This window comes from Salvia splendens, chromosome 19 (assembly GCF_004379255.2).
Source record: "Salvia splendens isolate huo1 chromosome 19, SspV2, whole genome shotgun sequence".
Classification (NCBI taxonomy): domain Eukaryota; kingdom Viridiplantae; phylum Streptophyta; class Magnoliopsida; order Lamiales; family Lamiaceae; genus Salvia; species Salvia splendens.
In genome coordinates this window covers 18,833,588-18,905,676 of record NC_056050.1, presented here as the reverse complement: position 1 = coordinate 18,905,676, position 72,089 = coordinate 18,833,588, and the positions used below count along the sequence as shown (strand labels likewise).

At 39.6% G+C, this 72,089-nt stretch overlaps 3 protein-coding genes, 1 long non-coding RNA gene and 1 pseudogene across 5 annotated transcripts; 3 read left to right on the top strand and 2 right to left on the bottom strand.

Annotated features, from left to right (window-relative positions):
- Positions 1 to 15,745: 15,745 nt before the first annotated feature.
- LOC121779385 (dirigent protein-like) lies at positions 15,746 to 16,410 on the bottom strand. The gene has a single exon (XM_042176725.1). The coding sequence runs from the start codon at positions 16,368 to 16,370 to the stop codon at positions 15,804 to 15,806; it is 567 nt and encodes a 188-aa protein (XP_042032659.1). The 5' UTR covers positions 16,371 to 16,410; the 3' UTR covers positions 15,746 to 15,803.
- Positions 16,411 to 23,585: 7,175 nt separating this feature from the next.
- On the top strand, positions 23,586 to 24,469 carry LOC121779124. Its single transcript, XM_042176461.1, has 2 exons — positions 23,586 to 24,303; positions 24,383 to 24,469. The coding sequence occupies exons 1-2, from the start codon at positions 23,941 to 23,943 to the stop codon at positions 24,467 to 24,469; spliced, it is 450 nt and encodes a 149-aa protein (XP_042032395.1). The 5' UTR covers positions 23,586 to 23,940.
- Positions 24,470 to 32,542: 8,073 nt separating this feature from the next.
- Positions 32,543 to 33,418, top strand: LOC121778846. 2 transcript variants are annotated; one of them, XR_006045737.1, is made up of 2 exons: positions 32,543 to 33,088; positions 33,277 to 33,418. It is a non-coding gene; the product is annotated as an uncharacterized LOC121778846 (long non-coding RNA). The 2 variants fall into 2 exon arrangements; XR_006045738.1 differs by having other exon boundaries at positions 33,267 to 33,418.
- Positions 33,419 to 35,859: 2,441 nt separating this feature from the next.
- On the top strand, positions 35,860 to 47,303 carry LOC121779122 (annotated as a pseudogene).
- Positions 47,304 to 50,785: 3,482 nt separating this feature from the next.
- Positions 50,786 to 54,986, bottom strand: LOC121778603 (cation/H(+) antiporter 18-like). Its single transcript, XM_042175977.1, has 3 exons — positions 54,878 to 54,986; positions 53,374 to 53,574; positions 50,786 to 53,148 (listed from the first exon to the last, which is right to left on the bottom strand). The coding sequence occupies exons 2-3, from the start codon at positions 53,563 to 53,565 to the stop codon at positions 50,929 to 50,931; spliced, it is 2,412 nt and encodes an 803-aa protein (XP_042031911.1). The 5' UTR covers positions 53,566 to 53,574; positions 54,878 to 54,986; the 3' UTR covers positions 50,786 to 50,928.
- Positions 54,987 to 72,089: the final 17,103 nt, after the last annotated feature.

Genomic DNA, 72,089 nt, shown 5'->3' with positions numbered 1-72,089 from the left:
TTTGCCGACGCCGGTGCGGCAGCATTTATGTACGACTTAATGCAGAAGTTCGGCGGTCCTGAAGAGGCGATGAAAGCTTTTGCCATGTTTACAGCAATGATGGGGCAAACCAAACCGTCCGCCGTAACAACCGCATCAACGATAGCACCACCACCACCACCCACTATTCCTGAAGGTTCGTCCACTCAGCACAACATTTTTGCAAACTACAACAGTACCGCCCGTCGGTGTGACCGAGAAGGATGTGGCAGACGGCGGCAAAACAAAGATAGAAGCGGATCTGGCGACAGGGTTTGAACAGTTGGCGGTTGACATTCAAAGGTTAGCGTCTGTATCTGAGGGGGAAACCCCTGTTGAAAAGGTTGAGGGGGAGGCCCCTGTTATTTCTGGTGATGTTTTAGAGGGGGAAACCCCTGTTTCTGTTGAAGGAATAGTTGAGGGGGAAACCCCAGGAAGGATCGAGGGCGGTGATGCCCTAATTTCTGATCAGAGAGATACCGAAGGGGAAACCCTTGTTGAAAATTTGGAGGGGGAAACCCCTGTTCTTGCTAGTAAAGCTAATGAGGGGGAAACCCCTGTGACGATTGTGGGCGGTGATGCCCGTGAGGAGAAACAGATGGTGGAGGGGGAAACCCCTATTTACATTGAGGGGGCAACCCCTAAATTGTTTGAGGAGGCGATAGGCCTCATTACTGAAGATATACTGGAACCCGTCGATGGGAATGAGCAATTAGTGGTCGATCTGACAGATGTTCCGGAAAGGACAGGTTCTCCGGTAGATAAACGGGAAGCTAGGCGACAGGCTAGACGGAACCTGTTGGATGAGATTGATGATACAATCCTACCTACAGATAAAGAGGTACTGGATCCAGCAGCTACGTGAACGGAGAAGGTAGATTATCCTGGACCTAGCGACGAGGAGGAGTGCCGCCAGGCGGCGGAGAGGAAAAGGAAGGGTAAACACACAACTATTTCCTTGGTCAAGAAGTCGAAGAAGGCCGCTGGGGGTAAGTCTGTTGAAGCCTCACTTCCTCCACCCGCGAAAGTACCGTACAAGAAGGAACCTGTTAACCCTGCCCAGTCTAGTGAACCTGAAGAGGTCGAGTTGGAAGAACCAGAGGAGGAATTAAATTTTGAGCTTGTAGAGGTCTGGATCACTAAAGGACTGCTAGACGCAATGAGGAGGTTTGAGGATCCCAAGCGGGCGGTGACTTACAAGGAACGGTGTAGCACGGGTAAGCTTGCAAAGTCTGGAAAACGTTATGATCCTGAGGAGTTGAAGGAGATAGCTTGTGATGAGGAGTTCCGGCAATATATCGAGGCCATCGGGTTCGACTGGATGTTAAGGCATAGCACTGCGGACGTACCAACGGCCCTGGCACGTGAGTTATTTTCTACCTTTCGACTAAAGCCCACCACAGATTTGGATGCAGATTCAATCACTTTCCGTCTGTTTACGGAAGAACATAAGATGAGTATCCGGGAATGGTCTCTCCGAATGGGATTGTTCACTCGTGCAGAGGATGACGAGGGGATCTGGAACGATCGTCTGGTAGGGGCGCCGAAATTCACTCCTGGTTTCAAGCCACAATCTGCGTGGGAGTTCATCACCCATCCGAAGGTGGGACAGTTCAAAACAAGCTACTCGAAGGGGTTTCACATTGGGAATCACGTACTTCGTTTTGCTCAGACCTTTATCAGCTACAACCTTATGGGTACTGCCAACTCTACCTTGACTACGACAGATCTTTACTTCACATGGTGCATGGCCAAGGGGGTCAAAGTGCACCTGGGTTACTGGTTAGCCCAGGCGTGTCATCAAATGGCCGCAAACCCTTCCAGACATATGTACACGTGTCACCTCTTAGGGGCTTACCTTCAACGCAATACGATAATGAAGATCGCTAAATCTGCCCCCGAGGTAGATATGTGTGAGCCCCCGGAGGTTTTCAACGTAGAATATTTCTTCAACAAAGGATTGTTATACATGTCTGGAAAGGATGTGTGCTTTTACGAAGTCGGCAGATTGGAGCCCCAGGTTAAGCAAGAACAGGACGTTGTTGGATCAAAAGCCAGTGTTGAGTACGAGGCGATGAAAGAGGAAGTGAGTGTTATGCGCAAGGAATTTGGTGAAGTCAGAAAGGAAATGGGTGTGATGCACAAGGAACTTGGTGCCATCAGAAAATAGATGACCGGGATACAGACAGAGCTCGGCAGAGTTAGGGATGAGATGCAGGCCCTCAAAGGCGCGTCACTGTCATGGTTGGGAATCCATCCACACAGACTGATCGGATGGCGGAGGTCGTCTCTTTAATGATGATGATGACAAAATGGTTGAAGGAGAACTTTGCTGTACAACAGACGATATTGCCTCCTGGACCCAGCCACATGCCAACCCAGCCAGGGCCAGGAAGTTCAACTGCCCAGCTTCCCCCACCAGCTTCAAAGCCCTTGACAGCCCCGTTTGCATCGAAACCCGTTTCAGTTAAGAAGCCTGTGTCAGTACCGAAGTCAGTAACTAGCCCGAGTGATAAGGAGATAGATAAGCCGGAGTCACTGACAAGGAAGAAAGCAAAAGTAACCCACCCCTACGTTCCACCGCAGGGAACCAAACCCCGAAATAAACACTCCTTGACCAAGTAACTCTACTCTCAGTTTTTTCTTTCCTTTCTTTCTTTCTTATGTGTGTTTATTTGTTGTTTTGTGTTGTGTATTTCTTTTCCCAGCATGCTCTGTATATAGTTGTCTGCGTTTATAACTACTTTCTCCCACTTAGCCCAATCTTTGGTCTAAGTGTGAGAAGTTTATGTTTCTTTTTGGCATGTGTTGGTTTTTGTTCTGCTGTACTTTCTCCCACTTAGCCCGTTGCTCGGTCTAAGTGTGAGAAGTTTGTTTCGTTTGTGCGTATTGATGTTATGTGTTTGTCTGTCTGTTTTGTGCTGTTCATACTTCCCTATTTCCCCCCTTCACTAGGATAGCTTGGGGACAAGCTTGAGTGAAATGGGAGGGGGAGGAAGTTAGTGCAGTATGTGTTTTGTGTTTAGGAGTCTCTAGGTCTAGTGTTTTTGTGTACCTCATGAGCAAGTGGATATAATAAGGCAAGATCCCTTTAGTAAGAGCAATTGAAGATAGGATGCATGTCAACTCTGATGCCTTTTTCCCTTAATAAGCTGAATACGGTCTGAATGAAGTAAGGACGATAGAAAATGCCTTAGATGACCTAGTTGTGAAGCCCCACTTTAAAGAGTGAGTTATAAGCCTATACATTGAGAGCTGACTTGTAAAAAAGGGGGGGGCTACCACTTGATACTTAGGGAGTTGAGTATGAAGGAGAAAAAGAAAAAAATGGGCTTCAGAGATATAAGCTAGACGAAGTCCAGGAATGGAGGTATAAGCTAGATGAAGTCCAGAGGAGGAATAATTAAAAAAAAATTAAAAAATATAATTCAGAGGTATAAGTTGGACGAAGTCCAGGGGAAAATATAAAAAGGGGGATAAAAGAGAAAATAATCCCTAAGGGCAGGAAGCAATAGTAACCTGACTCAGGAATTAAAAATATATATATAATAATGAGAAAAGGAGGAGATTGTAGAAATGAGAAACTCTCATAACCCGACGCATCAGTGGTATAACTTTGACTTAAGAGTGATTCGATCCTAACATCCTTGGTGAGGAATGAGTGATCGAATGAATCCAACAAGTGGGAAATCAAAAGGCTATCTTGACGAACTGACAAGACAGACCGACTAGGTAGAAGAAGGAAAATAGGAGGATTTGAAGACTGTAGACGAATCGGATTGACCTTATGCTTGTAGGGACGGCTGTCTAAAAGTTGAAGCTGGTTCATGCCTTTGTGTTTTTCTTCGTGTTTTTCTTTAAGTGTTTGTTTTTTTTGTGAGTCTGTTTTGTGTTTAGGTCTAGGAGTTTTTGTTTTGTTGTGTCTGTAGAGTCGGTCAAGGATAACCATGCATTGAAATTTGCCTTATTTCTATTTTTCTTGTCTTCATACTTGAGGACAAGTATGGTTTAAGTGTGAGCAGTTTGATAAGGTTAATTTCATGCATGGGTCAAAAGGTTAAATTCGTGCATTTGCAGGGTTTAACACATAGTTTAAGCCAGGTGTGTAGAAGGTTTTCGCCAGGTCCAGGAAAAGAAGAGGACAATTGCATGGTCCAAGGAAACTGGCTAATAAGTGAGCAATTTGAAGAAAAATTACAAGACGGAGGAAATCAAGGAGATGAAGGGTAGAATGGAGATTTCTACGAAGGCTTCTAGAAGATTCCGCACCTATATAAAGAAGAAAACATTCAATCAGAGGGGACCTTCTCGGTGGAGGCCTTATGACCAGATTGCAGCTCTAGCTCACTCACTTCTACATACTTTGGGTTTAATTGGGAAATTGTGAGATGTTCTCGGGTTTATTTTGCTAGTCAGTAGTGGGTAACACCGTCCTTACAGAGGGCGAAGAAACAATTTAATCGTTTTCATTTTACTTTACTGTCGTGAATTTAACCGAGCTTCGCTGTTCGAAGCTCGGCCCTGTTTGCTGTTGAATTTCCGTTGTTTATGAAATTTCTGTTTTCCATATTTGAGTTGTTTATCTTGAGCTAGTTGTGAATGTTGAATTGGATGTTTGATTTTCGTGATTGGTTGCTGAGTTTGAGGAGACTCGCTGGAATCTAGTGTTGATCGGAGCAGATCTGTTGAATCGAGAATCATGGAGTTGATTTTGGTTGTTGTTGGGACCGGATTGCTTGGATCCGGAGTGGATTAAGTATCCGGCGTTGAAGCTGAAACAGAGTGATCGTGATTTATGCCTAGTTTTCGTGTGTTCATTTCATTCCGTCTAGTATATGTTGATCTGTTTTATTTCTGGCTAGTCGCAAGTTTCCGACGTCCTAACTTCTATATTCTGTTCGAATCTGGGTATGTGCTCTGTTTTCTTCATATTCGTATTTGATTTAGCCGATGAGATGCATGTTGCTGTTAGATAAATCCTTAGTTAGTTAGTTGCAGCTTTTTCTTCCGTACTTGTTATTTCTGGAACATGGTCCCCACTGTTACTCGCTTTCTGTTTAGTTATATTAGGAAGTTGTTTGCTCGGTCTAGAAAGTTAGTCGGTTATTTTGATGTTCGTTGCCAGCATGATGTCTACAGTTCCTAGGTCTAGTGTTTGATTTTGTGCCTCGGTGTAATAGTAGTTAACCTCAACCCAAATTGCGTGGCAGCAGCCGTTTTCTAAACCAAAGTCTTTAGATGCTTTCTTACGTGTCCATCTTCGTGGGATCGACCCCTGCTTCTCTATACTAGTCTATAGTATAACGGGTTGAGGGATCTCTGAAACACGAGCTTTGTGTGTCCAACGACTGAGTCTTCTATATTCCCTCGAGTTCCTAGACCTAGTGATCTAGTGGATTCATTGGAGTTAGTAGCTCGACCTAGAACATTAGAATGAGCACACATCGTCTCACTCGAGCTTTTTCAGTCATTCAGGAGGCCGATTTAATCAGAGGAATAATAGGCAACAAAGTGAAGGCCCATGGGATATGATGATCCCGCATCAGCCCCATGATGCTGTGCGAGAAATACAAGAAGCCCAGAGGGAACAGAGAGCTGCATTAGAAATGCTTACGAAGCAGTTATCTCAGGTCGCTATGTTACTAGGCTAGCTGAGAGGTAATGAAGGAAAGATTCCAGCTACAGTGCAACCACCTGCGGGGCGAGAGAATGTCAACACAGTCTCTCTGAAATCAGAAGGAGTTTATCAAAGCTCAGCTGCAAGTTTTCCAGCACCCAGGACCAGTCATAATAAAAACTTTGAATCCAGCGCCCTTGATCAAGTTACAGCGAAAGAAGAGTCTAACATCCGTGAACAGGTTACTGAAAAGAGAATGAGGGTCGAAGCAGAAAAAGTGACCGGTATGATCCAACCTGGTGATCTTCCCCCCAAGAGAACTGACCCAGGGGTATTTACGCTCCCAATTTCCATCAAAGACGTCCAAATGAAGCAAGCAATGTGCGACTTACGGGCTTTCATCAATATTATGACGTATTCTATATACGAGAAACTGAAAGATGCTAAGCTTGTCAAAACCGATATGGAGATACAGCTAGCAGACGGGTCTTGCATCTACCCCGAAGGAGTCCTGGAAGTTGAACTTGTCAAGATAAACAAGTTCATGTACCCCACCGACTTCTTCGTCATAAAGACGACAGAGCCAGGAGCCGAAGAGTCTGTTGGCATCCTTTTGGGAAGGCCATTCTTATCCATAGTCAGCACAGTCATCGACGTCCGCCAAGGGACGATGAAGCTGAGTTTTAATGGAGACCAACTTACCTTTGAAATTGATAAAGCTGAGAGGAAGCCACAGGACAGCGAGACCATTCAAACAGTAGACGCTATCAGCCCTCGGAAACAAAAGTATCCGAAAAAGGAATACTTCGAAGAGCCACCCTCTGGTTCTGTTGAAGGTGAACAGCTCAAGAGAGAGGTGAACAGCTCAAGAGAGAAGCCACTGAAAAGGCAATTATGGAATTCTGCCAGCCATCACAACCAGCCAAGTCAAGAGAGATCACTCAACCGGATCGGAATGAAAAACCACCTGACCAAGCTGCCCTACTGAGAAGGGTGCGGGAAAAGAATCCCACGCCAACAAGGCAACTACCTGAATCGCCAAGTGCCATCAAGGACATGCCTGACCAGGCGTATCACAATCCAGTCGAACCAAGTCTGCATGGACAGAGGAGACAATCAGAAAAAAAAAACTGAGGCTGGGTGAAGAAGGCATCAAGTGGAAAACGACAAACTCGATGGAAATAAATCCAAATCTGTGCAGGCACCCAGCCACAAAAAAAAAAGAGTGACCAACTTCTCCTCGAGAAAGGAAGAACCCGTCGGTGAACAGAAAGAGCTACCATTCCAGAGTCAAATCAAACTGATATCCAGGGAGCAGGATTCTAAATGGGCAGACCCCCATATCACCACGGCGACACACACACTGGAGGCAAACATGCGCAAGGGAGACCCTTCCAATTCGTTCCCTTTTGTGATAAAAGGTAATAGGGTCAATCCTTATAGAGACAAGGCCGAAGCAGGTATAGTGGAAGAAATTCCACTGACCCTGCCCAATCTTATCCAGTAAACAGGTATAGGGAGCTACTCTGTATTCTTGGATAGTCTGCTTGATCAAGTAACATAAATCTAATCTTCGGTCTGATCAAGTGACATCCTAAGGACACCAGTCACTCCCTAGATAGCGTAGTGTAAATATTTTAGTTTTCTTTTTAGATAATTAAAAAGACGGAAGTGGAGGAAAGAAACTGATCAAGTGGAATTATGTGAGTTGTCATCGGGATTTAATGGTCCACGTGATTAGTACAATTTGAATTTAATTGGTGGTGCAGTGAGTGAGTTGATAAGAGCAGGTGATAATAAGACGTGCGCAGTAATTAGAGAGGGGTCAGGCGGCGTAGACTGATTGAAATGAAAGGACGTCCTGGAGAGAGGAAGGAAGCGTATCGGAGAAGCTTTGCCATCTGGCATTCTGAAAAGGCGTACCGGTACGCGAAAAGTCGCAGAGATCTCAACAGGCGAAAATCTAAATAGTCGGAGCTTGAGTATAAAAGGGGGTCTTCCGGATCTCGCTTTCCATCAACTACCTTTCGAACCTTTATGCTATCCTCATCTAAATTCAAATCACCAGCAAACATAATCAGAAAGAAATGCAGGGCAATCAACTCGAGACTTCCAATACTTCCTCGTTTTCTTCAGGAGCCGGCATCAACAGTGATAATCAGAGGTCCTTGTTATCACCCAGACCACCAACCACCAGAGCCCCATTATTGCCTCCTAGATTCATCGGCCCACTCCAATATATGGACTCGGCTGACATAAGGCGTGTGGACTCCTTACTTAGAAGTTTTCCCGCCAGCGCTGACCCCGTGGAGATTTACACCGTCCTAAAAGCTCGCCTAAGAATTTCTCGGTCTGAGGACCCTACTCCGCCACCACCAACAGAACTGCTGCCTCTTCCTAGAGATCTCTTTCTACGACGAAAGGAGGCAGAATTTAACCTTTCTTCGACTATAGTGGAAGACTCCATCCAGAGAAGGACGCGCCTCCAGATGATGAACCAGCTGCTTCTTGAAGCTGAGGGTTCAAGGCAGCAAGTGGATGAGAAGAGACAAGCGTACCAAGGGACCGGAGCAGTCATAGAAGCAAGCAAGACTGTGGAGGGCAACCAGGTGAGAGCAGAGGAAGGGAGCAAGAGAAAGGGGGAAGAAAGTATCCATCCTCCCCCTGATAATGGCCACTGTACCAATCCAAGTTATGGGGCTTACTAACGCTGCCAGCATGCTTCCCCGCGCGAAGGAGAAAAAGAATAAAAATACCAAGGAAGAGGAGCTCCGATAAACGCGAACGCCTTAGAGGCAATAAGGAAGGCCTGTGTAATGAAGACAATACGGAAGACGTGCAACATCCCCTGATTCAACCATCGAGAAGGCAGTAGTATTACCCTTAACTCTGTTTCTTTGTGTAAATTGTGTTTTTGACTCCGTTCCCACACTTAGTCCTGTGTATGGACTAAGTGTGAGAAGTTTATGGAAGTTGTTGTCTGTTTCGCCTATTTGTATGTTTTTTTATTTGTTAGCATGCGTTGATCGTTGGCACTGTCTCACACTTAGCCCAGTATCTGGTCTAAGTGTGGGAAGTTTCTCTTGTTGTTGTGCCGTCGCATGTGCCTAACCCTTTTTTCCACTGCATTCAGTCCCTCGAGGACGAGTTCATATGCAGTGGGGATGGGGGACGGGTTAGTTACAGTAGAATCATACATGCTAAAATTTTTCAATGCTAAAATTTTTCAAAATTCCAGTATGCATGAAATTGGATAAATGGAAGACTTGATTACCTTTTGGAAGAGTTAGAAAAATGATTCAGTATGCTCGCATGTAAAAACTTGATTGCAAAAACTTGATCAATTTGAACGACGCAAGTATGATGGAAATGCTCAATTTATAAACCAACTGTGAAGCCTCTCTATATGTGAGTTATAAGCCAAAAGTAGAACACTTTCTACTATTCTTACAAAAGATATTTTTGCCAGAGGCTGACTTTTAATATTGAGATGAAAATTGCACAAGTAGTAAGGACTAAAGGCATTAGGACTTAGCCTTTTGAGCCGTTTTCTTCCTTCGATTCCACAACCCCGCCTCATTAATCAAGGCACCCCTTAGTTAACCACTTTGAGCCCAAACACCCTTACTCATTCTTTGAAGCCTTTAGACCAAATACAAGTTTCATATCACATAAGAAAAGAAGGTCGAAGAGATGAAGTTTGTCAAGGGAAACAAAAGGGGATAACAATAGAATGATCGAAATAAAGGGTAACCGGGTTGATCAAGTTACACAATCAGGTTGATCATATAAAAAATGATTAAAAGGTTTGACAAAAAGAAAAGGCAGGAAATGGTTGTAACCTGACCCAGAAAATCAAAAGTAAACAAATAAGCCGAAAGTTATAAGGCTAAAAGTCGAAATTTGATCGAGAAGGAGCGTCAAGAAGAGGAAGAAATAAATATCCCAATTCTGACCCAACGAGTTTAGTCAAATCTTTGGCTTTTCGACTCATGTGGTTTCTCTTTTTAAATTTTATTTTTGAACTTAGAACCCCTGGGACCCTACTCTAATACGTTACTACCCTTGAGCCCCGTTACAACCCAAAACAAAGACCTTAAGGAACTATCTTGTGCAGTCCAATTCAGTTATTAAATTTATGGCAACACCGAGTGAACAGTCCTAACATCTCTGGTGAGAAATGAGTGACTGGGTGAATCCAACAGTAGTTTTTAAATTGAGCAACCTTGACAAGCTGACACCTTGATCAAGCAAAAGTGAAAGAGAAGGAACACAAGCTACTGACAAATATATTGACCTCGACCTCGGGTATGATTGTTGGAAAATTATCCGGTCTAATGCATGAATGCGAATACGTGTTTTTATCTTAAGGTCTTGTTTCTCTTTTCATTTTTTCTTTTAATTATGAAATAAGTAAACCATGCCTGAAATTTGCCTTATCTTTTTTCTTTTCTTTTTCTTTATACTTGAGGACAAGTATGTTTTATGTTTTAAGTGTGAGCAGTTTGATAAGGCTCATTTCATGCATCGGTTTTAAGGGTAAAATGTATGCTACTTGATCGGTTTATCGCGCAAAACAAGTGTTAAATGTGTAAAAATGCCACTTGACCAAGGCAGCAAGGCCGAACTGATCAAGCAAGTAAAAAAGGCGATAAAAGGCCAAGAATCGGGGGAGTTGATAAAGGGGGAGTGATCAAGCAGTTAGGCGGGGACCGCTGGCTTCTAGAAGAAGAACACGTGAGGAAATGAGCTGGATATGGCGCACCATTCTGTTATCAAGGACGACGTTCTAGAAGGGGACACGTGCTAGCTTATGAGACGCAAGGACGGAGCTGAGTCAGGAATCTGTTACTCAAAAGCGTCGTCATTCTAGAAGAAAAGGCACGTAGCAATCAATGAGTCGCTCATTCTCAGCATTAGCGAATATTCCCTGTCAAGATCGTTATCCAGCTTTAGGCCGAATCGAGCTTATAAATAGAGGGTGTGCCATCACAAAGAAAAGATCCGATACTTTACTTTCTGTCTAGTTTAGCTTAGCTTAGTTATCTAGCGTAGTTCAGCTCTCTAGCTTAGTTTAGTTCAGTTCTCTAGCTTAGCTTAGATAGCTTAGTCAAAAAGGCGACCGAAGGGAGCGCTGCAGAATACTCATTTCTGTTAGCGTTATCTTAAGTTTCCCGCTGAGATTCTTCTCAGTTTTTACCGCTTTCTTAGCTTCCGAAGTGTTAGCTTAGTTTAAATTTCACGCTGTACTCAGTTTTTAGTTTAATTAAAGTTATTTTCGTTTACATTCTCGCATTTACTTTTCTGCTGTTAACTGCAATTCACTTGACCCAATAGTTAAGGTTCCATTGATCAAGCTAGCTAGTTTAATTCTGCCTAGATTAAAAACAGTAGTTAAAAACTCCCAAGTTAAAGCGTGGCAGCAGCCAACCCCCCCTGTTCACTACTCACACACTCGACACACCAACTTCTCTATGGGATCGACCCCAAACTTGCCGCTTTACTGTTAAAGTTGTGCAAATTGGGAGTTATAAATATTTTCTTGCGTGAGTCGGTTTGAGGATTGATTTAATTAAGTGGCAACGACAATTTGCTAACTGATCCGACCGGTTCGGTTATCTTCCATATAAATTGATCCAATTCCAATCTGTCGATCTCGAGCTCACCACGAGCAGACAAAGTTGCTAACTGCCCAGACATAGATGAAATGAACCAGCCAGGGGAGATGAGGGCAGCGGCAAGCGCAATCCAGCAAATGGTGGCAATGATGACAAGGACCTTTATCCCGCAGAGGCAAAGCAGTAGAAGGCAACAAGGAAGAGATGAATCGGACCCCAAGACTACTGACTCCCAGAAGAGTCAGCCAAAGAAATGACCACCCCCTCCCGACCAAGTATTTTAGTTTTTGCTTTTAGTTTTCTGTATATATGTGACTGTTTTTTCTTGTTTATCTTCATCACACTTAGCCCGGTGCCCAGTCTAAGTGTGAGAAGTTTGTTCATTGTTTATATGTTATCTTTGGTTTGTGTTTATGTCTTCTCCCACTTAGCCCAATGTTCGATCTAAGTGTGAGAAGTTTTTATTTGTTAATACAGTTTTAAATGTTTTGAGTGTTTTTGAAGTTCAACACTTACTACTCTCTTCCACTTCTTCGTGTTAGCTTGAGGGCAAGCCGAGATGAAGTGAGGAGGGGGAGTAGTGTGGAGTACATGATAATAGGATAGTTTTCCTTTGTTATGCTTGCTAACTTGACTTAATTATCTGGTTAAAATTGAACGAAGCATGTCGAATCTTGAATGGGCTAGTTGGCAGGGTAGTAAACTCAGTCAATTGTGTCTGATAAGCATGCGTGTTTAGTTGTGTTTAGAAAAGACGTATGAACTGGCAGTAACGAAAAGCAGAAACCCCTTAGCAAGAGTGAATGAAGAAGAAGTTGCATGTTGATCTGTGAGCACCCTTTTTCTAGAAAAGTTGAAGTCAGTCTGAATGAAGTAAAGACGATGGAAGAGCCCAAACTTTTAGACCAACTGTGAAACACTCTAAATGTGAGTTAAAATCCATAGTAGAACACTTTCTTCTATACAGAGAAATAGAGTGGCTGCCACTTGATGGTTAGAGGGAAATGACATATGCTAGTGAGGACTAAAGGCAATAGGAATAATCAGTTGAGCCTAATTCTTTCGAACTATGGAACCTGCCTCATTGTAAGGGTATCCCTTAGTAAATAATAGGATCCTCGGAGATGTTAACGAAGTTCTTGGCTAGCCACAATGTCTTCTCCAGGCTGTACTTCTTCGGCCCGCTATCATCATCAGCTGTCGCGGCCTTGCCCTTCCCTGCACATTGGGTGACGGGCTCCACATCACTGATATCGTACTCTTCAGTGCTAACTGGCCACGGCAAGTCCATCGGAGCGGTGATGGACCCCACCCCTGGACTAGGAGCAACATTTTCATGGGGCGGTGCCGGTAGGTACCAATAGTTGGCCGCAACAAACTCATCCAACTGTTGTTTGTTGCTGTTAAACACATCCATCAGAACGAAAAATATAGACTTAAGTAGAGCGAATAGAGGTAGAAATTAGTTCGAACTTGGTGAGAAAATGGTTGATAGGGCTCGTTTCAAACATGGTTTAATGGTGGTTGTTACACTAATCGGGGCATTAATGTTGGAAAAAAGTGGAAAATTAAGTGTGCAGGAGGTGAAAAGCATTAGAGCGGCTAAGCATTTAGGCGACTTGATCAATTGGGAAGAGACGCGGAAAACACTGCCCAGAATTGAAGCAAACTGATCAGGCGAAGGCAGATAGAGTGACTGGACTTGGTAGCTGTACGAGTTGATCAAGAGAAGTGGAAATCAAGAAGCAGCGAAGGATGAGTCATAGGAGAGATAAAGAAGTATGTCTTCCTATGCAAGGGCATTAATGTCAAATCATGAGGAGCTTACCCTAGGGATTGATGCCCCAAGCCGCCCTATAAATAGTAGAAGAAATGTGGAAGAAATGAGTTGACAAATATCACCAATTCACCCCATATCGTCATTCTACGCTGCAAGCTAGCATGGAGCAAAGAGGATAGCAGTAGTTGAAGGAGAAGTTCCACCACTACATCCCTATTTTTTTTCCTCGTCTAGGAAGGAGGAAGCTTAATCTTAGTAGAAACTTTTGTTCGTTTACGTTTTCCTAAATTTCGAGGGGTTGATATATTGCTTACTTATTTTTCAGTTTTAGTTCTCGTTTAATCTCTGAATCTACCGTTTTTTTAGTTTCGCTCTAAGTTAATTCGTGTGCAAGTGGTTCTTATCATTTGATCTTTGAATTTGATGTTGGAATTTTGGATTTGAGCTGGAGTTGTTGAAGTTTGTTTATGAAATGGAGTTTTTGATGGACGATGGTTTGGATCTGATATTTTCTGAGTTGGAGCTTGTTTTGTTTAAATTTAGTTCTGTTTGATTTTCGCCGATCGTTAGATAGTGTTCCAATTTGTGTTAGATGTTTAGATCTGTCTTATTTTGGTCAGTTTACGTTTGGATCTGAGTATAAGATGTCAGTTTGCAAGGTGCACGAGCAGTTTTATGTTGATATGTTTTCCTTTCGCTTGAATTACATGGATATGGTTTAGATTTATCGTATTTCCAGTTTTACGCTAGATACTCTGTTCAGATCTGTCGTAGTTGTTTAGCTAATTTACTTTTGGTTGATTGAAGAATAAGGTCGTAGTTCGTTAGCATAACCACCTCTGTCACCTTTTTCATCGTTAACCCACGGCGAAGCGTGGCAGTAGCCAAAGTTTCCCAAATGTCCTAAATACAACTCGACACGCTTCCGTCTCTGTGGGATTAAGGTCTTGAAACCCCTGAGTCTCTCAGTTTGCACACCCAACGACGAGTTAGTAGGTTACTTGATCCGTTGACAGATTTATCTTGATCAAGTGCGTGAACCCCATCTGTTTCAATCTATACGTGAACTAGAGAACAAATCACAAGCTTTCAATGGTATATAAATAGGCAAAATATCAATAAAAACAAAATTGTGGCTCGGGACCGCGACTAGGCCAGTCCCAGGAGCCTCCAACGCCGGGTTGGACCACAACCAGGCCCGGCCTCAGGCCACTGGCTCATCCCCAGGCGCGGCCTGAGCCGAGAATCCTCCCCCTCCAACGTGCGAGGCTGCAGGCCGGGACCTGGGTACGGTCCGGCCCGCAACGTTAATCATGCTCTAGATCTAGTTATCCAACAAGTAATCCAAGTCCAAGCAATAACTCTAGTGTCTCAAAGCATCATTGCTAAATCATAAAGAGAAGTTCATCTAGCTATACTCTATTTTAAATCTATTAAGTCTTTTCACAAAACTCAAACCAGAACTCATCAACAAAATGTCAATACCTATGCACAGATCCAAAGGTCTTTATTTGTGGTTGTTATAGGGCTTTTGATTAAGATTGGATATTAAATTTGGTTAATAGTTCATTCCACCAAATCAAAAATATTAACACATCCTAAAAGACAACGTTTCTCAAAACTTCAAATCACGGAATTTCCACTCTCACCACTCCCAAACTTAAAAGATTTTTCAACATAGCAAATCAATTTTTTTTTCAGCATTGATAGCTTATTCGTCCTTCTATAAAGCTTACACGTGTTAGCATTGTCTTCGACTCTTCGACTTTCGACTACTCATTTTTCTCTACATGCATCTACAGAGGAATTTTCCACATTTATTTATCAATTAATTAAGATGATAAAGCAAAATAGAATTTGTGGGGCAGAGAGTTTTCTATACTAAGTGGAGTAGTATACTCCCTCACACTGGCGGAACTACCTGTATTGGGAGAGGAACTTTAGCCACTAATCAATTGATTATTTTAACTTTTTACTATTATTAATTTTTAAAATTTATTCATATTTATACATATTATAATTTTATAAAAGTCCCTATTAATAATCTAAATTACCTAAAAATTTATTTTTAAGTAAAATTTTAAAAATTTAGCCACCCTACTTACTTTCATTTCAGTCTGCCACTGCTCCCTCCCTTCCATAATACTGGAGTCATTTTGTCATTTTGGTTCGTTTCATAGTAGTGGCGTCATTAACTTTTATTTGCTCCCTCCGTCCCATTAAATATGAAATATTTAGTTTTCGGCACGTGATTTTATGTAGTGTTATTTTGTGAGTTGATGAAGAGAGTAAAGTAAGAGAAAAGAAAAGGTAAGGTGAGTGTTGTTTTTATTTTTAGAAACGTTTCGTTATTAATAGGACAACCCAAAAAAGAAATTATTTCATTTATAATGAAATCAGAAGGAGAAGGAGTACATGGTATGTACTAAATTATCTTTAAAAAATAAAATAAGCATAACTTATGATAATGTAAAATATGTACGTTCCACACATATTTTAGTGTTATACGTACATACATTTTTATAAGAGTAATTTCAATATACTTGACAGCATTTCAAGGCACAATATATAATTAAGTAGCACGTAATACTGTGTTAACAACCAAGATAGAAAAATAAAACAACAATAATCAAACAAGAAAACAAGTAAACATAGAAAGCCTTAATAAAGGTTATCAAAATTGACACTAGAAGCCATAATTAGTTATGCTTGTAGGTGTAGCCATATAATTATAAAGCTTGACTTATTAGGAGAAAAACATCTCAATAATCTACCAGCATTCATACAAATTGATTTCAACACGAAGCCTAAAGTAAACATCTCCTTCAAATGAATCCGTTGATAAAGTAGCGACGCCTCGAGCCATGAAAAAATCGCCGGTGCCTCCAACGACCGAAATGTCCCTAGTCTTGTTCATCAACGGGTCCGCCCCCACGAAATTCAACGTGCCCACGTAGTCAGTGGAGTTAAAGAGGAACGAGAAGCTGAGCCACGCGCCGTATGTGCTCTTTTGGTCGTACAAATACATGCCCTGGGCGCGGCCCACGGGTGGAGAGTGCAAGTTGTTGTCTAGGGTTATGTGGTTGTCGAACGCTACCAAGTCGCCAAAGTTGTAGGGCGTCGCCACAGTGGTCTTGTTACCCCACTGTGGGGACCCGATGATCGCAGAGGTGGCATTCTCGTAATTGTGCCCGTTGTAGAGGATGTCGTGGAAATAAAAGACGAGTTGCTGGCACGGGGGCCGGGGGTGGGGTTTCCGGCCACCACGGGGGGCGGAGGTGGCGGCGGTGATGAGGAGGCAAAAGAAAATGGCCATCAATTTTGATGTAGTGGCCATAATTGGCAAGGGCTGCTTGTAGATATGTTACAAAATTAAAGAATAGTAGTAGTAGTAGAAGAGTAGTGTGAAGTAGATTATGCATGTATGATAGTCAATATATAGGGAGTTAGGGAAAGGAGTTGGTAGATGTAGGTGAACTTGTACAAATTTTAATGATTAAATGAAGCCAATTTCAATAGAGTCGGTCGTCGCTTCGCAATTTGAGAAAATAGTGTTAATTTTGTATCATGAATTTGCATTACAAATTTTTTGTTATTAATAATATATTCCAATCTCATTAATAGATCCAATATTCGATTATTGTTATTTCATTCATAAAGTCCAACCATTGATTTATTTTTTCATAGTTTTTATCATAAAAATAATATTTTTACAATAGCGTAATAAATTATTAATTAATCTCATTTAAAAATGACATTTGATATCCTGATTTAGAATTTATTAAACCGAATAAAAAAAATTAATCTAGCAACAGTAACATCAAATTTTAAGAGATAATTATATATCCTAATTAGGATTTTAGTTATGTACAATTTTTAATGAATTGTGAATTTTAATTATATTAGTATTATAATTAGTTGCATATTTTAATTCGCTTTCAAAACGAATAAATTAAAAATAAAAAAAATATGAGATTTGTGAATAGTTAAGTAAAGGAATAGTGAATAATCGGTATTGTTTGCTAAGTAAAGAAAAGTAATAAAATATTATGAAATCAATGAATAGTACTCTCTCCGTCCCTATGTAGTAGAGGCGTTTCATTTTGAGCATAAAATGATAATAAATAATTAAAATAGAAAAAATGTAAAATAAGAGAAAAAATAATATAGAGAAGACTATTAACTATATTATTCTATTTTTTTACTTTACTTTTTTTACACTTTAGCTATTTATTATAATTTTTTTTAAACGAGTGCTTAAAATGAAACGTTTTTTTACTACTGAGGGGTAGAGGGATGGAGGGGGTAGTATAGTCAAGGAATGATTAGAGGAATGATATGGATTACTATAAAATTAAATTCGAAATTGAAATATACTTAGAATACCACAAGAATTGAGAAAACAAAGATATATTCCATGATTTGTCTACAATAATAAAAAGTTCAAATGATATACGTCTATTAAGGTTTTACTAGTAGGTGCGGTCACCTCTCAGGTCAACTTGTAGAGTGGTAGCTTTCTATGTTCAGCAATCTTAATTTGTTTCTCGAATTCTTTACAATATTTGTGTTAAGATGAAATTTTATTCAATAAACTAAAACTTCATGTATATAATATAACCTTTTTTCTCTTTCTATTTCAGTATTTTTCTGAAAAAGTTTGTTAATATGTACTACTCAATATCACTAAAATGATGCACTTTCAACAAGAACGCAAGATTCCACGTTTAAATCAGGGGAAAAGAAGAAGAAACTAAATATCATATTTTGCCAGGAAGAAATCTTCACATGTGGACTAGTGTAGGGACAAAAAGAAAGAAAAAAACAAGAATAATTGACGACATCAACTTGTTCAAAAACCCCACACGCATGTTAGTATGTTACGACTGAATTCGTTCTTCCAATCAAGAATCAAAGTTAGCCATTTTTTAGGAATAAGTTCAAACTATGCAAATCTCAAAACCACGTTAATCTTTGTTTTGAAAAAAATACTACAACATATAAGCAAGTAGTGTACGCAGGATTCCAATACTAAGGGTCTAAATTATTGTTAATACTTGTTGTATATTATTAGTGTCAACGAACGCCGAAAACAGTCTCGACCTGAACAATTGAAGAATATTGTTTTTAAAATTATACTACAACATAACTTTAAAATTAAATTTACCAATATTATATGACATAGGGGAGTGTTATATTACTAACTTAATACTTGATTGCTAACTACAACTAAATAATAGTCATTAGATATTCAAATTAAGAGCATATATCTTTAGCCCCGGAATGTCAATACTATCAACAAAAAACGTCAATAAGGGTATTAAAGTCAATTTACAACAAATTAGTTGTAACTAACTTTTGAAAAATATCTCATAGCTTTAAACCGCATATAACTTTCTCGATCTAAACTATTTTTTCACACAACATATATCAAATTAAAGATAATTTCATAAGGATTCTAACGAGATCTCACTTGCATATGTTCCGATGTCAAAATTTGAAAAAAAAATAAAAATTTTCAATTTTTTCGTATAACAACAAATGTCAACATGATATATAAAATATGTCAATATAATACAGGTAGAATGTCAATACAAGAAATGTGTTAACATTCTCAAAGCATTGTGTTGACATTCTCACAGCATTGTGTTGATATTTTCGAAACACTATATTGACATTTTCATCCAAACCCCTAATTTGGTAGTTTTTTTATCTTTTTCGATTTAATTAATAAAATCGAAAATTACACGTGACAAACTGTAGACCACAAGTTTTCTAAAATCCTATGGTCTTAAATTAGTTGTAGTTAGCAATTACATGATGAGTTAGCAATTGTTCACTCCCTATATGACATATATATGTATATTTATAAGGCTAAACAATTAGTATTTTTAATCTTAAATTATAAATATCATTACTAGTGTGACAAAATAAACTAAGAGAATCGAAAATATAAAATAATATGTAAAATATCTTATTTATGGAGCATAACTTTATGATCTTATCATAACAATATTAACACAAATGAAAAAATAAATAAAATTACACAAAATCACTGGTTAAAGAAACAAAAAAAACATCGATTACTTTATAATACTTGCTAATGAATTAACTATAAAAATTAGAGAAATGAATTAACTGTCAAAATTAGAGAAATAAATTAACTATTATAAAATTGAATAATCTAACTATGATCAAATCTAGTAGGAGAAATTACAAATTATATACTCCCTATAAATAAATTACTACTACAAAACCAAGGGTAATTACACCTTACATACATAATGTTTTGCCATGTTTTAAATTGATACAAAAAATTTAAGTTGACATTAATCATACAAAAAAGTTTCATTAATTTTTAATTTAATACATTCTATTAAAATTATTATTCGCGAGAATATGGACAATTGATATGGCACGAGAATTGAGATAAAATTGGTAAACTAAGAGAGATAAGGAGTGGATAGTGAGACTCATGTAATTAGTAGTGTTTAATGATGGTATAATTAAGTTGTAAATAAGTTGATGTATATGGTAATAAATTGAGATAACTTTTTAAGAGTGAACTGCATGATATGTCCCTAACTTTTGCGTTTGTAACACCGGTGACCCCTAACAAAAAAAATAGCACCGTAGGGGTCTAACAAAATATACAATCACAAACCAGGTTTTTTCGGACGATAACACCCTCAGGCCCTGAAAGGGCATTCTCGTCTATTTACTGACGCCGCCTCTGCATGCACCTGCAACATGCACTGTGGCTGACACCCTACCAATGATATGACTGAAATGTCATGTCTTCTCTCCTCTCTCTTCCTTGAAATAATGCAGACGCTTCGCTTCCTATAAGCCACCTATTGTAAGTACTTGCATTGTTATTTTATGAAAATTAACACTCTTCTCTTTCTCTTCCCTCCAATTCACTTTCATTTCTTTTCGCTCTCTCATCTCACTCCACTCCATCACTCCATTTTTGCTCTATTTTCAGAGGTTTTGAGTCGCAATTTTCATCAATGCCGCCAAAACAAAACCGAACTGGTTCCTCTGGAGCGTCCTCCTCCCGTAGTTACTCACAGCGGAAAAAGCAACTGCCACCGCCACCTCCGCCAGCGGCTGCACCTTGACGCGTTCCGGAGGTAATCGACGTAGACGCAGAAACATGGGACATCCGCGATCCTGAGTTGGATTTCTTTGTCCCGATGAGGAATACAATAAGTTGTATTTTAAAATTTCACAAATCGTTCACTTTAATTCCAACAACCAAGAGATTCAGTCTGTGATTTAGGGTTCCGAAAATTGATATTTTTGGGAATTTCTTTTGATGTCGTGGCGTTTGGTGCTTTGATTTTTTATCTCTATATGTTGTATTTGTTGGTTTAATTTTGATATTTTTCTAATAACCCTAATAGAGGAGCATCCCGGGAGGTTTTCCGTTGCTTTTAATCACAGTGGTTCAATCTTCGAAATCAATAAACAAAAGAAGTATGTTGGGGGTCATTTGACATTCTTTTACTTTTGCAACATTAACCGATTCGCGCTCTTAGATCTGTCAAGTATGGTGTTGGAGTTGAAGTATGATTGGAAAACCATCTGCGAGTTCTATTACGTTCATCCAAATTATAGTGACGAGTGTATGGGCGTCGACATAGGAGGTCCGTTGCTGCCCATTATTGACGATCCACATCTGGCTGCTTTTCTCGAAGTCGTGGCTACTAGCACAAAGCTAGTTCACATTTACGTCGTCGAGATTATGCAGGCGGCCGCCTTACTCAAGAAGCGAAATGAAGAAGCGGAGGAGTTTCTAAAATATCGTCAAGCTTGTAAAAAATCCACAGTGGTCATTGAAGAGATTGACGAACCTGAACCAATTGTGTCGAGGCCTAAACCTAAAAGGATGAGACAACAACAGGAGGAGTAGAGGAAACCATTGACATCATTATTGATGATTGAGTGGTACCCTAGGGATGTTGAGTTTGAGGAATATTTGACGAAAAGTTTAGAAGACAAATTTTGGCAATGGAAGAGGGAAGAGGAGGCAACTCGTAAGAATTTGATGGCAGCATTTACATCATGTAGTAGTGCAGAAGCAGCACAACCCGAAGCTGTTGTGGTTTAGGTTGAGGTTGAAGAGAATGATGCAGTAGATGGAGTTGTTGGACAAGGAGACGTCCATGCATGCATGCCAGAGGTAGAGGTATTGTCTGTGATTTATGGCTTACAATATTTGGTGTTCTTGTGATTTATGATTTATGTTTTGTCTATTGTAGGATGTCCCAATCCCAAGACCGTTATCAGTTGATTCCATGACAAGTCATCCAACGGGACAATCATTTCCTACGCCAACGGGGCAATCAATTCTTACCCAACCTATTGTACAACCTAAGGTTGAAGCCATAGAAGAATAAGTTAGAGTAGTTGAAGGGGATGCCCATGAATGCGTGGTAGAGGTTACTACACAACTTTCAACTATGTTTGTGATTTATGTTTTATGTTTGGTATTCGTTTGTGATTTAACTTTTTGTCGATTGTAGGTTGTACTTCCAAGGCCGCCAGTTTCAGATGAACATCCAGTTCCAAGTCCTTCGACGGAGCAATCAATTCCCACTCCTTCACCTGCATAACCACGTGACCAAGTTTCTGACTCAGTGGAAGAGGCAAGTGCAGTTGAAGAGAATGTATACCAACCGACCATGGACTTTTCAAAGAAACCTCAGTGTCAACCGCAGTTGGAAGTTCCCATCATCGAGGACATTACAGATGAAATGTTAATGTCAGGATTTGAACGTGATGTGCAAGATGGAGCTCCAACAGCAGAAGTATCTGATGCGCCGGAACTACCACATGTTGTACCGGAAGTACTTGATGAGCCGAAAGTGGCACCTGCTGTACCGAAAGTACATGATGCGCCGAAAGTAGCACCTCCAGATGAGGTATACATTCCATCATTTGAGTATGTTCCGGAGGGCTGCCATCTCCATAACGAGGGACCTCCAACTAATATTAAAGATGATGAGATCGACCATTTTATCTCGTTGGCAAACATGTGCCGAGATGAGCACCTGTTTACGTCCTATTATGAATCCATTTTCCAGCAACAACATGCGGTTCAGGAGCTAGCGAATGTAGACCAGTCGGGGGAAGGTGAACCAACTAGGGGCAGGGCCGAAACAGCGGAGGAAGTATTCGCCTTATGTGGAAAAGAGGAACACGACAGAGAACCCACTTTGTGAGGATGAAAATGTGGACAAGCTACAAGATATTGAAGACCTTGAAGATTTGGAGGGTTTCAAGAGGAAAGGTATAAAGTATACCCCGTTCAATAATGACCAAACGGTGGTGCACGTGAAAAAAAATGACGGCGACAAACTTCGTGCCGTGTGTAAAGAGCAAGGTTGTGAGTGGTATGTGTACTTGAGGAAGCTTGAAACACACAACGGTCATGATTATGTTGTGATGAATATGCAACGGGGTCACGCACACACATGCTCCCAAGTGTTGGATCAAAAATAGCTCACAACAAAGTGGTTGGGTGAGCGTTACGTGGAGAAGATCAAAGCCAAGCCCCACATTCCACTGGCAGCTATACGGCAGTGTGTCGATGAAGATTTTGGGCTGAAGATCGGTAGGATGAAAGCATATCGGGCCAGAGAGCACGCACTGGATGGCATATTCGGCTTTGCGGCAACCCAATACAGGAACTTGTTCTACTACAAAGCCGAATTGGAACGTACACACCCTGATTCCAGCGTGCATATACACTATGAGAATACGAGGGATTCTGACGCTGTAGGGCCGAGATTCCTGAGGTTCTATTGTTATCTGGGACCATTGAAAAAGGGATGGATGCGGTTATGTCGGTCAATTATCTTCTTGGACGCTTGTTTCTTGCGAGGAATGTACAGAGGGCAGCTAATGACAGCAATGGGAATTGATCCCAACAATGGGTGGTGGCCGATTGCTTGGGTTGTGACTGAGGCGGAGAGCTATGTCCAATGGAAGTGGTTTCTGGAATACTTGGCTGATAACCTTGACTTGCATGCGAATAGCCCAAGATATGTGTTTATGTCTGACCAACAAAAGGTATGGTTTGTATGATTTCATCATTACATATATACTCCGGATGTTATTAAAGTTTAATACTCTAACTGTGATTTAATGATTACATTCAGGACTGTCAGTGTGATTATGTGATAATAGATAATTGTGTTGTGTTGTGTTCCACTCGGTGACAGGGTCTTACAAAAGTGATTCTTGAGGATTTCCCACAGAGCGAGCATCGCTTCTGTATTCAGCACATATACAACAATTTCAAGAAGAGATTCGTCGGGAAAAATTTCAAAGACCGGTGTTGGGAGATTGCCGCAAGTACAACCCTCTAACATTACGTGGACAAGATGGATGCTTTGCGGGCTGAGTATCCCCAAGCACATCAGTGGCTTACTGGGGTTGCTCCCAAAGAAAAATGGGTAAAGGAATTTTTCTCCCCGCATACTTGTTGTGATGTGCTCCTCAACAATATTTGTTAAACATTTAATTCGAAGGTTGCATTGGCTCGAGAAAAGGTTATTATCTGTATGTTGGAGGACATTCGAACGAGTTAGGAGGAAAGGATTCAGAACAGAGGCGAGTGGATCAACAGCTACGATCACGTAGTCCCTCCTGTTATCAAGGAGCTTGTGGATAAGTTGTACGCGAGAGCTTCTTCGTGGAGAGCTACATGGAACGGAGAGGCTTCGCACCAAGTATCAGGGTCGTCTGGGCAATATGTTGTGAACATGCACGATTTTACATACTCGTGCAGATTGTGACAGCTAACAGGGATCCCGTGCACTCATGTTATCGCTACAATCAACAAGAATGGCGAGGATGTCACGCGATACGTCTCCTGCTATTATCTGAAGTCCACAATGATAACCCTGTACGAGAATGTCCTTTACTCAATCAATGGGGTGGACAAATGGCCCAAGAGTTCTGATGGTGGATTCGAACTGGCGCCCCCGAGGACAAAGCGACACCGTGGACGACCGAAGAAACTGAGGCGTGAGGAGCCCCTGATTCGTCTTCATGCCAACGGAGGTGAGTCACTGCGACGAACCTTCGTCATGAGATGTCGCCTGTGCGGGCAGGAAGGTCATAACAGGAGGACATGCAACAATGATCCTCGGACAGATGCTCGTACTGAAGTTGGGGAGAGTTCACAGCAAAGTGGGTCGCGTACGACAGATGGGAGTAACTTCCCCGAATCGTCAAACAATCGCCAACGCGAAGAGGTACTACTCATTAAGTATCCATATATGTATACTCTACTCATGCGAAGTGGTTTCTCATATATAATATTGTTTGTTGCAGCCTAATGTTTCGGATCCGGGGCCTAGCACTCAGACCAGGGCCAGGACTCAGCCTCAGCGCTGTGGCCGCCGCGGTGATCAAGATTGACTTCCTATTTACTGAAGCAGCAGTGGAAAAGTTACATATTACTCTAAAAACTTGGTCTTTGTTCGGAGGTTTTTGAGATGGTTTTTGTCAAACAATATGGTTCTTGTATGTGGAATGTTGTTTTTTGTTTTGGTGGTCGTATGTTGAATGGTGGTTTTTTGGCAAACAATATTTTGGTGGCAGTAGTATGTATGTTTAATTACTCCCGTACGTAATGAAAATTCATGTGATGGAGTACTTCATTGGGCAGCGATAGTAACGTCTACCTGGGTTAGCAGTCGTCCTAGATATCACAAGCTCAGCCTCAAGATCATGATCACAGTTCACAATTTCGGGACGAGGCCAATTCCAATTGAAGCTTGACCCGTAAGATGAAGAAGAAGAAGAAGAAAAAAAAGACATTGCAACAGGACCTGAATTGAATTCAACATTACAAAATTCAAATCAACATTGCAAGTTCGATGAAACCATAAATCAAGTTGCCAGACTTGCCAAAATTCAAACCAGAATTACAAAATTAATATGATTCATATGCTGAAAATATAATAACAAATTACTATTTCTCTCAAATGAAATCCCCAAAAAATTGTATTTTAATTAAATAATTGCAAACTTTATGAAATAACAAAGAATATGTAAAATAAGATTCAAGGATCGACCTCAGTTGTGGGAAGTATAATTTTAATGGGAAAACAAAGTTCTTACCCATATATATTATGGATGCTGTCGGAATAATGACAATATGGAGTTTATTAATATTGCTATAGGTCATGCCACAAATAAAATTCCAATAAAAATACATTTGATAACCGCGTAGATTACCTGAGGTAAAATTTATTCTGTCTTCGCTTTCTCAATTCTACTAAAAATACTCTTATATATGAACGACACAGATTGCAAAATTGTTAAAGTAAGAGAAAATGAGTAAAAATAGGTAAAGTTTGAGAGATATGAATAAAAAGTAAGTAAATTATGAGAAAGGAGAAAAAGTGGATAAATTATGAAAGAGAAACTATTTATTTTAAAAAATGAGACAATTTTTTATGGACGGGAGGGAGTATAATTATGTGAGTATGTAGTAGGACTATATTTTGATTTTTGATCCACTCTTCATTGATCTTTCCTTCTATTTATTACTCCCTCCGTTCCTTTTTAATAGAGACATTTCTCTTTGATACGAAGTTTAAGAATAGTGTGTTAAATGGATGGTGAAAAAGTAAGAGAAAATAAAGTAAGAGAGATGAAGAGACAATAAAGAAAAAAGGAAAATTACTTTTTGCCAAAAATAGAAACGACTCAATTAACTTGGAACTTGCCAAAATAGAAAAATACTATATTAACATGGAACGGAGTATTTCACATCGATCTTTGAGAACTTAATTACTACTAATCATAATTAATAAGAGTGTGGCTTCCTTATTTAGTTTTAACAATTTATATCCGAATCTAATTCAAAGTTTCAATAGTGTTAATATGGTCAGAGATGATACACGAGAAATAGATGATTCTACTCCATATATGTCACTATATAACCTACTACACTTATTGGCTTGTAAAGTTGTAAATATATGAGAAGAAAATTCCCATAGATTTTTATTCGTTCAATTGTCAAATATAAAGATCTGATAACATATTAACACATGTTGATGGGTGGTAGGTTTTGAAGACAACCATTCAGAGATACAATGAGATTTTTCTTGCAATAATATGCAGCAGGTCGCCCCCTCCCGGCCGTTTGGAGAGCTTAAACTTTTCCTTGAATCGAGCTGAAAATAGCATATCCGTCCCCTCCGTGGAGTGTAAAAATCTATTTGTTTTTAATAAAAGTCATATAAAATGTAGTAGTCCAATGGTTTGATTGATGGGATTTTTACTTTTTATTTTATCAATTCATATTTCTTCTTATTATCAAAATAATACCTTTAAATACTTTATGAAATCTAAACTTTTACTAATTTGCATATATTATGTTGTAATATTTATTCTTTAGTTAAAATCATTTTTAATCTTGTGTTAATGTTTTTTTGTCATAAAGTACTTATAATTTGTGATCCATGCATCTTAATTATTCTCTATGTAACAAAATAAACTTTTAAAAAATTTTGAAATCTAAATATTTACTGCTCTACTTATATTACTTTTGTATACTATAATATTTACGATGATTTTGAATATATATATATAATACTCCCTCCGTCCCTGAAAGTTTGTCCCATTTTTCTATTTACGTTCGTCCCACAAAATTTGTCTCATTTCACTTTTTACCATTTTTGGTAGTGGACATCATATTCCACTAACTCATTCCTACTCACATTTTATTAAGTATAAAACTAATATATAAAAGTAGGACTCACATTCCACTAACTTTTTCAACTCACTTTTCATTACATTTCTTGAAACCCGTACCGGGTCAAAATGAGACAATATTTGGGGGACGGAGGGAGCATTTACAATAATTTTATATTTTTGCATGAATATTACATATTTGCAAGCTAATGCATGTTTTTATTTTATTAACGAAGCTAGTGCTACTTAAATATTAATATAATATTACTTATTTTATTATTAAAAATAATATTAAATTTAATATTTAATTATTAAATTCCGGCCCGCCCTTTTCGGGGTCTGGATCCACCATATGCATAGCTTGAACGTTTACTTTGAATTTCCAAAAATATTCGTTTGGAGTGAGAAGTCACGAATGTATAAATAGAAAATACATTAGATAAATATTCTAATACTTTTTGTGAAAACACATTGGATAAATATTCTAATTCAAATGTCTCTTAATCTTTGTTTTAATTATATTATTACATTTTTTATTTCATTTGTATTTCTATTTCCATTTTCTTTTGAATTTTTGCAATTTTTTTTAATTGTTGAATATTAATTTCAAATATACATATTTTTTTGTTTAATTAAATTTAAATTTTAATGAGCTTGATATTTTATTTAAACTGTAAATTTAATTTAATTAGATTTATAATAAATAAATTGTATAGAAAGTAAAATAAATCAAAAGTAATGTGATGCTAATATTTATAAACAGTTAATGCAAAGAACATGGGTTATCGATATTGTTTCTGACCAAATATATAGATGAGAATGAATCGTTATTCTGACCAAATAGACTTATCCAACAAAGAACAAAAATGAGATAAAAAATAATGTGATTCCATAAATATAGATGAGAATGAATCGTTATTCTGGCCCTATAGACTTATCTAACAGAAAATAAAGAGAAATTTATTATATGGGCCTGTGGTCCTATTGATAAAACTGGTTAAAAGGTCTCCAGTTAATCCTGGGAACATGATTCTTAATAACTTTACTTTCCTATGTTTGGAAAATATCAAGATTTTAAATTTTATACTATTGATTTAAACACCAAACTAAAAATATACTCCTACTTATTACTATTTTTATTTAAAAAAATGAATAATAATATAAATTTTTTAATAAATTATTAATTACAAATGATAATAATTATATTTATTATTAGTTTAAATATGGATTATCCATCATAATATATAATAATATAGCTGTAATTATAGTTACATGGAGTATTATAATCATAAATGATTATAATAATAAATATGATTATTATAATTATAATATTTACGGATAATATAATTGAATAAATTTTATAATTTGAAATTTCACTACGACTTCATTGAATAATTATTAATTTATAAAATAATAATTATTAATTATTATTACATAATTTATATTATATAGTTATATTTTAATTATTTAATAAATTATTAATTATTATTATTATGATAATTACAAATATATATAAATATTATAATAATATAGTTATAATTAGGATAATTTTAAATATAGTTATTTATTATACCGAAATTAAGTATGATTTATAATTTTATATCATTTTAATACATTGTAATTAATATTAATAATAATAATAATAATAATAAAACTATACTTATATTGCACTAAATATGTAAGAATCTTAAAACCGGGAAAAAGAATACCTAAGAAAAGTTAGAATTCAGAATCCTGGAAAGTTGTACTAGCTTTCCTTGTTCTTGGAATTCTGATTACTTTCCCAGTTTAATTAAAAACTGAAACAAACACAGGAATTTAAAATTTAAGGAATCAGATTACTTTCCCAGACAGAATCCTGGCAACCAAACATGGCCTTAGTTCCTTTTAGAGTGGGAGTGAACTACGCAAATGGTCCCTTAACTATGCATTTTGCACACAAATGGTACCTAAACTTTAACAATATCGCGGGTAGTCCCCGAACTAAGGTGTAATCACATTATGGTACTTTTTCACTATTCATCATAATTTTACACCCAAAATGCGAAGAACATTTTTGTCCTTTTAAATCTAGGTACTGGATTTGATATTTTCTTTATCTCTCTCTAGTACCTAATAAGATATTTTCTTATAGTTTGAGTACCTAAAATGATACTCCCTCCGTCCCACTTTAGGAGTCCCGGTCACCTTTGCACACCCGTTTTGGAAAAATCATACTCCCTCCGTCCCGGACTACTCGCACATTTCCTTTTCGGCACGGAGATTAAGGAATGAGTGTATAGCAAAGTCAACAATTGCGGTTGTAGGTGATAATTTTTACTAAAAATGGAAAGAGTGCAAATAACTTGGGACGCCCAGAAAGGAAATAAGTGCAAGTAGTCTGGGACGGAGGGAGTAATAAATAGTTAAAGTAAAGAAATGGTAAAGTAAGAAAAAGAATAATGTAGATTCTCTATATTATCCCTTCTCTAACTTCACCATTTCTCTTACTTTACCATGAAATGATTGAAAAAGTGAAGTGAATAATTTCATTTAAGGTACTCAAACTATTAGAAAATACTCATTTCGTCCGCCATTAGGAGTCCCATTTATGGGCGGCATGGGTTTTAAGAATTGTTAAGAAAAGTGGGTGGAAAAAAATTAGTGGAATAAGGGTCTCACTTGTATATATTAGTTTTAAATTAAATGTGAGTGGAATGAGTTAGTAGAAGTTGTGACATTATTACCATTTATGGCAAAAGTGAACCGGGACTCCTATTTGCGGACGGACTAAAATGGAAAAACGGAACTCCTATTCGTGGACGGAGGGAGTATCATATTAGGTAGTACGAGAGAGATAAAGAAAATATCCAGTACCTAGATTTAAAAGGATAAAAATATCCTTCATGCATTGGGAGCATTTAGGGTGTAAAATTGGGATGAGTAGTGAAAAAGAACCATAAATGTGATTACACCTTAGTTCATGGACTACCCACGATAATTTTAAAGTTCGGTACCATTTATGTGCAAGACGCGTAGTCATGGACCATTTGCATAGTTGCCTCTTAGAATTATTTGATAATCTTTAATTTTCTATTTATTTATCAATATAGAAAAGAACTCAATTCCTTTTAGATTTGTGAATGACTGCCGTATCAAGACTAGGGGTGGGTCGGTACGGTATACCGTACCGAAAATTACGGTATGACAAAATTCCATACCGATACCGTACCGAATTTTCGATATACTAGCGGAAATTCGGTATGATAATTTTTGATACCGTTACCATACCGTAATAACGGTATGCGGTATGGTAACGGTATACCGAAAAAAACCTATTGTATCCAAAATATTTATAAATGTAATATATATATATATATTACATTTAAATTTTATTTAATATAATATATATATTTAAAAATGTAATATACATTATTTTAAATTTAATATAATATATATCCAAAATATTACATTTAAATTTGTTTTAAATTTTAGAGAATTCTATTTTAAAATTTTTTTAATATAATATATATTATAACATATTTAATATTAATATTATATATATATATATATAATAATTTATCAGTATACCGAATCTTCGATATATACCGAAGATTCGGTATACCGTGGTATAGAAAATTGATACCGTTACCGTACTGAAACACTGCGGTACAGTATCATACCGTACCGGAAACTGCGGTATACCGAAAAATCGGTATTTTCGGTATTTTTCCGGTACGGTAAGTCCGGTATTTCGATATTTCGGTATAATTTCCCACCCCTAATCAAGACTAATAAATACTTGACTGTTCAGTTTGTTGCAAGTATGGAACTCTCACAAAATTCTCCATCTCTATCACCATATCCTTTTCTTAAAGCTTAAACTTTCTCTCTCTCTCTCTTCGACGATAGCCTGTTTGAAGTTCTCTCAAGGTGACAAACAATCTTCTTCCAAAAACACTCGGGCGATCCAACAATATTAAGGTTAGTTTTATGTATTTGCAGATAATCTTCCCTTCAACTAAGTCTGAACATATATACATTGCAAAAAAAATGAATGCGAGTGTATGTAAAAATAATCAGGTTTCGTGACATTAATGGTCAATACATCGTTTTCTTCCACAGGCACACTTTTTTAGAAAAATAGATAAGAAAAAAAGTCCTAAATAGCAAATTTCTAAATGTTTCGATTTGCAAGTAATTAAACACCAAATTAGCAGATTTTAGATTTGCTAATATTTAAAATATTTCAGATTTGTTTTATCTATTGGAATCCGGATCACTATCAGATTGATTCAAATTAAATTTCGTATCTATGTTTTGTAATTATTAGAGCATTCACGTTCATGCTCTTGCCAAAGAGCATAAAAGTGGGTTAGAACCCACTTTTATTCATTTTTTACTTCATACTCTTCCCCAAGAGCACAACACCCACATCCATACTTTTCCGTAATGTCACGACCGCACTTGTTAAGGATAGTATAGTCGGGGAACCGTGATTAGGGGTGGGGGTATAAGAAGCGGGAAAAGAATTTAGGGAAAATAAAATCAAACATTGGTTGCGATACATGACTAATCAAGTGTTGATACATAGAACAAAAGATACTCGATCATGAAAACTCGAATAATTGTTTGTAAAAATTTCAAAATATCAGAGTTTTCAACAAAATAGACTTGAGTCTTTTAAGATGCACAACGGAAGCAAATGAACGCGGTTCCATGTATGAAGACATGAACCTCCGAGAGTCAAAATCTGACTGAATTAAATGTCTTCTCTCAATAGCACTTCCTCCACCACTTCGCTGCTCAATCTGCACATTTAGAAATATATGCAGGACTGAGTACAAAAGTACTCAGTGAACACATTGCCGAAAAATACAAATATACATTTGAAAATATTGTCACGCCATTATCACAGTAACACTCAGGGGTTTTATTGAAAAGGCCCGAGCTTACTAAAATATTCATATTGGACTACAGTCCCTTTTTCCTGTACTTAGCCATATCTGATCACATTGTGCTGTCGAGATGGTGTTCTCGCACGGTCACCTTCTCTGCCCATCACGTCAGAGCTTTTCATGTGCCGGGAAGGTGGCCACCTTCCATGGTCACCTTCTCTGCCCAACATGTCAGAGGTTTCCTATGTACACTAGTCCAAGTAGGGACACCACCCTCACTAGGACCCGAATTCGATTCACATATATCATCATTCATAATTCACTTGGCCATAGCCAACAGATAGGCATCATACAAAACATTTATGGCAAGACAACATCTTTAAAAATCACGAACATGTGTTCGTGTTTTCACAAATTACGATTTGTATTTTTAGTATAAGAAAGCTCACCTTGATCGCTTAGTTTCCTTAACTTGAATCTTTCGTTCCGACTTTACTTGTGAACGTACCCTTTTGAAAATATCACAATAGGAAAAATACTAATTTAGTTTTAAAAAAAATCTAATTAATTTAGAGAGAAAATCTCAAGCCTAGTCCCTATTATTATTATTATTATTATTATTATTATTATTATTATTATTATTATTATTATTATTATTATTATTATTATTATTATTATTATTATTATTATTATTATTATTATTATTATTATTATTATTATTATTATTATTAGGCTCATACTAATTGAAATTCAAATTTGGGCCCTTCTCAAATTATTTCAGCCTACTGAAATTTCCACAACCTAGCCACTCTTCCTTCACCAAAATAAATAAAAGAACCTAACTCTAGTTAATTTAAAGGCCCAACATCTAATTAGAAAAAGAGATCAGCTCATTTCACTAACTAAATTAGTCCATATACTCCCCCTTCCACCACACGCATCATCTACTCTCTCTCACCTAATCACTATTCACCTTCTCCCTCAATTGCACACAAAACTTCCCCCAAATCAGAACTTCCGCCGCCTCACCCAGCTTCACACCTCGCGACGTCGACCAGCCATCCCTCCAACGCCACCATCGCACCGCCGTCGGCTTGTTTTCCTCCACATCGTCTCTCTCCCTCCCTCTCTCTCTCCTCTCCCTCTTTTCTCCCCTTCTCATCTCTCTCTCTCTCTCCACTGCGCTGCCGCCGCTGCCACGAATCCGCCGTCGCGGATCCACCGTCGTTGGCTCCTCCCTCCATCATCTTCTCCCCTCCATTCCTCTCTTTTAATCTTTATTCATAAAGATTATATTTTATTTTACTTTTCGTTTTGATGACAAAGCTTCGTTAGTTTAAAATTTTCCAGATTTTTAAAGAAATGAAAGCAGTGGCTTTCAGAGAATTGGTGGTCGATTGTCGGTGACGGAGTGCCGAGCTTGCTGCCGGAATCCAGCAGATTCATAGAGATAAGTGTATGTCCTTCATTCTAGTGTATGTCTTGTTATGTGGATGAATAAATAGTGAAAAATTGATCGCAGCATTAAATGCTGTGTGTAAAAAAATGATCCTCTAGGATATGCCTTCTTTTTCCCTTTTATTTATTTATTTATTAAAGTAATTATTTGTGTATTTGTTTAGTTGTTCATTTAGTTTGGTGCAGGTATAATCGTTCAAGTTCGTGGCTGTCCGCGTTGAAGTATCCGATTTTCTTAGAATGCAGGATGTATAAATTAAATTTTGTTGGACTTTTGTTGAATGCAACGGACATTAAAATTTTGATTTTGACATCTTATTTATTTAAATTTATTATATTCATATAGGTGTAATATATTTACGTGTTCTATTCACTTGCCTAACGTCAAAACAAACAACGACGACAATCTATCGTAGCTCAGATTTAATCGCATAAAAGTCACTTATATAGATAATCAAGCTAATAATATTGTTTCTAATAATATCGTCTTAGCGGGCGTTATACGTAAGGACATGCTCAAGGGTCCCACCATTCTATTATTCAATTTGAATAAAAACATTTCCACAATATTAAAATGCATTAAAAATACTCGGAATACTATTACAAATTACAAAAAAATAAAAATTACATAATTACAATCCTAAAAATTAAAAATTACATAATTAAAATCCTAAAAATTTAAAATTACATAATTAAATTCATAAAATTTAAAAAACCGACTACTCTTGGCCGAATTTGGCCCAAATGTGTTTGACTAGGTCTTCTAGTAGCTCAATGTGGGTTCTGGTATCGCGCATTGTGTGTCTTGTTTCGATCCTCTCGTCCACCGTCGTATGCACACCTCGACGTGGGGGAGACCTCGCGGTTGAGCTTCCGGCTTCATCCTCGTCGTAAAAGTTAGCCGCCCTCGGTCCTTCATCAGCTATAATCATGTTGTGCAAGGTATTACACGTGTACATGATGTCGGCGATATTCTTAAAGTACTACAGCCGAGACGAGGTCTTCACAATGTTGAATCGGGCTTGAAGAACCCCAAAAGCTCTTTCGACGTCTTTCCGAGCAGACTCTTGACGGTGCGCAAAAATAACCCGTCTCAAGTCTTGCAGACTGCTGAACGTCTTCACGAACATCGACCACCTTGGGTAGATACCATCGGCGAGATAGTAACCCATGTGGTATGCATTTCCGTTGACGGTGAAGTTGATCGCCGGTGCTATACCATTCAAAACATCATAGAAAAGTGTTGAAGAATAGAGCACGTTCAAGTCGTTGTTGGATCCGGCAACACCGAAATATGCATGTGAAATCCATAGGCGGTAGTCGGCGACCGCTTCAAGGATAAGCGTTGGGTCGCCGCCTTTGTGGCCGCTTAAGTATTGCCCCCTCCAAGCAGTCGGGCAATTCTTCCACTTTCAATGCATGCAGTCAATGCTGCCAAGCATACCGGGAAAACCGTGGACTGTTTCGTGAAGATGAAGCAACCGTTGACAATCTTCGGTGGTGGGTGCCCGAAGGAATTCCTCACCAAAAGCAGAACGAACACCGTCGCAAAAGTTTTTGAGGCATAGGACTCCATTTGACTCACCCACATGCAAATACTCGTCGAAGAGGTTAGCCGTTTGCCTAGTAGCAAGTTCTCGGATGACACAAGTACACTTCTGCAACACCGAGAGACTTTGACGACCGGTTGCGTCTCTACGTGATTGAAAGTATTCAACACGGGCGGACAATGTGTTGACAATACGCATAAACAACCGTTTTGACATGCGAAAACAGCGCCGAAAGTAATATTCCGGAAACCGCGGTTGGTCGGAAAAATAGTCGGCAACGAGCCTTTCGTTGGCTCCCTCCCGGTCATGAGGGATGTAGCGGCGAATTGATCTAGTTAGTCGAGGAGGAGGGGCGGGGGTAGTAGCGGCGACATAGGCTTCATAGGCGGCACGATATTGTTCATAATATTCTTGTTCTTCGCGCTCCGCTTCCGCAATGAAATCGGTGAAATCCATTTTTGAATTTTTTAGAGAGGGTTTGAGTGAGAGAGGAAGATGTAGATGAGTTGTATGAAAAAATATGAATGAGAGATAATATGATGTGAAAAATGGATGATGAATGTGTGTATTTATAGATGATTTTGAGATTAAAAAATTTTTACAAAAAATAAAAAAAAAACGGTAATAAAACGGCTATATTTTTGGGAATCTGAAATTTTTTTATTTTTTTATTTTTGGTATTATTTTCGATTTAAAAAAATATCAAACGGATAATCCATTGGCGAATAGAAACGAGCCACGTCGCCTGCTCAGTGGCATGGATGTGCTCGATGCATCGAGCAGTGCCGTGCCAGCAGTGGACAGTGCGTTGCCGCGCCAGCGGCACGGATGGCGTCCGTCCCAGCGAGCACCGCTGCGGATGCTCTTATATTCAATAGGTTCAAATATTTATATAGGATTTGTTTTATGAACATGAAGATTTACGATATAGTCAAAGAGAGCCTAAATAATTAATCTACAGTAATTCGTTGACTTGAAAGACTTAATCCATTTTTTCCATATTGAATAATTTTACTTATTTGCGTCTCATTTAGTAGGAACTTGACGAAATATCCTTGCAATATATGTGTTGAAAAGAACACTCTTTGAAACTTCTCATTTCAAATTGTGTGAAAGTCAACTAAAAACAAGTTGATTTTGGCATTTTGCAACTCTCAATTAGTTGCAGCCAATGTTCCTCAATTTTTTCTTTCTGTTTTAAGTATAAGTATATCTGAAATGAGATGATTTCTTGAATTGTGATGTAGCAAAATTAAAGTGCTAAGAAAATTGTTTGTAAAAAATGGCATCGAATGGAACAATAAAATGTGCAGCGCCAATGAAGGCAACTTCTAATGGAGTCTTCCAAGGAGACGATCCTCTCGATTACGCGCTCCCTCTGCTTATATTGCAGATATGCCTCGTCGTTGTGCTCACCTATTTCCTAAGGCCGTTGAGACAACCGCGCGTCGTTGCTGACATTATTGTGAGTGTTCTTGCTCTTTTCTTTTGTTGCAATCACAACCACCACCACATGATGATGATATTCCTAGCATATTCCCAGTATGTGTGTGTGTGTTTTATAGCACTTTTTTTGTTTCCTTTTAAGGAAAACCTTCTTTTAGTCCCTTTTTTCACATCTTTACTTCACAACCCTTGCTTTTTTATGTAGTGTGTAGTGCTTGGGATTTTTTTATTCCCACCATTGGTTTGGTGAGTTCTTTCTTTTTTTGTTCTAGGCTAGCAATAGAGTTCCATTTTAATGAAAGAGTGTAGTGTTCTTCCGACTTAGGGAGTGACGCATAACTGTTATGCGTCATTATTAATGAAACGCACAACCCTTATGCGTCTTCTGTTAGTGACGCACAACTATTATGCGTCGTTAAAGATGCATAACTGTTATGCGTCTTAGTGTAATGACGCATAACGATTATGCGTCTTTCAGTCAGGTTTTAACAGCAGAAGACAGAAGCAGCGCACATAATACACTTTCAATTCCTCTCTCGATTTCATGCGATTTCCGGCGATTTCCAACGTTTTCTCCATAAGATTCGGTAATTGTTCTTCAATTTAGCTACATTCATCATTATTCATGTTTATTTTGATTTCATTTGTTAGTTTTACCCAATTTATTAAATTAGGGCTTGTAGGAAAAATGTCCATAATTGTTGTTTTTTTAAATGTTTTTTATGCTGAAATCATGCAAGTATTTGTGAGTTTGTATTGGGGTGGTAGAGTAGTGCAACTACCATATATGGGTATTGGTTATGAACCACCTCGTGCGAGGAGCTCGATCATATTAAATTCATGTGTTTCTTATTCTGAATTGGTAGCAATGATTTGTGATGCGATGAGAATATATATGAACCAACACACAATTGAATTATTATGGACACAATGTATAGTCTTTGCTTCCGGTATGAGTTATACATGTTCTGTGATTTGCAATGATGAAAGTGTGATGTTTATGTTCAACAATGCTTAAAATTCAAGTGGGTGTATTGGATTATTTGTTGAGTATTCACCTTTGAGAAGTTCAGAAATCACACCAGTTGTTGATTATGGTATTGGATCATCTGCGAGGGTTGAACAAATGAGCTTTGACTGTGGTATTGGATCATCTGCGAGGGTGGAGCATATGAGCTTTGATCGTAGCATGAATGAACAGAGAGATGTTGTAGATGTTGCGGATGTTGGTGTTGGATTGAATGATGAGGTAGATGTTGCAGATGATCTTGATGAGCCAAGGCCACTATCTGAGACAGAGCCAGACCCCGATCTCAGTGATGGTGATGGTGATGTTGCTGATGATGTTGATGGTAGTTCTGATGATGAGATAGTAGCATGTAAACCTGTTATGCAAGGTGAACAACCACTTCCGGAATACAATCCTAGGGGGTTTAGATTCTTTCGTGAATTACCAAGTCGTCCGTCTGGAGTATCTGATGATGTTGTTGATAATGAACACAACCTTTTGTATTGGGATGAGAACGAGCCGCATCGGATTGTGTTGGGAACAAAATTTGATTCCAAGCTACATGTGAAGATTGCTATAACTATGTGGAGTTTATGGAATGAAAAACAGTTTAAGGCCGTCGAGAGCAAATTAAGAAGGTGGCATGCCGTATGCAAATTTCCAGCAGGAACGACAGCAACAGGGGCAGGCATCATCAGCACCACCGACGCTGAAAAGGCGAGGGAATGTAAGTGGGAGGTTTCAGTTACACAAAGGTTGCATGACGATATGTGGGAAGTTAGAAAGTGGAAGAATCAGCATACTTGTGTAGGCCATCGTGATAACAAAGGTCATGCTAACTTTTCATTGGCAATGATTGCTCTGTTGATTCGACATCATGTGCGACAATGTGCCGATTTCAAAACATCTACTTCAAAACATTCACCCAAAATTTTTATGAAAAATATTGCAAAACATAACCAAGCTTCAATTTTTATCATAAAAACTCAACAATCTAACTAAATTGCAAATTCAATTGAAAACGGCAAGCTATATTCCAATTTGAAAACATAATCAGGATTCAAATAGGCAACAAAGGGGGCGCAATTACAAAAACTGGATCACTTACTTCTACCCATTGAATTATATGCATATGAAATACACAAATAGGCAACAAAACAACAAAAATCGACTAAAAATCCATCAATTTCATCATAAACCCTAATTTGCTATATTACGGAAAACATGCACAAATTAAGCAATAAAGGATGTATTTAGACAAATTGAAGAACAATTATCGGAATATGGTTGAAAATGGTGGAAATTCGCCGGAAATTGCTGGGATTCGTCGGATGAAGTCGACCCTAGACGATTTGTTCGCTTGGTTCGCTGCTTTCTGCCTTCTGCAAAGCTTTCTGCCTTCTGCCTGTTTTAAAACCCGATAGAAGACGCATAAGTGTTATGCGTCGCTAAGAAAAGACGCATAAGTGTTATGCGTTGCTAGGGAAAGACGCATAAGTATTATGCGTCGCTAAAGAAAGACGCATAAGTGTTATGCGTCATTTCAGAAAGACGCGCAATGCTTATGCGCTACTAAATAAAGACGCATAATTCTTATGCGTCATTTAAAAAAGACGTATGATGGTTATGCGTCACTCTATTAACGACGCATAACGGTTATGCGTCACTCCCTGAGTCGGAATACAACTAAAACGTTTCATTAAAATGGAATTCCATTAACATGCATTACCAAAAAAAAGAATTTTTCCTTGGTTTGGTCCCTTCTAAATAGAAGTAGTTAAAACTGAACTTTTTAGATATGCCTTTTTGCCAAAACTGAAGTAGCTGAGATTCTAAGAATAATGCTATTTACATGCTCTGTAGTGCCTTTTCTCATGACGTCTATGTGAAACTCAAAGTTGAGGTTAGAATCACGGTGGACTCGAACCTGATACCTTTGGTCTCGGACATTAACCATATGATCACTAGAACAACACTTCTTTACTTTCTAGAAGAATTATCCACAACTATGGATTGGAGCCTGATTTTTATGTGTTGAAGCATTTGTTATGTATTCTAATTGAAACTTGGAAATTTCAATGACAAAAAACCCAATAGAGTAACACTGGTATAACTAATCGAAAATAAATATGATTTTGGCAGGGAGGAATAATCTTGGTCCATCAGTTTTAGGCCGCAATGAGAAGTATCTCATCACCATTTTCCCAGAAAGGAGCCTCACAGTTTTGGACACCGTCGCGAATCTCGGCCTCCTCTTCTTCCTCTTCCTCGTTGGCCTCGAAATCAACCCAGCATCTCTCCGTAGGACAGGTAAAGCAGCCCTCAGCATTGCCTTAGCCGGAATCACTCTCCCATTCACTCTTGGTATCGGCACATCATTTGTGTTTAGAGCCACCATCTCCACGGGCGTAAGTCAGGCTCCATTTCTCATATTCATGGGTGTCGCCCTCTCCATTACCGCCTTCCCGGTCTTAGTGCGCATACTGGCCGAGCTGAAGCTGCTAACCACCGATGTAGGCCGGATGGCCATGTTTGCTGCTGCTGTCAACGACGTTGCTGCTTGGGTTTTACTTGCTCTGGCCATCGCCTTGTCAGGCACGGGCCATTCCCCCCTTTTGGCCATGTGGGTGTTCCTGTGCGGGTCCGGGTTTATAATCCTGTGCATATTCGTGGCCCCCCCGGTTTTTAAATGGATGTCACAACGCTGCCCCGAGGGGCAGCAAGTGGATGAGGTATACATTTGTGCTACATTTTGATACGGGAGGAACGGCGACCCAGTCGGAGAAGCGGAGGCCTCAACATCAGGCCGAGATACCTGAGGGAGTAATGGTGCTGGAGGTGAGTTGCGAGACAGTGGAACGAGGTAGGCCGTCGTCCACGGAGTTGAACAAGCGCGAGAGACCGCGAAGGAAGGCAGGACCGCCGGTCAGATTTGGTGACTTCGTCCCCAAATAAGCCGGCGTCTAGTTTAGATGATTTAGTTGTTATTTTTAGATTTATTAGATTTATTGTTTTGTTTTTATTATTATTATTTTGAACAATTGGGTCGAGCAATTTATAAGCTCCGTTCCGGGGTTTTCTTTGTTGGTTCTTTCCCGGGCCGTAAGTCGAACCAACCCTAGGGTCCTAGAATTATAAATAGGTGCTGAAATCATTAATAAGATTATCGAAGATTTTGCCTACTTTGTTTTTCTTTCGTTTATTTCGCAAACCCTAGCGGTCGACGGGATTTCGCCTCCCGGGACCTCTTCAATTCGTCTTCCAACTCCGCGTTAAGGGATTTAGTCTTAACAAATTGGTGCTTTCACTGAACTCATGGATACAATGGTTTCGGAGGTTGGACGTTCGACCGGAAATTCGGTGATCAGGACTTCCGCTGCGTTGAATGGCGGCGGCAATCCTTCGGGCTCCATGCTGCATGGGCCGAACCCAGTGACGACGATGTTTGAGCATGTTTTGGCGTCTTTGGCGCGGTTTGAGATGCGCATGGACGAATTTGATCGGCGATTGGTTCCGCCCCGGATGGAATTGACTCACAGTTTGGGACTACTGTCGCATTGGTTCACGGTTTCCCTACCGCAATCCTCGCCGATTCCTGTGGCCACCCAATCTGTGGTGACCAGTAGTCAACCCCAGCCGCGCAGACCGTGGGATCAGCCGTGGCAATTGCCGGCGACGAGCAGGGGGGACGGCGTGTGGGGACCTCCAGTCTCGGCAGCAGGGCAGTTTGTAGGGTTCGCTCCTGGGCCCCAGCCAGGGTCGGGGTCCTTATCATCATGGGAACCGCCGGGGATGACACGGCCTATGACGCTACCGGCGGACCGCCAACCCACCTCTTGGGATAATCCGGCATGGCATAACAACGGTGGACAGCGATCGTGGGAGGAGCCCCGCGATGTGAAGATGAAGGCCCCGCGTTTCAACGGGACAGATGTGGTTAATTGGATCGCGAGGGTTCAGTATTATTTCGATCACCTAATGATGCCCGAGGCCTTTCGCCTCCACTGTGTGGTGATGTTGTTCGAAAACCAAGCGGCGGAGTGGGTGTTTAATTACCGCACGAGCAACCCGGTGGTGTTGTGGAACAATTTTTTGGAGGACGTGCGGCGTCGTTTTGACCCTCAGAGCTTTGAGGATTATCTGGGCTTGATTGCCAAACTGGTACAGACAGGATCGCTGACGGAATACAACGCCACGTTCGAATCTATGCGGAACCGGATCCCGAATATTCCTGAATCTACGTTTCTCCCGATTTACATCGCGGGCCTACAACAGCCAGTTCGTAGTCAGGTTAAACACCAACACCCGCGATCAGTAGCAGTAGCAATGGCGTTGGCTATCGAGTTTGATGGCAGTGTCGCCAGTTCGGGACCTCTAACTGGGACGCAACGTCGTACTTGGCCCCCACGAGACCCTAAGGGCCCACCGTCGCCCCCAGGCCCGTCCCAACAACAGTCGCAACCAGCGACCAGACCGGTGTATGCTCGGGGACCGGAATACTCGAAGCTACCGGTCATTCGATTGACGACAGCGGAACGGGCAGATAGGACTCGCCGGGGGCTGTGCGTGTATTGCAAGGAAAAATGGGTGCAGAATCATGCTTGCAAACGCCATTTTTTGGCATACATGGGCGGAGACGAGTCCGACGAAGTGGAAGAATTGGAGTCGTCGTCTGAGACTCAGGACCCGGACGTGATCACGGCGGATCTGTCACATATATATGCTTTGGAGGGTCGTCAGAAACCAGAAGCAATGGAGTTACGGGGAACCATTGGGGCCGAACCGGTAGTAATTCTGGTAGATACGGAAAGCTCCCATGATTTTTTGCACCCAAGGGTGGCCCAGAAACTCTCGTTACCTTTGACGGCAGTCAAGTCATTCCGCGTGTATGTGGGCAACGGTGCCTCTTTAGTGTGTTCACACGCTAGCTTGCAGACCCGGGTTGTGATTCAATCACAAGTATTCGTGGTGGACTTACATATCCTGCCTGTTCATGGTCCAGACGTGATCCTCGGCTTGGCGTGGCTCAAGTCCTTGCGGCGAGTGAAGAGTGATTTTATTGACGGGACGTTAGAGTTTGTGCGCGACGGGGTCCCGATTTGTTTGAAGGTGGCGTCCCCCATCGTGCAGCGTGCCTCCCTTCGGACAGTTGCGACCCTGTTATCGCTCCAAGGCGGGGCCGAGATGTTCGAGCTAGTAGCATTCCCCAGAGGGGAGGATCATGTCGGCTAGAATGAGATGTCCCAGTTTCCCGACAACCTGGACCCCATGGTTTTATCGGTCTTACGCTCCCACGACAGTGTGTTTCGCGAGCCGACGGGTGTGCCCCCCTCTCGTCCCTTTGACCACAAAATTCACTTGCTCCCGAACTCCCACCCAGTCAATGTTCGCCCTTACCGCTATCCGTACTTCCAAAAATCAGAAATCGAGAGACAGGTGAAGGAGATGTTAACCTCGGGGGTGATCAGGCCTAGCCAGAGTCCGTTTTCATCGCCAGTTCTGCTCATTCGCAAGAAGGACGGCTCGTTTAGATTCTGCATTGACTACAGAGCATTAAATACTGTTACGGTACCGGACCATTTCCCGATACCCATCTCGGATGAATTGTTTGATGAACTGGGGGCGGCACGTTTTTCACCAAATTGGATCTTCGCTCGGGATACCATCAGATCGGCATGCACGCGGATGATATTTTTAAAATGGCTTTCAGGACACACGACGGCCATTTCGAGTTCCTTGTCATGCCGTTTGGACTCACAAATGCTCCATCCACCTTCCAAGCGGCTATGAACACCATCTTTCGCCCATTGCTGCGTACCTTCGTCATTGTCTTTTTTGACGACATTTTGATATACAGCCCGACATTGGAGTCTCACGTTCGTCATTTACACGAGGTACTCACGATTTTGAAAGCAAACATGTTTTTTGTTAAGTTGTCCAAGTGCGTATTTTGCAGCTTATCGGTCGAGTACTTGGGTCATTTAATTTCGGAGGGAATGTTGAAAGCCGACCCGGAGAAACTTGCGGCGATGGTCGCCTGGCCAGTCCCTTCGTCTATCAAGCAGCTGCGGGGATTTTTGGGGCTGACGGGTTATTATCGGTGTTTTGTCGCGAATTATGCATCCATTGCTGCTCCCCTAACTGAGCTATTGAAGAAGGATGCCTTTATATGGTCACCGTTCGCGGATGAGAGCTTTGAGGCTCTAAAGGCTGCTATGACATCAGCTCCGGTTTTGCGCTTGCCTGATTTCAACAAGGTGTTTTATTTGGAAACGGACGCGTCAGATTTTGGCGTGGGCGCGGTTCTCCTCCAGGACGGCCACCCCTTGGCCTGCTTCAGTAAGAAACTGGGTTCGCGTCGTCGTGTGGCATCGACTTATCATAAGGAGCTGTATGCGATCGTGGAGGCAGTTCAGAAATGGCGGCAGTATTTGTTGGGTCGCGAATTTGTTATTCGGAGCGACCAGAAGAGCTTGAAGGAATTATTGCAGCAGATCATACAGACACCCGACCAACAGTTTTATGCCAAAAAATTGATGGGGTATAAGTTCTGTATAGAATACAATACCGGGGCATCAAACAGGGTGGCCGACGCCTTATCACGCCGGGATATGGCATCGGAGGTCGACTTGGAGGAACAATCACGTTCCGCCTCGTCGTTACTGGCATTGGTGGCACATCCGGTGCCGGATTTGTTGGAGACGTTGCGCACCGAAAACGGTGAACTAGAGGAATTGATAAGCCTTCGAGCGCAGATCGCAGAGGGCAAGGCCGGGGTGCGTTTGTCGTACGTTGATGGCTTGATCTATTGGGACCGACGCCTATATGTGGGCGAACGTTCGGCTGTGAAGACGCCGTTGCTTCAGAAGCATCACTCAACTCCATTGGCGGGTCACCCGGGTGTGGAGAGGACTTTTCGCTGGCTCGCGGCGCAATTCTTTTGGAAGAATATGAGGCGCGATGTACAGAAGTTCGTGGAAGCCTGCCTTGAGTGTCAGACAACAAAGTACTCAACGCAAAAACCTGTCGGGTTACTCCAACCTTTACCTATCCCGTCTCAAGTATGGGAAGATGTCTCGATGGACTTTGTGACGAGCCTTCCCCAGTCGAGGGGTTTCACGGCAATTATGGTGGTGGTGAATCGGCTATCCAAGTATGCGCATTTTGCGCCCTTGCCGCCGTCCTTTAATGCTTTGAGGGTGGCCAACCTTTTTATTGAAACAGTCGTGAAACACCATGGGTTTCCTAAGACTTTGGTGTCTGACCGGGACTCGGTCTTCTTGAATGATGTGTGGGAGGAAATGCTGCGTTTAAGCGGCACTAAGCTGCACTTCACAACCGCGTATCACCCGCAATCGGATGGGCAGACGGAGGTGCGAAATCGGGGCTTGGAGCAGTTACGGGCGTTTGTTGCGGATAAACCCAATAAATGGGTGAATTTTTTACCGTGGGCTGAGTTGGCTCTAAACTGCTTCTTTAACGAGAGTATTGGGACTTCGCCGTTTCGGGCCTTATATGGGCGCGTCGCAGCGGAACCGTCGCAGTTTACGCCAGCCGATGTGGCAACGTTGATCAGACAGCGGGGTGAGCTCATTGTTGCTTTGCGCGCAAGCTTGGAGAGGGCGCAACAACGCATGCGGGCGGCCGCGGACAAACACCGAAGGCATGTCGAGTATGGCGTGGGAGATATGGTATTGCTAAAGCTACAACAATATCGGCAATATTCAGTTGCCAGGCCGTTGTCCTCGAAGCTGGCGAGGATATTTTTCGGTCCGTTCGAGGTGTTAGAACGGATCGGGCAGGTGGCGTACCGCCTTCGTTTGCCGGAGGGTAGTCAGGTGCACAATGTCTTTCATGTAAGTCTGCTACGACCTTTTGTGCAGGGCGTGTCGCCGGAGGCGTTGGAGTTGTCTCCACTGTTCGCGAGGGGTCGCCCGGTGGCGAGGCCTTTGAAGTGGGTCGCAAATCGGTCAGTGTGGCGCGATGGAAATCCGGTGGAAGAGGCGTTGATTCATTGGGATGATGATGGAGGTGAGAGCCCAATCTGGGAGCCAGTGACGTTGGTGCGGCGGCGTTTTCCGGGGCTGATCCTTGAGGACAAGGATGTTTCTATCCCGGGGGGGTTGATACGGGAGGAACGGCGACCCAGTCGGAGAGGCGGAGGCCTCAACATCAGGCCGAGATACCGGAGGGAGTAATGGTGCCGGAGGTGAGTTGCGAGACAGTGGAACGAGGTAGGCCGTCGTCCACGGAGTTGAACAAGCGCGAGAGACCGCGAAGGAAGGCAGGACCGCCGGTCAGATTTGGTGACTTCGTCCCCAAATAAGTCGGCGTCTAGTTTAGATGATTTAGTTGTTATTTTTAGATTTATTAGATTTATTGTTTTGTTTTTATTATTATTATTTTGAACAATTGGGTCGAGCAATTTATAAGCTCCGTTCCGGGTTTTCTTTGTTGGTTCTTCCCCGGGCCGTAAGTCGAACCAACCCTAGGGTCCTAGAATTATAAATAGGTGCTGAAATCAATAATAAGATTATCGAAGATTTCTCCTACTTTGTTTTTCTTTCGTTTATTTCGCAAACCCTAGCGGTCGACGTGATTTCGCCTCCCGGGACCTCTTCAATTCGTCTTCCAACTCCGCGTTAAGGGATTTACTCTTAACACATTTGCTGCTGTTTTGGCGGCTGGATTCGTGACCGATGCTATTGGTATCCACGCGCTTTTAGGGGCGTTTGTCCTCGGTGTTCTCGTCCCTAAGCACGGAGCCTTCACCGGTGCACTTGTCGAAAAGGTTGAGGATCTCGTCTCGGGTCTGTTTCTTCCCCTGTATTTCGTGTCGAGTGGTTTGAAGACGAATGTGGCAACCATTCAAGGGGGTTATTCATGGGGGCTTCTCATCTTAGTCATATTAACGGCTTGCTTGGGAACAGTAATTGGCACTGTTGTGGTCTCTCTCTTGGGTAAGATCCCTTTCAAGGAGGCTGTAACTCTTGGATTTTTTATGAACACCAAAGGTTTAGTGGAGCCATTTGTCTTAAACATTGGGAAAGACGGGGGAGTTTTAAATGACCAAACATTTGCAATTATGGTGTTATTGGCATTGTTCACAACTTTCGTCACGACGCCAATTGTCGTGACGATATACAAGCCGGTTCGGATGGCGACATCCGAGTATAAGCGGTGGGTGATACAGAAAAAGGAGACGGAGCAGAACTCTCAGCTCTGTCTCCTGATCTGTTTCCACAGCACAAGGAACATAACGTCCTTGATCAACCTCATGGAGGCGTCGTGTGGCACGGGGAATCGACACGGCCTCTGTGTCTATGCGATGCACATGATGGAGCTTTCGGAGAGATCCTCCGCCATAGTGATGGTGCACAAGGGGAGGAGCAACGGGATGCCATTTTGGAACCGGAACCGTAAATCCGACCCGAACCAAGTCGAAATCGCCTTTGAGGCGTTCGAGCAGCTGAGCCAGGTGTCAGTCCAGCCCGTGACCGCCATGTCGAGCATGCACGTCGACATATGCAATGGGGCCGCCAGGAAGAAGGCGGCGATGATCGTGCTCCCGTTCCACAAGCACCAGAGGCTGGACGGGCGGCTCGAGACGACCCGGTCCGATTTTAGGCAGGTGAACCGAAGGGTTCTCAAGCACGCCCAGTGCTAGGTCGCGATATTTGTTGACCGAGGACTGGGCGGTAAGGCCTACGTGGCCGCGAGCAACGTTGACTACACGGTCGCGACCTTTTTCTTTGGTGGACCCGATGATCGGGAGGCTCTATCGTACGGGGCCCTCATGGCGGAGCACCCCGGGATAAGGTTCAACGTTGTATGTTTCGTCGTGGATCCCCAGCCTGGCCGGGGATGGTATCCGGGTGGACTTGGGTGACCGGGACGGCTCGGTGGAGGCTAAATCGGAGGATGAGGAGTTTTTGAAGGAGAAAATGGGGAAGAATGGGTCGATTAGATTGGAAGAGGTGGTGGTGAGGAATGCGGCGGAGGCGGTGGAGGCAATGCGAGGGCATGATCGTTGCAATCTGTTTGTGGTGGGGAGAATGCCGGAGGGGCAACTGGCTGCAGCTCTTAAGAGGAACAACGACTACCCTGAGCTTGGACCGGTTGGGAACTTGCTGATTTCGTCGGAATTCTCGACGGTTACGTCGGTGCTGGTGGTGCAGCAGTATCGGCGACTCGCTTCATTCGCTTAGGATAGAATGAGTCGTCGGATTAATTGATTTGCAATAAAGGTATGTATGTTATTTGTTGACATTACATTATCTAGTTGAAGATAAGTAAATATATTTATCAAATTAGATACCCCTTAAAGTGATGGAAATGAAGCAGGTGAATTTTTGTGTATCCATTTATTCTTCTTTCTTTTTTTGTTTTTATTTATTCCTTATTCATGATGATGGATAATGCAGCGGTTGATCAAAAAGAAACAGGTAGTGCTTGGAATTACAGTTTGGTTTTTAAGGTACTGGATTGATCGGGTCATATACCTGTATGGAATAATCGGGTATCTAAAATATGTTTCGGATTGAGTATCGGGTGGATAATTATGCCAAATTTTGGGTGATGGGTATTCGATTTTTCTGATCACAAGTACCCTATTCGACACCCTAAAATCATTTACAACTAGCATGAAAAAATTCGAATTTTAATTAATCATTTATAAGGTTGTGAAATTAATTTATACATTACGGCCAATTGTGTCTTTTCAGGTCATATCTAATGAGACTATGACACAAAACAACATAAAAATGGGTTGGGATCCCATCCCTGTTAAAAATTATGTTTCTCACTATCATGACTCTAACCCCTATTTTTTTTATCACTGAGTTATATATCTTGTTATAACGCTAATACTAATATCTAAATTAGTCGCCCCATTAAGTCAGGAATAACAATTACTCCCTCCGTCCACTATTTAAAGAGTCATTTTGACTCGACACGAATTTTAAGAAATTGTTTGACTTTGTGAAGAAAAGTAAAGGGAGAAAGTGGAGAGGAATGTGAGACTCATTTAAAGTATTAGTTTTATATTAGATTATGAGTGTAAAAAGTTGGTGGGATGTGAGATCCACATACTAAAAGTGGAATAAAGTAAATAGTTCTATAAATCATGGATAAACCAAAATGGCAAAAGGGTTCTTTAAATCGTGCACGGAGATAAATCAAAAGTAACATTGTAGCACGCCTGGCATGCTACGTTGGATAAATATCACACAAAAATGGGAAGTTGTCTCTGATAGAGCGTATCATTATATCCCAATGATCAATAATCCTTATTTAAAATCAAAGTCATTTGTAGCCATGGACCACATTAAGTAACACGCCATTTATAATTATATTCACTTCTTGCTTAAGTCATACAACATTTTGAGGAAGTGGGGGATCAACAAATGACACCAGCCTTAATCCAAGAGGTACAAAACATATATTATACAGATATATATTCATCTCCAAAGTAATTGCTTGCATTAACTATAGTATTATGTCCACATACAGAGGTGGCTATTGTCAACGACAACTATTTTATTGATCTTAATTATTTATCTTTTTCACCTTATCTGCATATGCATTATTCACTTTTTTATATGAATCGGAACGAAACCGCTTTGTTGTATTGAAAACATGAAATAAAAGGTCAGAAGGTGATACGTATTTTATTTCTGATGTGATATGATGTTTAAGTTGATATATGGGTATGTCAACGACACAGTGTTATGTTATTAAAAATTATCTGACATTGGACTCTTCCATTACGAATATGACTGTTACTATCTTACCCCCTTTGTTTAGTTGATTTATAAATTTTGAGATATCATTTGTATTATAATTAGAGACGAAAATCGATCTAAATTATGCAGTGAGAAATAAAAATATTTTGGGTCATTTTTTAATTTCCTATACTTTAGAAACTCAAGTCCCTATCTATATATACAAGATACGGAGTCATCTTAATATTTATCATTCGTTGGATCTGAAAATTGAAAGAAAACCATACTATTAATTAAAAAAACGTATTTGATCAATATGACAACATATCCATTGAAAATGTAAATAGTGTACAATTAATTAGGGAAAAAACACTTTTCAATGAAATAATTATTGCAGCCTTGGGTCATTAGAGCTATTTCCAACAGAAAAGGAAAAAAAAGGTAGCACCGTTGTACTGGGATGTCAATCTAACCCGAAGTTCGTGTGTCAACCCGAATAGTCCGATAAAATTAATGGGTTAAGACTTTAATTTCACAACCCGAATACAATAAAGGCTAAACGGGTTAGCCCACTAGGGTTGGCAGATTAAGCATGTTGTGATTTTTAACTAAAAATACTACTCCCTCCGTTCCGAGGTAGTGCGGGCCTTTTTTTTGATACGCGATTTAAGAAAAATTGTGTTGATTGAGTTAAATCAAAGAAAAATAAAGTAGGAAATGAAAAATGATAGAGAGATAAAAATAGAATAAAGTAAGAGAGAGTAAAGTAAGTGAGAAGAAATGTGTTGACTTTTACTAAAACGGAAATGGCTACTATTACTATGGAACGTACCAAAATGATAAAATTATTCCACTACTTGGAACGGAGGGAGTAAATTTTAGAGTTTTTTTGGATTCCAAGCGCCACATTTCACTAGTCTTCTCTAATCTTCATTCCACACTACCAACTTCAAAGTTCCATCTTGACCCTTTTTTCGGTCATCACATCGTTCGTCATAGAGCTTGCCACCGCCAAAGCTAATCAAGACAAAATTGAGAATTAACCCATCAAAATTTCAATATATATTTATCGTTATAGCAATGATTATGAACAGTGCCAAAATAATGACATGAATAAAAGCTTTAATTAAAATTGATTGCTCTAATTTTAATTTTCTTTGTTTATATAGTAGATCAAGATGAAAGACTCATCTCCAACTATTATTGATGAAAATCATGAAAATTTGAAGGTATAATGTGATTCTAAACTAAGAACGAGAAAATATCTCAAATTAAAATTGTTTTACATAGGAAAATTTTGATTACATGAGTTTGTTTTCGAAAGCTTTTTGGCCGGGTTGAAAAATTCATAACCCAAATAGTCTGCACTCAAATGCCCAACAACTCGAGTGGGTTGGCCCAAACCTGAACGGGTTAGCTCGATTGACATCCCTGGTATGTACTTTTCAAAAGGTTAATAAACGTTCGACATTGACCAATTAAATTTATTTCATTGAAATTATGTTTGTTCCTAACATATTTATTCTGACCATGTCCAATTTTGCTTCTATCTCTATTGTGGTTTTCTAAGGTTATTATTACATGGTACTTCATTCAAACTCGATTTACTGCTATGTATGTAATCTACGTAGTATTTCATAATTTTTGTTACTCCAATAGAGGTATATTGATCTCCTGAAACACTATTTTATCACAACGAAGTTACTCCCTCCATCCCAGATAATTTGTCCCATTTTTTCTATTTCGGTCCGTCCCACATGATTTGTCTCATTTCACTTTTTACCATTTTTGATAATGGACCCCATATTCCACTAATTCATTTCTAATCACATTTTATTAAGTATAAAACTAATATATAAAAGTAGAACTCACATTCCACTAACTTTTTTAACTCACTTTTCATTAAATTTCTTAAAACTCGTATTCGATCAAAGTAGGACGAATTATCTGGGACGGAGGGAGCAATTTTTTTCAACTTGGAAATATACACATGAAATACAAGATTACATTAATGAAAAGAACAAATCTTGGTACAAACACCTAAAGAAGATAATTCGCTGCTTCACCTTCTCCTTATTCACAACCTTTATATGTGCACTGATCAAACCTTTCATTCAGAATCATAGTCATCCATCTCGGACGCTGCCTCATCTTCTTGCAAAGACTTCAACGAATGCTCGCTCAACTGGCTCCGGTACTGCTGCATCACCAGCACCGACGCCGCCGTCGACAGCTCCGCCAAAATCAACAGATTCCCAATCGGCCCCAGCTCCGGACACTCACTCTTCTTCTTCATCGCTGCCGCCAGCTCCCCCTCCGAAATCCTCCCCACCAAAAACAAATTGCAACTCTTATGCGCCCGCATCACCTCCACCGCCTCCGCCGCATCATTCACCACCGCCTCCTCATACTTAATCGACCCGTCCTTCCCCGCCCTTTCCTTAAAACCCGATATAAATTCCTCGTCGCCCAACCTCGATTCGAACCCGTCAATATCTTCGCCCATGTCCACCTTCACAGAGCTTCCGCCGTGCGATTCCACGTAGAATCGCACCGCGTTCAACCTGACGCCGGGGTGCTCTGCCATGATCGCCCCGTACGCCAGCGCCTCGCGGTCGTCAGGCCCACCGAAGAAAAATGCCGTTATCACGTAGTCCACGTTGCTGGCGCGGACATGGGCCGCCCCGCCCAGGCCGCGGTCCACGAGGATCGCGACCGAGCAAGGGGCCCACTCGAGGACGCGCCTGTTGACGTGGCGCATCTCCTCCCGAGTGGTCTCCATGTGCCCGTCGATCCTCTGGTGCTTGTGGAAGGGCAGCACGACCACAGAGGCGCGTTTCGCCTCCGCGGCGCTGCAGATGTCCTCGTGCATGGTCGTCATCGAGGAGATGGCCGTGGTCGGCCGGATGGACACGTGGCTGAGCTGGTGGAAGGCCTCGAACGCGACAACGACCTGCGTCGAATCGGTCGCCTTCTCCTTGCTGAAGAAGGGGATCCCGTTGTTCCTAGCTTTATGCACCATGAGAATCGCGGAAGATCTCTCGGAGAGCTCGGTTAGATGCATTGCGTAGACGCGGAGGCCGCCTCGCCTCCCCGTCCCGCGCGAGACCTCCATTAGATTAATGAGCGTAGGAAGCGTCCGGGTGCTCTGGAAGCAAGCCATTATACGTAGTTGAGTATTGCTCTCCTTCCTCTGGATGGTCCTGTGCTTGTACTCGGCCGTCTCCACCCGAGCCGGCTTGTATATCGCTATGACCACCGGCGTGGTTATAAATGTTGTGAACAAGGCCATCAGCACCATGATAGCGAAAGCTTGGTCGTTGAGGACTCCGCGGTCTTTCCCAATGTTGAGCACGATGAGCTCCACCAGTCCCTTCGTGTTCATCAAGAAACCGAGCGTGATGGCCTCCTTGAAAGAGACCTTACACAGCATCGAAGCGACCACCGTGCCAAAGATCTTCCCCGTGCACGCTGTGCATATCACTAGCACGAGGAGGCCCCACGACTGCGCGCCTTGGATAGTGGCTACGTTCGTCTTGAGCCCGCTCGAGACAAAGTAAAGCGGCAAGAAAATACCCGAAACAAGATCCTCAACCTTCTCCACCAGAGCCCCAGAAAGGGGGCCTTCTTTAGGCACAAGAACACCAACCACAAAGGCTCCGAACAAGGCATGGATTCCGATTGTGTCCGTCACCAGTGAAGCAGCCAATACAACACCTAGAGTAGCGCAGATGTATATCTCGTCAACCGGCTCGCCCTCAGGGCATCGGCGCGCCACCCATTTGAAAACAGGTGGGGCCAACAGGATGCAGAGAAAGACAAAGGCGAAGCCGCATAAGAAGACCCATAGGGAGACGAGAGGGGAGCGGCCGGTGCCGGATAAGGCGATAGCCAGAGCGAGTAAAACCCAAGCGGCCACGTCATTGACTGCAGCAGCGGACATGGCCATGCGGCCGACGTCCGTGGTTAAGAGCTTGAGCTCGGCCAGAATGCGGGCCAGCACGGGGAAGGCAGTGATGGAGAGGGCGACCCCCATGAATACAAGAAAGGGGGCGGGCTTTGCATCGGCTGAGATTGTGGCTTTGAAGGCGAATGAGGTCCCAATTCCTAGAGCGAATGGAAGGGTGATTCCTGCGAGAGCGATGCTCAGGGCTTTCTTCCCGGTGCGTTTGAGTGATTTTGGATCTAACTCGAGTCCCACTAGGAATAGGAAAAATAGGAGACCCAAATTGGCAATAGTGTCTAAAACTGTGAGGCTCTTGGCTGGGAATACAGCATGCAGATATTTCTCGTTGCGGCCTAAAGCTGATGGCCCTAGTAGAACTCCACCCTACATACATCACATCGCATCAAGTTAGTTAGTGAAATATGGGGCCTACTTAGTATGCTATAGTATTAAAATTAAAATCGAAGAGAAAAGTGTGTGTGTGTTGTCTTATTGGTACAGTTGTTAATGTGTGGGGCCAAAGGTCTCGAGTTTGAATCTACCATGACACAACCTTTAAATTTTTGTTCATTTATCAATCAGAAAAAATTGAAGAGAATGAAAACTTACTATGATTTCAGCGATGACACGTGGCTGGCGGAGTGGGCGGAGAAGATAAGCAAGGGCTCGGGTGAGGAGCAAGACGAGGCATATCTGTATGATGAGAAGGGGAAGCGCGTAGTGAAGAGGATCGTCGCCTTGGAACACGCCGTTAGATGTCGCTTTCATAGGTGTTATACATTTGGTGTCGTTAGGAGCCATTACTTGCACCTACACCAAGCCATCACCAACACACTATATCAAAGAGTGTGATATATAACGCTTAACGGTATGAGCTTACAAGAAATTAAGGTGACAATGCAAAGGCGAAAATTGTCTCAACCATCTATCCAACGTGGAAGGTGGCCACAAAAAAATCAGTAAATATGACAAAGGAAAGTGTGAGCAAAGAATGAATAATTGTCATATGGTTCATTTTGACTCGAATTAGTACGTACCTCCACTAGTTCTAGCCTTAATTTACGAGAATTTTCAAGGAAAAGTGTGACACGACAAGGTCGATTATACTATAGCTAATTATTCTTACCATTGATTGCCTTCTTATTATTTTCTATTCAAGGTCCAGGAAATATTGTACACATATTTGGAATGTTAGGGGGGAAAGATAGAAAAAAAAAAAAAGAGAGTAAAAGTTTAGTCAAGAAACAAAACTGAATTACTAGTAGTGGTTACTTATAAATGATTTTGAAAATTATTAACCAGTGATTCATAAGCATGTGGATAATACGAGTTTTCGTATTACCAATTTTGTCAGCTTATGTCATGTCTTACCTGGTTAACAAATGTGATCTCAAATTCTCAATCCAATATTATTGTCACATATTACAATATTGGTTATCAATCGACAATTCAGAATGGATATCTTTAATGACGATGTTAATATTTTATTTTTCTCTCATGAAAAGTTTCCTCTAGTAATAATCTCGTTAAGGATTTACCTAATCATATCAAGTAATCTATTCGCATACACTACTATTTTGTTTTGAGTTCCCGAATTAGTTTTGCAAGATCGAATTACCCAATTACTTTACTCGTACAGGCAATTGGCCAACCTAATTTTAGAAAATCAAATTTTTCTATATTCTTGAAATATAGTAATTCACCGGTATATATCACGTTCCTGTCACCTTTCTAAATTAAATTATGACCCAAAAGAATTACGTGTATAAATTTAATTAGACACGTCCAAATTCTATGTTTTTGAAATACTAATAATATTTCTTATCCAAAGTGTCACTCTTCCGCACTAAGGAATCCCGGAATATATAAAATATCTGTATATAATTAAAACAAGTGTATCTTTAATTAAAATAAATAGAGTTGAATGAAAAATAAAATATACTGCAACTGATCATGGGAGAATATTCTCCACGCAGAACATAGGAATTTCCATAAAAGGCTGTCACCTAAATATCACATGAAACTCCAAAATTCCATAAATGGCTCCTCACACACACACACACACACACATTTCTATAGGTATATTTATAGATATTGAGAGAGAATTAGAAACCTTAACAAATGGAAATGTAGGAGAAAGACTGCGACAAGACTTGCCCCTTAATTTGCTGAAGGGAAAAAGGGTAGAGTTCCAAAGATAGTGGGAGAATGATATATTATGCTTAGAGATAGAGAGAGATGAGTAGAATTGCTTATCAATTACACTGCCTACTTATAGGGAGGGAGAGAAGTGGTCATGCTAATCATGCACTAAAAAATTAACATGACTTTTCCAATTGTTTACAAGGCTATGTGTGGTGGATAAACATCCCCTTTAAATTGAACCCTATTTTTAGTCAACTTCGATATTAGTACCAAATTTAGTAAACACATTCTACTGTGTTAAATGGTCTTTTTTTGGTAAATATATTATCCTTGCATTATGGCGGTTATAATATAATAATAAAATATTTTTAAAATTACACCTAGCGATGTTACTCCCTTTGAAAAATATAACATGATAGCATGACTAGTGGAAATTGTGTCATTTATATCACAATTCAAACATATATCAGTAAACCATGAATATAAATATATAGTAAGAACAAAGATAATGGACTAATCTCCAACAAACCTTAACGCGACACATATACAAATCAACATAAATGAAGGCGGCGAAAAAATTTAACCTCTATCAAGTCAACTTTTTTTTTAGTCTTCAAATTTATTTCATAATTTTTCATAAAAGTATTAGTCCATATAAAAGATAAGATCAATATTAATTATCTAAATTACCTAAAATTATATTTTCGACTAAAATTTAGAACATTGTGTGTAATAATTTTTTATGCGTCAACTTTGCATATAAATAACAATAATTACATGCACCGCACATAAACAATTGATATGCTTAACAAGTTGAGCTTATGAAATTGTTCAATTTAAGCTATTATACGTAATGCCTCGTCGGACTGGATAACATAATTGCCTCGGAGTCTCGATGGAATAAATAATTCCATAATTGAAGGTCAGAAATTGAAATTATAAATATATTAGGTGAAATTGAACGAGTTTGTCAATGAACCTTTACGTATAGCTAAGGGTATTCACAATTTGATTAGGCGGAAAATAGGGTTTGATTTACTATTTGATAAAATATAATTTGGTTTATCTTTGATTTAAAAAAAAAAAGGTAAATCAAACCAAATCCTAAACTGTCAACTGTTTGTGGTTTTAGGTTGCTAATTATCTTAAATTGCTAACTGCTAATTATATTGTCAACAGTCTATGTTATATTCTCTTCGTCCTATTCTAAGTGAATCATTTTTCTTTTTGAAAATGTCTCACTCTAAAGACACATTTCTAAAAATAGAAACATCACATTCTCTTTTTTTTTCTCTTTCTCTCTTGCTTTATTCTCTCCACTTAACTCACAAAACAACACTACCCGTGATTTTATAAAAATGCTCCGCTTAGAGTGAGACGGAGGGAGTAGATGTCAACTCGTTCGAAGTACGTTTAACATTGTTCGTTTTGATTATTATATTTAGTTTGATTTTTCTATATTAAAAAATGTTATTGTGAATTTCACTAAATTCATAAAAATCAAAGCTCGATTTGCTCGTTTCCTTTATCACTTTAAGTAAATGGATAAAGTAACAATTCGATCTTTGATTTTTATGAATTCTGTGAAATTAAAAATCTCAATAAAAATTTTGAATGTACAAGAATCAAACTAAATATATAAATCAAAACGAATAATGTTAAACGTGCTTTGAACGAGTGCGGTGCTCACATAAGGTGTGTAGCATATCATTTCCTTGTCATAACCATATTTAATAGGTCATTCGGTTTTAGGTTAACTAATACCGAACCAATTATTGGCGAAAAATTACAAATAACTTAATACCAATATTTTTGTTAATTTACAAGTATTATCTTTTTTCTTTCACCTAGATTGATAAGGGTGTTTTCGCTTATCGGACGTCCAGTGGCGTTTAAGCTCGGCGGCCAGTTGGGTCGACGATCGGTGGATCCTCGTGCTCGACGCACGGGAGATTTTCTCGGCAAACTTCGCGTGAAGTGATTAGGGATTGTAACGATAAAACACGATAAAAGAGTAGGAAACTTATTATTCGTTCATTGATCAATGTCTAATGATATGTAATACTTCACACATATTTATAATGTGTGGGATAGAATAATATCCTAGTGAAATAGAGTCAATCAAATCTAATACTCCATCCGTTCCATTATAAGTGATGTATATTCCCTTTTAGGTCGTCCTACTATAAGTGACAGGTTATATATCTCACTTTTATTTCATCCTCTTTCCTATTTTTTTCTCACTCCTACTTCTCTTCATTTAACCACTAAACATCACTATCAAAAATCTGTTTCCAAAAGAAATATGCCATAAGTAACAAGACAAAGAGAGGAAGATATATGATAAAATAGAATATCCTATGGATATTCTTTGAGAGAATAAGTGGATAATGGTCGTATCATAAATAGAAGGTTTAGAGCACCCACAACCGTGCTCTTGCCAACGAGCACGGTTGTGGGCTCATCGCCACTTTTTCTGCCTGCTCTTAGGTAAGAGCACAACACCCACAGCTGTGCTCTTCCGCAAGGACGAGCATCAGGGTCCCACCATTCCATTATTCAATTTAAAAAAAAAACATTTTCACAAAATTAAAATACATTACACATACCCGGAATAATATTACAAAATACATTAAAAATTAAAAATAACATAATTAAAATCCTAAAAATTAAAATTTTCATAATTAAACTCCTAAAAATTAAAAATTACATAATTAAATTCGTAAAATTAAAAAAACCCACTACTCGTTGCCGAATTTCGCCCACATGTGTTTGATTAGGTCTTCTTGTAGCTCAACGTAGTTTCGGATATCGCGCATTGTGTGCCTTGTTTCGATCCTCTCACCCACCGTCGTATGCACACCTCGGCGTGGGGGAGACCTCGCGGTTGAGCTTCCGGCTTCATCCTCGTCGTAGAAACTAGCCGCCCTCGGTCCTTCGTCGGCTATAATCATGTTGTGTAAGATAATACACGTGTACATGATGTCGGCGATATTATTCACGTACCACAGCCGAGCCGGGGCCTTCACAATGTTAAATCGGGCTTGAAGGACCCCAAGGGCTCTTTCGACGTCTTTTCACGCGGACTCTTGACGCTGCGCAAAAAGAACCCGTCTCGGGTCTTGCGGGTTGCTGAGGGTCTTCACGAAAGTCGACAACCTTGGGTAGATACCATCAGCGAGATAGTAACACATGTGGTATGTATTTCCGTTGACGGTGATGTTGATCGCCGGTGCTACACCATTCAACACATCATTGAAGAGGGGTGAAGAATAGAGCACGTTCAAGTCGTTGTTGGATCCGGCAACGCCGAAATATGCATGCCAAATCCATAGGCGGTAGTCGGCGACCGCTTCAAGGATAAGTGTTGGGCCGTCGCCTTTGTGGCCGCTTAAGTGTTGCCCCCTCCAAGCAGTCGGGCAATTCTTCCACCTCCAATGCATGCAGTCAATGCTGCCAAGCATTCCGGGAAAGCCATGGACTGATTCGTGAAGACGAAGCAACCGTTGGCAATCATCGGTGGTGGGTGCCCGAAGGAATTCATCACCGAAAGCTGTACGAACGCCCTCGTAAAAAAATTTCAAACAAAGGATTCCAGTGGACTCACCGACATGAAAATACTTGTCGAAGAGGTCGACCGTTTGCCCAGTAGCGAGTTGTCGGATGGCACACGTACACTTCTGCAACACCGAGATACTTTGCCGATCGGCTGCATCTGGACCTGTTTGGAAGAATTCAACACGGGCTGACAATGTGTAGACAATACGAATAAACAAGAGCTTTGACATGCGAAAACGGTGCCTAAAGTAATCTGCCAGAAACCGCGGCGGGTCGGCAAAATAGTCGGCAACGAGCCTTTCGTGGGCTCCCTCCCGGTCACGATGGATGTAGCGGCGAGTTGATCTAGTTGGTTGAGGAGGAGGGGCGGGGGTATTCGCTGTTCGTAGTATTCTTGTTCTTCGCGCTCCTCTTCCGCAATGAGATGGGTGAAATCCATTTGAGGTTTTGAGTGAGAGATGAAGGTGTAGATAAGCTGTATGAAAAATATGAATGATAGATGAATGAGAGATGATTTGATGTGAAAAATGGATGATAAATGTGTGTATTTATAGATGATTTTGGGGAAAAAATAATAATAATAAAAATACATAAAAATGGGCAAAAAACGGGCATTTTTTTGGGATTGGAATTTTTTTTTGGTATTATTTTTTATTTAAAAAAATAAAAAAATTTCCAACGGATATGCCGTTGGCCAATCATACGCTGCCACGTCGCCTGCTCGCTAGCACTGACGTGCTCGATGAATCGAGCAGCGCCGTGCCAGCGTCGCGAGCGCAGCCCACCGTTGTGAGTGCTCTTAGTACAGGTAGAAAAAGTGTAATTAATTAATCCTTTAGCAGCAATACGAATATATACTTTCGTGAAGCTATATATGGTTTGACCGGGAATCCAGCTGAATCACCAGCAACTTGGCTAGATTCAGTTAGCCATGGTAGCACGTCTATGCAGCATAGATTACAATAATTAATTATTATAATTGTTGATTAGTAAGTTTAATACAAGTCAATGCTGTGATGATGCACGATCTCTCGTAAATAGGGATATTAATCGATTCAGTTCATTAAATTTTGGGTCAATCCTACTTAATTAATTATATTAAAATTTTTGTAAAAGTTTCAACTTTCAAATACTCTTCTGATACGTCTTTATAGAGTTTTTCTATTTCAAAATACTTAGTTGAAGTTAAACAACCGTATTTCAGATTAACTACAAAAGTGTATTTTCTTATCAACCACTATTTTCAAATAATAAATAACCAAACAACAATTTTCGCTTTCCAATCATAGAGCTCTAAATATCAATCATTCGCCGCATTAAAATCATTATCTACTAGAAAAAATTAATACACTTCATACATGTAGGAAATAATAAAAATTGAAAACTTAAAAAGAAAAAAAAATCACCCCCTACTGTCTTTCTTCCATCTCAAATTATTGTGGCCTTTCCCATTTTTTAAATATTACAAATATTGATGTAGCTACCAAGAAGTGTTAGGTATGAGTTCAGATTTTTAAATCAAGAGATTGATCATTCCATCAATTAAGTCATCCAAATATAATACTATGTTTTTAAATTACCAGTTAAGATCAAACTAATTTTCCCGTAGATAATTAAGTACTCGAAGGTATATACAACTTCTCCATATTCACTTATTTATAAACTAATGAAACATGTTTTAATTCACATATGTATAGCTGTTGGGATTTACGCACACAAGGCTTTCACACACTCAAGAAGATCACACACACACTCAGTGTTGTATGAGATCACACACTGCAGAAACACACACACTCACACTTTGAGTATTGAAGATGATAATCTTGGAGAGAAACTGGAAAACTCTTTATTGATTAAACTACTCTAAACTACATACACGGATTTGAGCTATTTAAAGCTCTACAAACAAGTAGCAACTGCTACTAACTAACTACAACAAGAATCAAGAAAACAAGAAGAATAACCGCTACACCTCGGCTAACTAACTGCTTCTTCCTTCTCGGCTCAGACCGAACTGGTTGCTTCTTCCTTCTCGGCTCAATACCGAACTCTCTTCTCGGCTCATTCCAGCTCAAAGCCGAGCTTCCTTACCGAACTTCTGCCTTCTTCTTCCAACTGAAATGAGCACTCCATTATTACAATTCTCCACCTGAGGGCTCATCTCAGTTCTTGCACAAACATTGATCAACTTCTTGCAATGATCAAACTTGTCTCTACCTAGAGACTTTGTTAGCATGTCAGCCGGATTGTGCAAGGTGTTAATCTTAATCACCTTCACTCTCCCCTTTTCGATCTCATCTCGAATAAAATGCAACTTTATGTCTATGTGCTTGCTCCTTTCATGAAAACCCGGATGTTTAGCCAAGCACATAGCTGAGCTGCTGTCACAATGAATCACCATTGTCTTTTGGTCAAAACCAAAGTCAGAAATCACTCCCTGAATCCAAAAGCTCTCCTGTACAGCTGCAGTGAGAGCTATATACTCTGATTCTGTTGTTGAGAGAGCAACAACACTTTGCAACCCTGATTTCCAGCTGATTACAGTTCCAAACATGGTAAAAAGATAACCTGTTTGGGACTTTCTGTTGTCCAGGTTTGCAGCATAGTCTGCATCACAATAGCCCTGCACAACCTCCTCAGATTCACCTTCCCAGCCATTGAAGACAATCCCCCAGTCCTTAGTTGACTTCATGTACCTCAATATCCACTTAAGAGCATTCCAATGCTCCTTCCCCGGGTCTGCCATGTATCTGCTAGTCACTGAGATAGCATGAGCAAGATCTGGTCTTGTACAAATCATAGTATACATAACACTTCCAACCACACTAGCATAAGGGATAGCCTCCATCTCATCAGCCTCTTGCTTAGTTTTAGGGGCCTGCTCCTTTGAAAGCTTAAAACTCTGGGACAGAGGAGTTGATGCAGCTTTTGCATTTTCCATTTTGAATCTCTGCAAAACTTTCTCAATATAGTCAGTTTGCAGCATCCACAGCTTCTTGCAGCCTCTATCTCTCTGAATATGTATGCCTAGGATCTTCCTTGACTCTCCTAGATCCTTCATTTCAAAGCTTGACTTCAGATCTTGTTTAACTTTCTGAATTTCTGTCATAGAAGGCCCTGCAAGTAGCATATCATCCACATAGAATAATAGGTAGGCAATGGGAGTCTTGCCTGCCTTCTTGATGTAAATGCAATCATCATATTCTGACTTGGAGAAGCCAATCTTCTTCATCTGTGCATCAAACTTCTTATTCCACTGTCTAGGACTTTGCTTAAGTCCATAAAGACTTTTCTGTAACAGGCACACCTTGCCTTCTTCTCCAATCTTCACATAGCCCTCTGGCTGTTCCATGAAGATAGTTTCCTCTAGATCTCCATTTAGGAAGGCTGTCTTCACATCAAGCTGTTGTAGCTCCCAGTCAAGCTGATTCACCACAGCCAATAGGATCCTAATTGAAGTGTGCTTCACAACAGGTGCAAACACTTCATTGAAATCGATACCCTCCTGCTGTGTAAAGCCTCTAGCCACCAGCCTTGCCTTGAACCTGACTCTGTCCTTATCAGTGGTCTCAATCTTTCTTTTAAACAACCACTTACAGCTTACCAGCCTCCTTTCCTTACCATCTGTACTCAGCTTGGATTTGTCCACCAAAATCCATGTTTTGTTCTTGAGTAAAGACTCTATTTCCTCATTCATGGCTTCAATCCATCTTTCTCTATCTTTACTCTGCATAGCTTCTTTATATGTGAGTGGATCTGCGCCATCAATACTTTCAGCTGCACACAGAGCATAATACACAACATCAGAGAACTTTGTTGGTGGCCTTGTTTCTCTTCTAACTCTGTCCCTTGCAAGCTGATAGTCTCTGATAGAGTCTGATATAGACTCACCAGCCTGGTTGCCCTGAGTTGGAGCCTCTTCTTTATCTGAATCAGACTCACTCCCTGAGTCAATAACTCCACCTGCTCCTAGGCCAACCCCCACAGGCTCCACCTTGAAGAAATCACCCTCATCTTCACTGGAGTCCAACTTATCTTTCAGGTATGGCATCTGATCCTCCAAGAACACCACATCCCTACTCACCAAGACCTTCTGCTTACCGGGCTCAATACACCAGAGCCTATACCCCTTAACACCCCTCTGATACCCCAACATAATACATTTCAGAGCCCTAGCTTCAAGCTTGCTTTGCCTAGCATGAGCATAGGCCACACACCCAAACACCTTGTACTTTGAGTAGTCACTATGAGCTCCATTCCACATGTAATCAGGAGTTTCAGATTTCAGGGCAGTAGATGGGCATTTATTGATGAGATAGGCTGCTGTATACACAGCCTCACCCCAGAATCTGCTGCTCAAACCAGAACCAAGAAGTAGGCACCTCACCCTCTCTAGGATTGTCCTATTCATCCTCTCCACAACACCATTTTGCTGAGGATTACCAGGAACAGTCCTATGCCTCTTCATACCCTTCTCTTTACAAAACAGATCAAACTCAGCAGACAAGAACTCTAGGCCATTGTCTGTTCTTAAGCATTTAACACTTCTACCCTTCTCTAGCTCAACCTCCTTACACCATATCTTGAACTTTGTGAGTGTTTCAGATTTTTCTTTAAGAATATATACCCACAACTTCCTTGTATAGTCATCAATGATAGCTAGATAATACTTTCCTCCACCAATTGAACACACCGGTGAAGGCCCCCAAAGATCACTATGTATGTAGTCTAAAGGGGCTGTAGAAGAGTGAATACCTGTAGGATAGGGTGCCTTCTTAGCCTTTCCAAGTATACAATGCTCACAGGGGTTCATCTTGTTGAAATCTCCAGAGATCAGACCCTTCTTGATGAGTTCTTTCAAGCTTCCTTCAGCTGGGTGGCCCAATCTCTTGTGCCATAGCATTATGGAATCATCTGACACTGCATTGCTTTCTCCATCAACAGCCTTAGCCTTCAGATAATAGAGAATATGCTCTCTGTCAGCCTCCATCATCACTGCATCTCCAGATTTAACAAACAATTTTCCTTGACTCATCAATATGGTGAACCCTTTCTGCTCCAGCATTCCCAATGAGATGAGATTCCTCTTCACTTCTGGAATATACCTCACCCCAGTTAGGATCTTTATAGAGCCATCTTGTAGGCTTAGCTTTACCTTCCCTATTCCTCTGATCTGACAAATGTGATTATTACCCAGCACCACAGTGCCGGCTGCTTCTTGAAGGTCATGAAACCAGCTCCTATTTGGGCACATATGGAAGCTGCACCCTGAGTCCATAATCCACCTATGACTGACCCCACTGTCACTAATATTCATGAGTTGAGCCGGGGGATCAGCACTCTCCACACAATCAGATTGGTTGTGTCCCTCAGAGGCTATCTTTCTCTTCCATGCATGACAATCTTTCTTCAAATGTCCAGGTTTCTTGCACCAATAGCAAGCTCTGGTTTCCTTCTGAGCATCAGAACTTGAGGGTTTCTTGAAGTTCTGCTTCTTGAACTTCTTCACATTCAAGGCCTCTGCAGCTTGAACATTGGAGCTTGCAGAGCCTCTGTTGGCTGTCTTCTGGAGTTCTTTGGCCATCAAGGCTGAATAGACTTCTGCATAGGTGATAGGTTTATCTCTTCCATAGATAATTGCATCACTTAGCTGGTCATACGAGCTAGGCAAGGCATTCAATGTGAGAATGGCCTTATCCTCATCTGAAATCTTGACATCAACAGATCCCAGGTCATCAATGATCTTGTTGAACTCCTCTAGCTGCTCAATGATGGACCTATCTCCAGAAAAACTATAGGCATACAGCCTCTTCTTGAGATACAGCCGGTTAGCCAAGGATTTGGCCAAGTAAACTTCATCTAACTTGTCCAAGATCTCCACCGCAGTCTTGGCTTCTTGAACTTCCCTCAAGACCTTATCTCCAAGGCACAGAATCACTGCAGAATATGCCTTGAGCTGCATCTCCTCCATCTTTGCCTGAGCTTTATCATCAAGCACTGGAGCCTTTCCTTTCTCCTCTGGTTTTGCAAGAACTGCGGCCAAGCCTTGTTGAATCAAAACCGCCTTCATCTTCATCTTCCACAGGCTATAATCATTCTTGCCTGTGAACTTTTCTGCATCAAGCCTTGCTGCCATCTCTGAAACCGTTTGATCCTCTGCAAATCAGCTTCAATATCCCTTCCCACAGACGGCGCCACTTGTTGGGATTTACGCACACAAGGCTTTCACACACTCAAGAAGATCACACACACACTCAGTGTTGTATGAGATCACACACTGCAGAAACACACACACTCACACTTTGAGTATTGAAGATGATAATCTTGGAGAGAAACTGGAAAACTCTTTATTGATTAAACTACTCTAAACTACATACACGGATTTGAGCTATTTAAAGCTCTACAAACAAGTAGCAACTGCTACTAACTAACTACAACAAGAATCAAGAAAACAAGAAGAATAACCGCTACACCTCGGCTAACTAACTGCTTCTTCCTTCTCGGCTCAGACCGAACTGGTTGCTTCTTCCTTCTCGGCTCAATACCGAACTCTCTTCTCGGCTCATTCCAGCTCAAAGCCGAGCTTCCTTACCGAGCTTCCTTACCGAGCTTCCTTACCGAACTTCTGCCTTCTTCTTCCAACTGAAATGAGCACTCCATTATTACAATAGCATTTAAAGTTGTCATTAACCGAGAATTTCCTTAAGCTTAATGTTGCAATCTTAATAGTGGCGTTTTAGGAGAATGTATTTATTTCTTTTGGTCAAACATAAATAGATTCTGATATGGTATTTTATAATTTATATGATTATATTTGAGGAATAACTTTAGTTCATAATTGATGGGTGTATATAGATAGAAGATGCAGTCGACGAGAAGTTATTAACATTTTCTAAACAAAATGACCCAGCTATTCGTTTTCAACCCCAAAGAAATTGGGGTTGGGCCGAGAGCCCAACTAAGTAAGCTTTCACACAAAATATTGTTATGGAGTATTAAAATATCTACTAGTACTGAAATTCTCCATTTTTTTATTTTTTATAAATAAATATTATGCTAATGACGGGCCAGTTATAGTATATTGGGCCCCAAGCCTAAGAACGTGCCCACGCATCAGAATGAACTAGTGAAAACGACAAGCCCCACATCAAAATGAATAAGTGAAAACAAGGAATCAACTCTGGTATTATTTCGATTTATAAGAAGTTCTAGTAGAATATCTTATAAATCAAATAATACTAGAGTTGAAACTGCTCACCGATTGTATTTCTTGCTTATGATTTTTTTGTAAATCATCCATTAAATAAGTGTTACAATCAATTATACAAGTAATAACTAGAATTTCCTATAAATCAAATAATACCAGAGTTGAATCTGCTCTGATGCCATCGATTGTATTTCGTGCTTATGATTCTTCTATAAATCACCCATTAAATATGTGTTATAATCAACTGCACAAGGAATAAATAGAATTTCTTATAATTCAAACAATACCAGAGTTCAATCTGCTCTGATACCATCAATTGTATTTCTTGCTTATGATTCTTCTGTAAATCATCCATTAAATAGGTGCTACAACCAACTATACAAGGAAAAATATTAATCTATTTCTATCAGTATCAAATCTATTCTAAGAGTATTATTGTGATTGATTCTTAGAATATTTTCCTTTTCTAACAAAATTATTTATTATTTATTTCCATAAATGTAAGATTTGTGTTGTTGGACAAATTTACTAATGTGTAAATCTAATTTTGGTGTGCTTTGGTGTGCTCTTTTCTTTATCCTCAAAAGAATCGGAACTATTACCACATATTGATTTTGTTTTGAATTACAATATCGAATATTTAATTATTTGTGAATGCATTAAATCTATCAAAAATAGGAAGTGCGAATGATATCAAATATGTATGTCATTGCTAAGAAATTCTTGGCTTAACACATGAATTATTTTAATTTGTTACTCTATTTATTTTTATTTGAGGCGTATTGACAAGAATTAAAAAGAGAAAAAATATTTCTAAATAACTTACCACTAAATTACTAATATCCCATCTCCTATTTCCATAATCCATATAATGTTCTTGTAACTCCGAGCTTTTGAACCCTAATTTTTCGAACCAAAACCCTGCAGAATATATTTCTTTTAAATGTCGTGACATTAGGTAATTAAATAAAACTTGTCGTAAAATATTCTTGCTTTGATGATTGCCTTAATTGAAGTTATAATTGCGTTGTTGTGTGAATCCTAGCTTGTTGCGAGTCGAGATGTCTGGAATAAAGTTTAGTACTTTTGTTCTAGAATGAATAAAATAATTGTTGTTTAAGTGCTTGGAATAACATTAAGGCACTACATAAAATGTTGTACGAGTTTGAATTGTGATATTAAAATCACAATTTTAATTTGTTAATCTCTGTTCTGAAGGACTGTTTATATGACTCAATTCCGTGTTGAGGACGAATTTATAGGATGAAAATAGTCCGAAATAAATAAATGTAACTAAAATCTTCTTCTTTTTATTATTACTTACAATCTTTGGACATAGGTAATTAAAATAAAATAGGCTTTGGGCCATAAATAATTAAGAGTAAATCCTATACACTAGTAGTGAGCCCCATTGATCAACACTTTTTGTCTTGAGCACCAAGATTCCACCCATTCGTGAATCGATTTACAATTAAACCTAATCGTCCTTTCCATAACCGTTTCAAAATTTTCCATTTAATTAACTCCCTCTCATACACGGTTTTACAAATATTAAACCCTACCTTAATCTGTACTACTCTTTTCGCAATTCACAATCATAGAGTAATTGAAGAGAGTAAAGATAGAGACAAGAGAAGAAGAGAAGCAGTTCAGACTCAATTTCTTTCTCATCAATTTTCAACTTCCACCAAAGGTAATTTAGGTAATCACTATCACACCTTCCTTCCTCTCCTTCTCGTTGCAGCACAACTATTCAAGGACTCTCCATTCCTCAGGATTTTCAAGAAGAACGAGCCTACTTCTTCCTAATCCCAGGTTCAGTGAGAACAGAAAGATTACCTACGAAATCTGTACGTTCCTTTACCTATAAATTGTACGTACCTTAAATTATAAATATTCATGTAATACAGTGTGAAAACGTATAAATAAAAATAATTAGGTTACAAAACACTATAGCTAATCATGGCTTTATCATAAGTGTTAGTAGTTTTAGTTTTGAGTTTACCATTGAAGGCTAATTCCGTAACGGTGTTCGACATTACTAAGGACGGATCGAATTGTGACATTAGTGAGGTAATTAATTATTGTGTACTAAATGTGGTAGTTAATTTTATGATTTACTAATATTGTATTTGCAGTTTTTTATAGTGGACTAAACTTTCGTTAAATTGCACTACAATTTAGAGATTTAAATTATATTACAATTTAACAAAAGTTTAGTCAATTATAAAAAATACAAATAGAATATTAGTAAATTATAAAATTGACTATCACATTTAGTACAAAGTAATTAATTATCTCACTAATGTAACGATTCGTCATTGCTCCGTACGTAGTGATGTCAACACTGTTATGGAATTAGCCTTCAATAATAACTACTACACTAAAATAGGGCCATGAATTTTCATTTCGTGTCTTTTACTAGCTAGAGTGTTTTGTAAACTATTAATTTTTACTGTATATGTTTTCCCAATTCATTACATGGGTATTTATAATTGAAAAGGTTTATACTCCATCCGTCCTCCATTAATTGTTCATTTTGATTCCGGCACGGGTTTCAAGAAATATAAAGAAAAGTGGATTAAAAAGTTAGTGAAATATGAGTCTCATTTTATTTATTGGTTTTATAATAAAATGTGAGTGAAATAAGTTAGTGAAATGTGAGACCTACTTACCATTTATGATAAAAGTGAAAATGGACAATTATTAGGGGACAGATGAAAATAGCAAAAGTGGATAATTAATGAGTGACAAAAGGAGTTCAATTTATGGGTAATGGAACGTATAGATTTCATATACTCCAATATTCCAGCTCATCTTATTGTATAATATGTTGTTTAGTTTCCAATATTATTTATTATCATAAAATGTTTGATTTGATTTGATATTAGTGATTGCTATTGCATATCTTCACTTAATCTAGAATCTAAATTCGGTGTGCTCGTTCACAACCTAATCATTATTTACATATTGATTTATTTCAAAGTATATCTCATATTTTAATTAAATTTAGATACGCGAAATATTGATTTATTTCAAATTATATCTCATATTTTAATTAAATTTAGATGTGCGAGCAATAGTGTTAAAGTAGAACACTATATGGAAATAGGAGATGTGGGATATTAGTACTTTAGTGGTAAATTATTTAAAAGATCTTTTATCTTTTTAATTCTTGTCAATACACCTCAAATACAAATAAATAGAGCAGCAAGAAGTTCGTGTTCACATTATAAAAAAATTTAACAGTTAATTAAAATAATTAGAGGAGTCTTAAGCCACAAATTTCTTAGCAATGGAATACGTATTTGATCACATTCGCACTTCCTATTATTGATAGATTTAATGCATGCAAAAATAATTAAATATTCAATATTGTAAAATTCAAAACAAAATTAATATGTGGTAATAATGTGAAGGTTTCGACTCTTTTGAGGATAAAGAAAAGAGCACATCAAATTAGATTTCTACATAAGTAAAATTTGTCCAACAACACAAATCTTACATTTTATGGAAATAAATAATAAATAATGTTATTAAATAAAGGAAAATATTCTAATAATCAATCACAATAATACTCTTAGAATAGATTTGATACTGATAGAAATAAATTGATACTCACTCCGTCCTAAAAAAAATAAATATAGTTGGGACGGCACGAGAATTAATGCATGATTGGTAAATAAGGGAAATGAGGAGAATGATAGTTAAAATAATGTTAGTGAATAGTGGAACCTATATTATTATAAGTGTTAAATGGTGGACCCTAGTGGTATAAGTTGTAAATAAATTGATGATATGGGTAATGAGTTTGAGAGAAGTTTTCATAAATGGAATGAGATAATTTTATGAGACGAACGAAATAGGAAAGTGTCCTTATTTTTATGGGACGGATGGAGTATTATACCTTGTATAGTTGATTGTAACACCTATTTAATTGGTGATTTACAGAAGAATCATACGCAAGAAAATACAATCGATCAATAGTTTTACAGATTGACTATCGAGTACTTGGTTTCAAATACTATTTGGAAACACGAGGTTTGGTTTGGAAAGCACAATTAAATAAAAAAGCAAATAAATAAACAACGCAGTTTAAAACTGAGTAAGAATTGATCATTTCATCTCCTAAAAAAATAAAATAGATCCTATAATGAATTCTATTTTTGATTTTGATTTTATAATCAATCAAAGTTATACAATTATCATGTATGTGAATACGAATCTATTATCACCTTTCTACGTAACCAATATTTTTATTTACGATCAACGTCTTCTAGAGTTCTTCTAGAAAGAATCTATTTCTATATAAAAATAGAAGATCTTATGAAAACCTTTGTTACAAATTTTAAGGCGAGCCTCATGTCCAAGCCAAGGAACTGAAACAAAATATCTCTCATTTCCCCCTTGAATAGATTGTTTTTTTTTGTTTCCATTTCCAAAGGGCTTTTGTTCTGTTGTTTTGAAGAGGGCATCAACCCTCAGAACATACTACAGCCCCAGAGGTGGCAAAGAGTCGATATCGAGGTGTCGAACCTTCCCGTCAACGTGACCTCCTAAAATTCTAGGAATTAGTTGAGAGTTAAAATAGATTCGTAGACCAGGTCGGTTGATGCGTTTTAGATTTATTATGATAACATCTTTTCGAGTTTTTATACACCATTGATAGTAACCATTTTGACTACTATTAAAGTAGAGACACCTGAATAGCTTATTTTAAAAGAGCTTCTGCTTCTCCTGTTCCGAATAACTATAGTAACTGAACCTAATAAGATGGCAATTACAACCCAAGAAGTAATAAGTACTTGTCCATGTACTTGGAAACCCCCTATCTGCCAATAGAAATGTTGGCCTACTTCCACACCGGATATATCATATAACCCTTCACATTTTATTCATGAAATGGCTTGGATTGGTATTAGTCTGGATACGGCAAAATCATTCTATTAGATCGAATGTACTTAATTCATCAAGTTGATAAAATCCATGATTATTCCAGTGGACATTATGCGTTTGTTAAACAACAACCCATTAGGGGAATGGCAAAACAATGGAACCAATAGAATTCCAATGATAGGTATCACTACTTTAGATTATTCAACACACAGTTATGATATTCAAACAATGACTTCAGGGTTACTAGGGCGAGTCAGCGAATTTTGAAGTTGAGCTAACATCGTGGATTAAAAGCATTAAGGTTAGCTATTAACTCTTAAAAGCACATTTAAACCCTTATAATGCCCTCGCTCTTAGGTTTACCTTTTTTGGGATATTAACTACAGTGTCATTGAAAGAGCAGGTTTGCGTAGGTGTCGTTCAAGCAAGGATGTATCCTACTGATCAGGATGAAACAATCCCCTGCTAAGCCTAAACCTGGTATCAATAAATCCTCAACCCTCTTCTACTGGGTAGTATAGTGAAGGTAGGGGTCGAATCCCACAGAGATGGTGACGGTTGGAGTGATTGTGGTGATATTCTGGAAGGGTTTGGTTTAGCTACCACGCTTGGGTTGAGTCTCTACCTAGACGGGAAATTAAGATGGTGTCCTACTGACTAGGAAGGGTGAATGGTGGTCGACATGTAGTGGTGTACGTGGAATTATGGTGAATGCGGTGTAACAGAAAATATGCGGAAAGTACTAGGTTTCTATAAAAGGCTAAACAGAAAAGCAGGGAATAAGTGGTAGTTGTGGTGACTAGGCTGACAGATCTGCAGGATGTAATTAAAAGTAAAGGACAAAAGCAAAAAGGTATCTAAAAAGTAAAGTGGTCCCCAACATTGGATATGGACATCATCTTCTTCAACAAACACAAACTAAATCAGAAGAAAAACAAACCAGATCCAGCACCATTAAAAACACCGATTAACAACTCAAGAAACCAGATCTACAAATTAAACCTTAAACAAACAGATCGAAACCCGAAACTGCGATTACGCCCACTGGTCGACATGCAAGTATGCAGAAACCACGTGAACAGGGCTTTCCACACTTAACTAATTCAGATCTAAAAACTAAAGACAATCTAGGCTAGTGAACACAGAAAGTTTAACTATGTAACTTAAAACATGCGATTCAACACTGGAGATTACCGTAACAGCTAGATCTAAATTATCTAGGCGGAAAGAAAAGAGAAAACGAAACGAACCAAAACGAAAACAACTTCATAGCACTTAGAAAACGTTTAGAATCACAACTAAAACTTTAAAGTACGAAATTGTTTGAGAACACAGCAGATCCAACGAAGGAACACTAAATGCGAAAACTAAAAAAGCAAGTAAAAGGTGTTTTGCCACTTCGGGCGATAGAACAGTAACACGGCGGAAACAAGCTGGCTGGAACGAGAGAATGGAACTCTAGGAAACTGACGATCTTCAAGTAACCATGGCTGTGGCGAGGAACGAGAAACTCGAAAGA

What these genes read in the sequence shown, in the direction of transcription:
- LOC121779385 (XM_042176725.1), bottom strand. Translation starts at nt 16,370, where the DNA reads ATGGCCACTACATCAAAATTGATGGCCATTTTCTTTTGCCTCCTCATC.
- LOC121779124 (XM_042176461.1), top strand. Translation starts at nt 23,941, where the DNA reads ATGATAACCCTGTACGAGAATGTCCTTTACTCAATCAATGGGGTGGAC. An exon ending in ACAATCGCCAACGCGAAGAG is followed by an intron (nt 24,304 to 24,382) that starts GTACTACTCATT and finishes TGTTTGTTGCAG; the next exon opens with CCTAATGTTTCGGATCCGGG.
- LOC121778603 (XM_042175977.1), bottom strand. Translation starts at nt 53,565, where the DNA reads ATGGCTCCTAACGACACCAAATGTATAACACCTATGAAAGCGACATCT. An exon ending in GTGTCATCGCTGAAATCATA is followed by an intron (nt 53,149 to 53,373) that starts GTAAGTTTTCAT and finishes TGATGTATGTAG; the next exon opens with GGTGGAGTTCTACTAGGGCC.